The 72,089-nt window shown below is 40.5% G+C and overlaps 1 protein-coding gene and 1 long non-coding RNA gene across 4 annotated transcripts; one reads left to right on the top strand and one right to left on the bottom strand.

Annotated features, from left to right (window-relative positions):
* Window positions 1-23,557: 23,557 nt before the first annotated feature.
* On the bottom strand, window positions 23,558-52,331 carry tshz1 (teashirt zinc finger homeobox 1). Of its 3 annotated transcripts, none has more exons than XM_035952082.2 (2): window positions 52,190-52,331; window positions 23,558-28,163 (listed from the first exon to the last, which is right to left on the bottom strand). In XM_035952082.2, exons 1-2 carry the CDS (start codon window positions 52,227-52,229, stop codon window positions 24,814-24,816), a joined length of 3,390 nt encoding a protein of 1,129 aa, XP_035807975.2. In that variant the 5' UTR covers window positions 52,230-52,331; the 3' UTR covers window positions 23,558-24,813. The 3 variants fall into 3 exon arrangements, with proteins under 3 accessions (XP_035807975.2, XP_035807976.2, XP_054874098.1); XM_035952083.2 differs by lacking the exon at window positions 52,190-52,331 and adding an exon at window positions 38,075-38,340; XM_055018123.1 differs by lacking the exon at window positions 52,190-52,331 and adding an exon at window positions 33,151-33,172.
* Window positions 52,332-52,605: 274 nt separating this feature from the next.
* LOC118470886 (uncharacterized) lies at window positions 52,606-66,530 on the top strand. Its single transcript, XR_004848068.2, has 4 exons — window positions 52,606-52,741; window positions 54,297-54,503; window positions 56,194-56,277; window positions 66,245-66,530. It is a non-coding gene; the product is annotated as an uncharacterized LOC118470886 (long non-coding RNA).
* The last annotated feature ends 5,559 nt before the right edge of the window (window positions 66,531-72,089 follow it).

Here is a 72,089-nt window from a genome sequence, read left to right as displayed (position 1 = left end):
AGGCGAGAGGTTATGGCCTGTAATGGCCACTAAACTAAATCTGCATTGCCGTTATTATTTGCCTTCAGAGGATAAAATTTAATTGTTTTTCAAGCCAGAGAGTGTCACTTGTGCAGCGCTGCAAATCAGCAAGGAAACCCTAGCAAGCATTTATATGCACTAAGATATACTCTTGTGCATAGAAGCAGTTATAGGTCTAACTTTGGCGACCGTGTTTTGTGAGATATTTATTTCCTGATATCACACAGGGCATCTAGTTTATTAGATGGGAGTGTCATGTTGCAGTAAAACCATATCATTTGCATATTAAACTCACACACAGACCAGCTTTAGCAACATATAATCTTTTTTTGTACAACCATACTCGAGGTATTTTCATTTTTTTTGTAACTGACAGACTGATGTTGATTATGTTCAGCACAAATACAGTAATAATGATGACACATTTTGACAGGGAGAACCTGTTTATAGTACAAGGTGCTGTCCAGCCCAGAAATGATGAAGCTCAAGAACTGCTGGAGTCTGCAACTATTTGATGTATAAGAGCACAAAACACTTGTTAATCTCGTTCTGTGTATAGCTATTGATCGAGAGCCGTGTTGACTCTAGTGGTAGCTGATCGGATTCTGTTGTCCTCCAACGTATTGATTAAACAGGCTGAAAAGCATCCCATGTTGTTTTCTAACAGGCCTGATAACATGTTGTGGTTGTGTGACAGCCTGAGGGGTTTACTACGAAGCAAGTTTGACATAGCCAGGTTTTTTTTGTGTGTGTTACCTGGCTCAACAAAACCTAAAACCCCAATCAGAGATAATGGATATCAGGACTGCAATAAATGCTATTTGCTAACATAGATTTTTGTCCTCAGGCTCTGTGCATGCTCACAGAAAAGATGCCGTTTGGACGCATCATGCAACTCTTTTTCACACAAAATTGAGTGATGGTGTGACGCCTACTTCAGTTAGAGAAAGAGGTTGTTACAACAATATGAAGAATATCAAAATGTATTATGATAGAAAGCGCTGTCATTGCAAATGATGCTGGAAGTTAATATATTTATTTTACCAGTCAGTGCACTGCCACTTATTTCTCCTGTGACAGCTGCACAGAAGTAAATGTTAAAAACTCAAACATTTAAACATCATACTGAAGGAATGCATGTAAAAAAATCACAGACAGCTTGTATGTGCATCTGGTGTCCTTTTACTGTACAGTGGGAGTCATTAATTCCTTGAAAACTAGATGGAAGGATAACTGATAATAAAGAATCGTTAAGCTGTTGAAAATGACTAAAACCTAAAAAAAACTAGCTGGAGCGCATGTGGACATCTGCACAGAATCAATTTATGATGAAATTTAGATCACTAGGACTGCAGTGGATCTTTTTATAGTCGTGAATGAAGAAAGTGTAACACAGGTGTCCAACATGACCAAAACCACCAGCTTTCCCTCATATTAACCAAAATACTTTTGTTGCCTAAATGTAACCACAGATGAAGCTGTGGTTGTGAATCCTGAACTCCAGAGTCCTGCTTTATATCCTCCGTGCTCACGATCCAGCCCAGCAACTAACCTACAGCTCTTTGTGGTAAAATTGTTCTGTTGTCCACTGCATTGGACATGCTCTCAAATCTAAAATAATTTTTTAAAAATAAAATTCTAAATTGTAGGTGATTATTTTAGCTCCAAAAAAGGCAGGAAATCACAAAAAAAAAAGTTCAACTGAAAGATACTTTTCCCCCCTCGGTTCTCAGGAGGATATCTAATTTCTCGAGGGCAGAATTGTACATTTTCATGTAGGTTTGAAGATATTTGGATATTTAGGGCCCATATATTTAAGTATTATCAAGACTTAAAGGAGGAGAGGAGAGCTTTTAGAATGGCTTAATATAAAAATGGTCATACATCAGAGAGTGAAAGGTGAACAAACACAGGATGTTGTAGCTACAAGGTACACTCCCCCCTATTTCAGTTCTCCTTACAGCTATGAATTCTCTTAATGAACTTCATAAAAAAATATAAAGTGATGTACTTTGGATTAAAGCAGCATCCAAATGTCTCCTGCTACAACATCTGAAGTCCTCTCCATATGGTTGGATGAGGACCCCTGTGGTGGACACAGTGGGAGGCTGAACAGTTTCAACCCCATCACGTCTCATACCTACTGAACAAGCCTTAAAAATCGTTCTCCTGTCCGGTTTGGCATTAAGACGAATCAGTCTCAAAAGTACAGTAAGTGAGGCATCTCAATCCTCTTACACAAGTCTGATGTCTGAAAAGAAACAGACAGTTAAGAAGCTCCAATTAACAAAGTGCACGAGATTAAGGATCGCTGTTGGTAAAGTCCATTATGTGTCCTGAGGGAGGACTAACAGGTAAATAATATCATTCCATTTTACAGCTTTATTAGTACAGGAGAAGATGGAATGCATCATAAAAGTAGAACTGGAAATGGACAGAGGACGGTAACAGCCAAACAAACACCCATCATATCCTGACATGATAAACCTCTCGGACAGACGCGGAGTGAAAATGGACTCTGTGATAAATCTTTGGCTGTGTTGTGCAAAAACCAAGCAGGGTCATCGTCTGAAAATGAAGCTGTGCATCACAAAAATTCCTTATTCTCGGTGCTACAGATGGATTGCTGAGCAGGCGGACTGGGCGAAGGCCAAGAGGCCCAAGGAGTCGGTGTGGGAATATCCTGGATTCATCTGATGTAAAAAAGCGAAGCAAAATGACAACGAAAACCCAAAGAAACACCTCTTTTATTAACATCTGTCTGGGTCTGCTCTGGTAGGAAAGGTGCCGGACATTCCATATATCTGTACCCATTTTTCCCGGATGCATACAATGCTGTACAGCCTCTAAGAGATAAAAACATAGGAGTGACTGAGTCGCCTGGGAAGGTGTAGAGCAGCTCCCTACAAATGCCATCATTTTAATAAATGAACTTCTCCACAAAGCCACGCTAAAATTCTGATTAAAGTTGGACTGATGTTCCTCAGAAGTAAGTTCAAGCTCCCCCTTTCTTTTTTTTAAAGAAAAAATAAGTTTGACAACGCCTACCTCCAGTAAAGAGGGGTTGAGGAGACTGAAGAAGCAAAAGGAAGAAGGAGACGACAGGAGCAGAATGTGAAGAGACATTAAAACATTTCAAATGAAAGGTGCGTCAGAAGAGCTTGTCAGTGCATTACCGCCAAGATTAAAGGGGTCTCGGTGTCTTCTGTCGGGTTCAAGGGAGACTGCATGAGGATTTGGCTCAGACTCTTAAATACCTCTGTCGACTAAGATTCAAACAAACACTTCCACAATAATTACATGTTGACTTTTCTTCATTTCTAGAGGAGAAGGTACAACATTTTCAAATGAAACTCCTACATTGTCAGCATAAGCACTCGGTGGTGTTTATTCAAGCCGAAACACTATTATTCACTGATTAGGGGCGCACGGCGTGGAAAATAATAAAATAATGCTCGCAAGCCTTTGGAGTTCAAGAGGAATAAAGTATTTAGTTCAGGTATTAGTTGGGAAATGAATGTGCCATTGGTTGTCATCAGGAAATAGACAGCCATGCCAAAATAGTTTCTAGAAGGTATCCTGCTGACATTTTTGTGCTCATATTGCAGTTTTTTGAGCTCTTTTTATGGCTTAACACACACAAATATTCTTAAAAGTTACTTACCATACCTGAAGAAGCTGTCAAGCCGCTCTTTCTTTCCTCCTCCTTTTTCTCGCTGCTTCTTTCAACGAGGCGCCGAAACCAAATCCTTCATCTGACCGTGACCCGCGACGTCCCTACGGGAATCAATAAGGCGAAACATCATTAGAACTGCGCTCAAGTTTGAGGATTTGAAAAGCTGGAAGGGTTTGTAAAGGAAAACACACTCACTCTGTGTTCTCTAAACCAGTCAGCGGCTCAGTTGGAAGTCGTGGACTGCTGTTGTCCTTAATAGCAGTAGCTGTCAGCACAGACAGGGTGGCTGAACTCGAGATGTGCCTGTCAGACGTCCAAGCAGCTGCGCCCGGCGCTGCTGAATGCAAACATGAGCGGCCATTTGTATGAACTCGGCAGGCTGAGAGGTGACTGTCGAAGGCTCGTTTGAGGAGAGCCACGCTGCACCTGTCATACAGGAGGAGAAAAGTTCTTCAGAGAGAAACACTGATGGCCTTTCAAAGTATTGTGACCTTCGAAACAGCAGTTCAGCAGAACAATATGAAGTGTGTGTCCACTTACTGGCTCGTTTCAGGACCTTCAACCACTTCAAAGCCTGAATAAGCTCCACCTGCTGATTAAAACCACACAAGTTAATGAGCAGATGTTTTATTTCTGAGGTGAATTTCTCTCAAATCAACAACTGAAGAAACCTTGTCTCTTAGAAACAACATTTACTAAATTAAAATGTGTTTCAAATCATGTTTTGGTGGCACCGCGCCAGCCTCTAAGACGGTTGAAGATGGATCCAGTCAACAAAATCTATTTGGTTTCGGAAAAGGTTTTGATTAAATGTCGTATTTCAAGACATTGTCGACCGTTTCTGCATCAAACCAGACTGTGATCTTTCTCTAACCAAGTCTTTCAAGTGCCTAAACATACAATGACAACAAGCAATACGTACTATGCAGCCAATGCACAGCCTGTGTCGACAGCTGGATTGATGAAAATAGGAGCGAATCTGTTCAGTCAGACAGATGACTGACAAATGCGGCTGAAACGCTTCCTGTGTAGACATGTTGTTAGGAGTCAGTGCAGAGCAGGTCAGCCAAGCAGCTGTTCGATAGTAGTAGTGATAAGTCTTCATTTGTAAATGAATATTGAATGAATATTTATTAGAACAGGATGGAAGACGATGAAGAATTTGTGACTTGCAGCTTGAGAACATTTAATTTTGAAGAAACAGAAAGAAAAAATGATTAGACCACCCTTGTTTTCTTCAGTTTCTTATTCACTTCACTGCCCGGTACCACTAAAAGTATATCACCTGAAGAATACAAAGAACATGAAAAAAAATGCAACTGATCCCATAATACTTTGTCCTATTTGACATGCTTCAGCTTTATTGTATTCCCAGGGTTTATATGAGGCCATTTCATGTCATCAGCACTGCACATGCAAAGGTCTAGAGTGGTTTCCTGCTGACATTCAAGCTGTAGCACAACTCACAAGTTGTCAGCTCTCACATAACGCCTAAAACTAAAGAATTATGTGAAGCCACAAAGGAAGCCATCTTGGCACTGCTAGAAATTGGCATGAGTGAGAGACAGGTAGTGAAAAAACTGAAGATCTCCAAGACAGCCATTCATTACACCAAGAAAAAACAAGCCCAACGTGGTTCTACCAAACTGCTAGCTGGTCGCAGCAGGAAACGTCTTTCCACCCACCAGATGACCATCACTCATCTGTTCCTGTGTCAGGAATCATCCTCAGACCTCCAGGGATCTCAAAAATGAGTGAACACTGTGGGGAAATGTGACTTTGTTCAGCAAGGACACTTGGAAATCAACTTCTTGAAGCTGGTCTGAAGTCTCACACGGCATGGAAGAAGCCCTTCATCAAGGAAAGGCAGAGGAAAGCTGGTTACTCTTTGATGGGATCACAAGGATTGGACTGTTGATGATTGGACCAAGGTTCTCTTCAGGAATGAATCCAATTTTCAGTTGATGCCCATCTCCAGCCGGTGATTTTGGTTATTATCAAGAAAACCATCGAAAATGTCTAGATATCAGCTCTGAAATTAAACTCTTATGAGCTATTTTTGTTGTTGTCGTTATATTTGTCCAAACAAATGTACCTTTCATTGGTACCAGACATTAAAATGAACAAGAAATTGAGGAAAACAAAGGTGGTCTAATCATTTTTTCCATAACTGTAGGAGTGCTTTGACACCAAGCATTTTCATCAATTTGATCAGTTTGAATATTTTGCACACATACTAACATTTTATGCTTCTAATTAGAGACATTATGTGGCATTAGAAGATCATTTAGGTTCAAAAATGGAAATTATTGCCCATCCACTACTGCAGATGGCTCGTTTCTGCCTGAGATGACTTTCTCATCAGCCACAAGTATCCGTGTGGATAAAAACTCCACAACAATTCACTGAAGACATTATTTTAATGCTTTAACGAGTAAGTCAGAGCGTTCCAGATGTCAAGGTTTGGAAAACCTTCCACAACAAATGGACGTATCTTTGCCACAGTAGTGAAAAATGGCAGTAAATAATACCTCTGAGTGATGCTAAGCTCCTTAATGTAAATTCTGCCCTGGAGAAGAAAACGGTGCTCTTTATAGTTGACCGGTGCAAGGACATATTCACATCACAATGGAGACAATAACAGAAAAGTGAGAATTAGCTGGGAAAAAAAACACTGTGTAGAGTGAAACAGAAATGGCTGAAATTGATTTCAAGTTCTGTCAGCGATGGTGAAGAAAACAGCACAATAAAAAAACACATCTCTCACCAAGTGCCTTGAGAAAACAAAACTGTGCCATTAAAAATATAATAGGATTATCGTTTCTGTTTGTTTGTCACGGTGGATCAAGAAAATTACAGTTAAGAGAAGAGCTTAGAGCCACATTGTTATCACCACTTCAGAAACACGAGGCGCAGACACGGGCCATTTGCATATTCATTTACTGCCTTTGAAATTCACCTTTTTAATTAGTCTCCGTGTAACAATCACTTAATATCTGCAAACACCTTGACACAGCGAGCCGCCACAAACAAACGTCCTCAGCTGCCGAGCACTTAACACGGGGATCATCAAACAGCGGGGAAGTTACACAGGAGTGATGTCTGAGTGGGAGGAAAGAGGAATGAAAAAGAAAACGAGATGAAGGCTAACAGTCACTCTCAAGGTTGTGGGAGCTGGGCTTGTTTGTTTTGCTGTTAGTGTGAGGAACAAAAACAAACAAAGGAACAAGACAAAAGCTCCAGGAGAAGAAGTTGTAGCAACAGCACTGATTTAGATCATTCTCTTGTGTTGTTTTTCTCTTTGTTTGCTTGCTTGTTGTTGTTTTGTTTGTTTTCCACCAGACAGGTGACAGGGAGGACTTCCTTATGTGTCGCACCGCTGGACCGTCCTGCTCACTGCTTCCTCCCTTGTCATAATTATCTGGGTGAACAACGGGGGCGGATCGTGCGTTGAGCTTCGGGTTGGAAAGGATGTTTCTAATTATGTGACAGGAAGAGTTTGCTTTTACTCCGCCACCTTGGTTTCCAGTGAAAAGTCCATTTCCTTCCAGCAGCCTGCAGGGGACAACAAATAAAAACCACATCTACAGGTGTGAGAGTGACAGATATTGTGGAGCCGACATATAATCTCATTTATAATGTAATGTGGATGCAATATCCATAGAGGTGTTGTGTTTTTGGTGGCAGATCCATCAAAGGAAAGAAAAGAAAAACTCTAAATCTGAGTTTTCAATAAGCAGCAGTGGAGGAAGTGTTCATATTCTTTACTTAAGCAAAAAAAATAAAAATAAAAATCACAGTAAAAGTACTCTGCTATAAGTTAACATCCTTTATTGACAATGTGACTTCAGTAAAAGTAGGTACACATTCTAAAGAAAATGTGCTTAAAATAAGAAAAATGTCTCCTGGGTCAGTCTGTGTCAATTCAGATTGCAGTTCAATATCTTGGATTTAGTTTAAAGTTTTGTTTTTTTTAATATTAAGGACCCCAATCTAAGATCTGTAAAATATTTTGGCAGACATTTGAAAGTCTCATGTTTTCAGTCTTATGGATTTTAGTATTTTCACCCTCCAAAAAAAAAAAAAAAATGACAACAACAAAAAAAGCATCCTACCTGGGAAGTCATTTTAAGGAGTCGATATCTCCACGGCCATGAAATGCAGTGAAAACACACACTCTTGTTTCCTGAAGACTGATTGGCTCCAGCAGAGGCCAGATTTGAATTAAAAGCTCCTAAAAATGAAGAGGGAACAAAAGTTTAATGCATTGAAAAAAATCAACACAGAGATAGTGAGAATTTTGATAAATTTAGCAAAATGTCATTAATAAGTGATTGTTTCCATACTAAATGATTATGGAATTTGTAAAGACATGACCATAATGAACATAAAAACATTATTATTATTATTATTTTTACTTTTAATAAAAATGTATGCAAGATATATCCCATGGACTTCAAAAGCCCCTCAATTATATATTGACCCTTGGGTGTTTTAATTTGTAAAGCAAAGCTGCCTGATAAATGCAGTGGAATAAAAAGTTCAATATCTCTCTCTGGAATGTAGTGGAGTGGAAGTACTTTAAATGTACCTAAGTACACTACTTGAGTAAATGTACTTAGTTACATCCCATCACTGTCAACAACACTGATGAATCGAGGAACTTACCTCCAAAATGAGTTCTAAGAGTTTGAAGAATAGAACCATCATTGCTCTTTTGGAGGTGACACAGAAAGGTGATGGTAGAAATGAAAAAAAAAAATCAAAAGACGGTGAGTTTAAGTTTACAAAAAGCCTTGTCTTTGCTGCATAGAGGATTTTTGGCACCTTGTAGTGAGTTTTTTTTGCCAACACCAGCACCAAAATAATAAGAACAAATATATATATATATACATACATACATACATATATATATATATATATATATATATATATATATATATATATATATATATATATATATATATATATATATATATATATATATATATATATATATGTATGTATGTATATAATTATTATGATCTGTTTTGTTAATTTACATTTAATTTATCCAAGAATGAAACTAATTTTTGCTCATAAAATGATCAGAAATCATAAGGAATGCGTAAATTTCAAAAAGGGTTTTCAAAATAAGGCAGTATCAAATGACTGTCTGTATGCAAAAAAAAAACTGTGAAAAGTACAAAAACTGAAGAAAAATAAAGAATGGGTGAGGTGACAGGACAAACTGCAGCTGGCCAACAAGCATATTTCTATCAGACCAATCAGAAACCTGCTGATGCCTCAAGCTGACACAGTTAGACGTGCTGCTTTATTCACCATAATAAATTACATTGGCAACACAGCTGCATAAATCATCATTTTTTCCACAGTAACTACAATCTACTGTTTTATTGTTCAAAATATTATGTGGATTTAGGCTCTTCATTGATGGCAGATAAAGAAAAAAGATGTCATCCAGTTCGGCCTGAGCTGATTTTTGCTACACTCATTATAATAATTAAAAATTCTAATTGCATGATGTATAAATGTATGTTTTTATGATTTCTCGGAAAAGTTAATCATTAAAGTTTAGGAGGGAGTTTAATTTAGCTGTCAGTTCAGTCATAAAAAAGCTGAGGTGAGAGGTTAAGGCACTCTCTGAATAACAAATCTGACATTAATTCATCAACTAATCCAGAGTGCGAGGACATGCTGTGTGTGTTAACACCATTAAGACTCATTTTATTCCAGTCATCGTGAAACACTGACAGCTGCCAGTCAAACTTCTCTGATGTCTCTTCGTGCCGCAGTGCAGCTCGATGGGCTTTAGTGTTTCACTGATCATCAGCAGTGACAGATGTGCAGCTAATGAACGGGGCAGTCGGACAGAGTCGCCCTTCATTTCATCACCAGTTCACACAAAGCAGCGTAATGTGATGCTAAACTCTTTGCATATTGATACTAACAGCCAAACTGACAAAGACAGAGAGTTATACAAAGCCAGACTCAGTTAAATACTAATACTGAAAACTTTCCTCATAAAGGCAACAAACTGAACAAAACTTTTCTTCTTTTTCCCCCCAGGAGTGTCTGTGAGCAGTAATGAATCAGTTTACAACAATCAGGTGAGATCTCACTCCTGAGTCAATATATAACTGAGGGACTTTTGAAGTCCATAGGATATATCTTGCATACATTTTTATTAAAAGTAAAGTAACTAATGTTTTTTATGTTCATCATGATCATGTCTTTACAAATTCCATAACTATTATTATGGAAACAATCATCCATCCATCCATCCATCCATCCATCCATCCATCCATGCATCCATCCATCCATCCATCATCTATATATCACCTAATCCTCATTAGGGTCGTGGGGGGCTGGAGTCTATCCCAGGTGACTTGGGGTGAAGGCAGAGGACACCTGGACAAGTCGCCAGTCGGTTGCAGGGCTACATATACAGAGAAACAATCACACTCGCATTCACACCTCTTTGTGTAAAAATGCCATGTGGGTGTTTGGTTCTAGGCGGCCATGTTGATTTTAGGCCTGAAAACAGCAAAAATGGCAACTATGTTACAGAAAGTCCTGCAATTATATATTGACCCTCCTGATTAATACCAACAATAAATATATGAAACCTGTCAGAATGCAAAAGATTCAGTCGACTACATGCACCAGGTGGGTAAAACAAACCCAGATAATAAGTCGATCTAAAAGAGCCGAAAACCAAAACTCTAATTGATATTCCTTTAAAAAATGTTGAAACAAATAAGACATCGTCCTCCCACCACTTTGTGCCTTTAAATAATTCAAATAAAAAAATGCTTTTGAGATCCTCTTTCATTTCCATCATTCACGCAGATGGCAGCTTGGCTCCTCTGACTGGCAGTTAGACTCAGATGACATGACAGATGTTATTTCATTTCTCTGCTTCTTGTTTTTCTCTGTTTGGACAGAGAATAATAATTGGATCTATTGAACGGAACTCTCGGTTCTGTTTTAGCTCCATTCTGTTTGCAGATTTTGTTTTTTTTCACAGCGAACACTGTGAAACTGATGGCAAACAAGACAAACAAGCAACTTAAACTTAATGTCTAAACATGTTTTTCTCTCAGTTTAATATTTCCACTGCTTAAATGCTGCATCTGAAGGATTGTTGGCTAAAATGTCGCGTACATCATGCTGATTTATTATCGAACTAGATCCTCCGGTAAAACTTTTCCTCCCTCAGCTGTCAGTGTGTAAATCCGCTGCACGCTACCTTTTTAGGTTTTTTTTTTTTTTCTGGAGGGGACATCCCTGCAGCAACTGGCAGAGCACAACCAACTCACTCTACACTGTGTAGCCAAACCTGTTTTATTCTTAGGGTCGCTACGTAGCACTCCCTGACACATTTGATGTGTTTGCATGTCTCGGCGTGATGTGTGTGTACATAAATAACACAACTCCGACTATCTGTGTGCAGTAAGCAGGGCTGGGTGGTGGTGGTGGTGGTGGTGGGGGGAGGTGGAGGGTGGGCATGTGGATGTTCCTTCTGCAGTGCTGTCTTGTTGCCGCGTTTCTCGCTGACAGGTCTGATCAGAAAGTGATGACAGCCTATGATTGTCAAAACGCCTGTCGCTGAGTGGCAGATCGGCTTTGGCTCTGCCTTATTTCCCACTTCCCTTCCCCCTGGTTTTGTCACATCTCTTTCCCAGCACTGGGGTTTGGCTTAACTCAGAGTGAAGGTAAGAAGAGACGCCGCGCAGGCTGCATGAGGAACTCAATCTCGGTGTGTTGTGTTAGGGCCATTGTAGATGTCATGCGTTAATACTCCCACGGCGGTGGAGAAGCGAGCCAGATAGTGACAGTGTGGGAGTTAAACCAGGAGTTGGAGAGCTGAGTTTTGGTGAGTGTCTTGACAAACAAAGCCGAGCTGCTCTTTGCATTGTGAGCTGGACGGGTGCGACAGGAGCAATACGAGCAGCTTCACTGGAAGAATGCCTCCACCTGAGGCTTCAAGTTTGATAAATTTCACAATCAAGTTCATTTTTATTTACCAGATTGAGTGATTTTTTAGACAAACTTCAAGACATTGATTTAGTTTCTGGAATTAGTCAACCTCTATATTTCTTGAACAAAATATGTAGCTAATGTTTAGATTTTTCAAAGATGTTGTCCTGTAAGTCCAGCAAAAATTCAAGTGACAAGAATTCATTAGATTTAAAGAAATGCATTTGTGTATGTGTCTTATATAACATCAAACAAAGTAGTCTGAAGAACTCCCAATGAAGCTTCTATGGTGCCTTTACCAAAGACCTGCAAAAGGTTTTTATAGGACTTTGAGGGTTCTTATTAAACAGCACATTACTGCTTTTTTTAAGGGTACAAAGGGTTGAACAGCAACTACAATTTAAGAAACTGAATTAACATGAAAAAATGTGATAGTACCAGTTTCTTAAAGCTTGAATCGTGGTCGCCTTGGCTTCATCAGTGCACAGCTATTCAGCAAACACACTTCTACTAAAGGACGAAGGCTGCAGCTGACTTGACTGGAAGTAGTTTGAAAAAACATCAGACAATAAATTGCACTGTTGCTAATAGCTACAAAGTTGAAACTACCTGCTGGGGGCTGAGTCATAATACTGGACTCACCAGAGCAGCTCCTGAGGTCCACAATCAGAGAAATGCTACAAAAATGAACACTGAGATTATCACGCAGGTTGAAAACACACCACCAGTTTAGGTGGTTTATCTAAATCATTTGCAAAGGCAAAGTGTCTACACAAATACGCTTGGTCAGCCCTGTGTCCAAGGAATTATGTTTATGTATAACTGATTTGAAACAACAAATATCTTCACTGCAAACAATACTACCAACACTGCAACAGAAAGTGAACTGCATATATAAGTCCCATATGGTGGAAATCTATTTTTACTGTGTTTTTTACATTTCAAAAACTTGGACGTGTTAAATAAAAGCTGTGAAAACAAGAAGATGTTTACTATTGCTGTTCTTCATTTACATATTTTTCTGTTTCCGTTGTCAGACAAGGGAATAAATATGAAATAGTGACTGAAAAGCAGCCCATTAGCAAAACATGTTAACTGGCAGACAGTTCATCACCATCTCCAAGCTGTCGTTCTGCACTTCTGAATTACTGATTTTACAATCATGATGTTATTTGACAAACTCGATGTAGATGAATGAGTTAAAAACAACAGACGCAGTGTGAATTCAGCAATATTTTCATATCACTCAGAGAGAAAGATGTAATGAAAAGTTCAAGTCTTACCCACTTATTCTCGTCAGTGTCGGTGGACATGCAGTCAGCTGTTCTCCACACTGTCAATCACAGACGCAGAGAGAGTTTTCTTCCTGAAGGGGCGTGGACAGCAGCAACTCAACTGCATATGAAGCTACAGACACTTCAACAGAATGTTTAGAACAGGTATAAAATCAGGTTTAATACAGTGAAATAAACAAATGAAGAATTTTTACAGTATTCTGAGATAATACTGAAAAATACATTCTGAGGGCATGTGATACTTTCATTAATTTGCCAAAAAAGGTCACAAAATGGGGCTTTAAAAGCCAGAATAATTGTGTTTCTTGGCCTATTTGACTGTTCGTTTGCCATATTGCTGTACTGTCAAGGAGAATTTAGATATACTGATGGTCTAAAGTTGCTAATTTATTGTTTTTTGGAATAACAAAATAAAAACCGAAACTTGCAAGCCACATCATATACAGTATTGAGATATTTACAGTTTAAGATCAGTACAGCGCAGTTAGCAGAGTTAACCTTTACGAGACGATACATCTGAAATTCAATCCCTTGTCGACTTGTAACGTTCTCAGGTTAGATCTACGCAGATACAGGCTTCCCTGTTTGTGAAAGCAGCTGTTTGGGTGTGTTTGGCTCATCAAACTAACTCATCTTATTAATGCAGTTTAGTGCGAAGTCCACACTTGTCACCGTCTCAATGCTCGTCCACCGCCTCCCTGTCATCTCTCTGTCACTCTCGCTCCTTTTGCAATCGTGATTGTTGGATAACCGTTAATTAAAGACATGTCAAACGCATGCTAATAAAAGCAACTTCATTTGGGGCTAGAAAATAAAACAGTGATATGTGCGGTGACTTTAACACAGAGAAACAGGGAAGAATGATCCCACTTTACAGGAAGTTTGCCCGTGCTGTGGATCCAGGACACGGCTAACCCTCAGTGGAGATGTTAGGCAAGGCAAAAGTGACAGGCCAACATCCATCCGCCTCCTCATCTTGTCTATTTATATGTATATTCATATTCATGAGCTATTGGACCATGCGCTGTTGGCGATGCATTTAGCTTTATTGGAAAAACTGAATCTCAGTCCTCCCCCCTGGCAACTGACAGAGAAAGATTGCAGTGCCCAAGTGACAAAGGACTGGCAGGGCCTGGTACTAAATCACTGTATTGACGTGGGCAATGAAAGCAGAATCTCATCTGTGGAGTCGCACAAAAAATGACTCCACTCGTCACTTTGGGCATTAAGTGGATTGTTGGTTCTTCTATGAACACATCTCCCAAAAATGTGGAAGTCTTTGGGCAGCTGTTAGAAGACAAAAGAGAGGAACACAGATGACATAATAATTTATTTTGACTCCCTTTGCTTGAAGACTCTTTCAAACTTTTACCTCTATGACTCCACAGACAGAAGCTCTCTGGTTCGAGAGCAGAGTGCACATGCATCAGATGGGATGGCAGTTAACCTTTAAGTCAGCTAATAATTTTAAAAACACAGCAAAATTAAGAGTGGAATAAAAGGCAACCTCGCTTCTGTAACACAGAGGGGTTAGGTTCTTTTAGATGATATTTCAAGAAGCGAAGCTCTTTCAGAGACACTAATTCATTCGTACAAAGTCAAAGGAACAGTAGAAAAATAACCAAATATTGCAGTTGCATTAAAGGAAACCAAAGTAGTTAAATGTTGTGCAGTGACATTTGTGAATGATTCAGCTTCAAAACTAAATCTTTATGTGTGAATTAGCTGAGAAGAATACAAGGTGCACTGCTGCAGAATGAGAAGTGTGTGGCACCTTAAAATAAAGTGCATTTTATTGTATCTCCCCAGGAAATCAATATTTAGCTGTAAGAAATGATATACATATTTAGCGATGAATAATAATGTCACAACCACTCGTGAATGAAGTTTTCTCTGTTATCAAAGCTAATTGACCGCAGTGTCTTCGCTGTAATTGACCACAAGCATTAGGGAACAGTCCCTCCATTGCATGTATCACCCACTAAAACCACAAAAATACCAAATTCAATGCAACACTCTGAGGTTCTTAGCGGTGTGAACAGGCAGACATCATTTAGTCCATGACACCAAAGCCACAGCGCCTCAAAACTGTCCAACTGTGTCTTTAAACTGAACACAATCCAATCAGTGATTCAAAACGCCAGAAGGCACAGGTGAAAACAAGAACTCCATTGTCTCGATAATAAATGCCTAAAGGCTTCTCATCGCAACATCAGAAGACAAAGAACTTCAGTCAAATCTTTAAGTCTGAAAAACTTATGTTAAAACACATTTCCAGGATCATTCTTTACTTTATTTGGATGCAAAACAAGCAAAATGAGCCATTTTTTATACTCATTCTTTAAAAAAATACGACTTTGCAGCACATACTCATTACTTAAAAGAGATTTCTCCACTTCCTATTGATTTGCAGCTTCCCTCTCTCCATGTCTGTTCCTCCCGCCCCCCCGGGCTCCTGCACTTCCTTCCTCAGTTCTTCTTCAAGCTTCTGACAGTAGCGGCTGCACATATAGACACTGCTGCCTTTGCATAATGCGGATGCGCCTTCTGTAGGTCGAATGAAGCTCCTTCGACATGTGTCAGAAGCTTGCCGTGTAGGCTTGGACTAATGATGGCACAACGGCCAGCCCACTGCCCCTCAGCATATGCCCACTCTCACGGATGTGTGTGTTTCAGAGTGTATGTGTGTGTGTGTGTGTGAGTGCGCAGGGGGTGGCAGGGTTCGTCATGCTGATTAAAAGCAAACCCCCTCCCCCCCTGCAAAGCCCCTCAGAAAAAGACAGCGGGGAACATGAACCACTGTCAGGTTGGCCCAGATGAGGACACAGGATCCGTGTCACCTGAATTTACCGGCCTAATATGACAGCCAAGTTGTGATCCCTTGTCTGGGACGTGTCACGTTTGCAGAGTTTGGGGCTTATTCTCATGCAAATGATGTCAGGTTTGGACAGAATGTGAATGAGACTCGTCACACTGTCCAAGGGTCTAAACTCAAGCGCATGACAGTGGTTCCTTGCACACCTCGAGATGAAATAAATACGACATTTGACATTCAAACCTGGCAACCAAACCCAAGAATAGTTCAAAATAATGAGGAATTTGCGGGAGGGAACCACAGCACCGCGAGTGTAACCTATTTACTGTTTCTGAGGTCCTAAATAGCACATGTTCAGACTCCAATAGGGACATGCAGGAGGACGCTATTAAACATGCAGATATGTGCACTCGGCTGCCCCAAGAGAAAATATTTACACACATTCCTTTTCATTCAGAGGAGCTGATTCTGAATCAGAATGTTAAAAACAAATGATAAAAAATGTCGGCTCAGAAATAATGGCAAAAGATGGAATCAAACTTCTACTAAAAAAGAAATCCTGAAGTGGAAATCATGTAAATAAAATGCTCAGTGTCTCTCTTCTCAAGTGTTTTCCACTAAATAAACTATAGAATGGTGAAATTATAAAATGCCACTATAATGACAAACCTATACGCCTCAGTATTTCAGATCTACTTTGACACACAGTGATGGTGCATCACACCTGTGGGCTTTTCAGCACAGAAAAAAAGAAAAACCTTTGATAGATCCTAAAAGACACTCCATCCATTCAGAATGGTGGCAGCCGTCATTATTCTCAAAAGAATCGACTTTGTCACTTCTCCATTCTTCAAGAGCGTCTCCCTCGGCCTGATGAATTATGTCGTCTGTATCTTCCAAAACAAGGCTCATTCCTGACAGGTACACAACACTTTACAAGACGCTTTTGACTGCCGGCGGATCTCAGCGGGGACAAACGTGTCAACAAGCAATCAGATTCAACTCTCTGTCCATGATGAGATGTCTCGGGTGATTTTAAACCTTCAGCTTCTCTTCAAATCTGGCATCTGGGCTTAATGTTTTTTTACGAAAAACTTTAAGGTGCTATATTGTCTCGCTGTCAGGACGGCTGCGGCAGAAAGAAATGAGTCTGACACCTCAGGTATATTTGTTTGTTATGTGAGAAATACCTGGGTTCGGTTCAGATGCCTTAGAACCTTTGACACCGTTGAGGCCAAGGTCATCGTTTTGAACGTTCGTTAACAAGGAGGAGGAGCAGGAGTTGGAACCATCAACACTGAACACAGGAATATAAAGGCTGATTAAGAACCGAATGTGTATTTTAATTGCTGATTGGACCAATCTGGGCAAATGGAGTGGAATTTGGCTTTTATTTTTTGATTGATGACTGCATTGTTACCAAACAGAGAAGGAAAAAAACAGACTTTGCACAACATGGTACCCTCATTTTTTCCTATTAATGGTTTAAAATGATTAACCATTAATTAAGTCATTAGCTGCATGCTGCAAACACTCTATAAATTGCAATCCAATCCAAAGATCCACCAATTATGTTGTGCCGTCTCACTTTTTTTTTAAGGTTTCAGTTTAATTTATTCATTAAAATCTGTCAAAATGTTGTCTCTTTAATGTTTAACCTTTGTAATCCACTAACAGTGGTTGAGATGCTCCTTTGATGATTAGTGCATGAACAATAGTAAGTTTTAGGAGTAAAAACAAAAGTAAAATACTACATAAAATGATCTGAAAATACAGTCATTTCCATTGCTTTGTTTTATTCAAAAAATGGTATTATGGAAAAGATGATGACTTTACTAATGTTTTCTTTTCTTCTCCTGCTTCTTAAATCAAACCTACACACTTGCTTCCAGTCCTGAAATAAACCAGAAACATGGTCCTGTCCTTTCTGAAACAACTCACATGAAAGCAGCTTTGCTCCGTTTGCACGTTTAGTCATAGGACTGACACTCTTCCAGATATTCCTCCTCGCACAGAGCCTGTGTTCTGAAGGCGAGGTGTTGCCGTACGGTGCTGTGATCAGGCGGAAGGTTGCCCAGAAAGCAGTGAGAGGGGACAAGAGAGAGGACGAGGTTAATTCAGCGAATCCGTGCTGTCGGCATGAGTACACATGTATGCATGTCAGAAGGGTTCAAGCACTGCCTGCGCTAGTCATGTGCATCCTGCTGACATGTAATACTTCATGGATGTACAGATGTTCCTACTCAGTACCAGAACAGCTTACAGCGAGGCGCAGCGTTTCATTTTGATTATTATTAATGGATAACAGGCTGCATCATGGCGCCTCTTGTCATAAACAGCCTTTTGTTTAACATCAGATTTGTGCTGCCGTCTTGTGAGCCTCTGTTCGCCTGATAATGGTGATGACATGGAGCCAATTTATTTTGTGTGTGTGTGTTTTTTTTTTTTTTTTAAAGAAGCAAAGAGTCACGCGAGAACAAACAAAACATCGACTGCCTGACAAAGTCATATGTGGAGCTTTTGTATCTGTTGTGACAGGACGAGGAAGGCTTGTTTTAGAGAGCATATATGAAGCCACATGTTGGTGCTGTATGTTTACTGCAGAATAAAACATGAAGTGACTGACTGGTCCTGAAGAAGAAACATTGCAGTACTTGCTACTAAAGCAGCACAGATTAAAAGCAGAGGAGTAAATCCTGCAAGTAATTGTGTTGTTTATTTATGTAAAAACTATACTTGTACAAATCTGGTAATGAAATACACACATTTTTCTCTCAGCATTGCAAATAAAGTAAATAAAATTATGACTTTCAACTGTGCTAAAATGTTTTATTGACTATTGATGCTCATTTTGAGGTGTATTCATGGGATGTTCTGGAATTCCCTATAAAACTAAATACAATTTCCATGAAAGTGGGCATTTAAACAGGACTATGGTTTCAAGTGTTTCTGTCTCAAGAATCAATAATTAGCTTTGAAGCTTAATATGTAATTACCTAAATTATGTGATTAAAAAAATTAATCCAAATAATTGGAGACTTCGTAATTAATTATTCGCGATTAATCATAATTAATCATTAATAGTTTTGTCGAATATCAATATTTGACACGACAAGCAAAATTTTTCAATTCAAATAAATTTCGATTGACAACTGACGTGTTGGTCTGCGCTGATGTATCCTATGCTTCTTCTTCGCAGTTGCCAAACAGACTTTAGTTTCATTACCGCCACCTACTGGACTGGAGTGTTCATCAGTGTTACTGGTGTGCCAGAAATGAGAAAACTGAGAAAGGTGTGATTAAATGTGTTTTTTGTTTTTTTTTAACGCATTATTCTTTCTGTAATTAATTAATCTGAATTAACGCATTGGACGCTACGGCTTTGCCACTGGTCCATAAACACATTCTATGCTGTTTGGTGCATTTGCTGAAATGACACAGAAATTAACGACCATAAAGATCAACAATTAAATATGGGTTGTTATCAGTGACTTGCTCAGATGACATCAAAAATAGTTTCTTATGGAAGAACAGTCCAAAATAACCATCTACTCTATAATCTAAATTAATCTGTTATGCTCTTTGTTGTGACAAATGAAAAAAAGTCATATTACAGCAGCAACCTGTTTGATTGGCTTAACTGCAAAATTCAAGTGTAGTGTTATATTTTGACGAAACAAGTCAACACCAAACCGTGATGAAGTGAAATGGTAAAATGGAAGTGAAAAAGTTTCACTTCCTTCTCGACATTTTTCACTGCAGAAGACAACATAAAGTTTGTTATATGTTGCGGCTGAATCATTCACCCGCTGCTTCACATATTAGTTAACTTCTCCTGTGTTATACTCGGGAACATTGCTATCACATGTGACTTGTACGTGACTCTCCTCGGTATTTCTCAGTGCTGCTGCTTATGTTTCCCCGTCGTTCAGAACATGCTGCGAGGCTCCAGAACTCTATTGTTTCTTGGGAGAAATGCCTCAGGCTAGTGTTCAAGAGCTGCGTGGGGTGGGAGCATGTCGACTTAAATACCTTCAGTGGAGACATGTCATGGCCTCTTTTATCAGGTGTCTCACTAGCTGAACTATAAAGCTTAGCTCTGCGTTAAACCATTAAGTCAAATCCTGACTTTTTATAACAATGTCTTATTCACTTTTTTTTCCTGAAGGGGATTATGTCTTTATTTGACATTGCTCATACACATCCACTGATCTGGGGCTCTGAATTGAAAAACCTCTCAGTCGTTTAATACTATATAAAATGCGTCATAATAATAAGGTGTCAGGTAGTAAAGGAAATATGAAAAAGTTATTTGCAAGCTACTAGGCTGAGTTTTCTTTCAGTAGCGGTGTTCGCTGCAGTTTTCACCATCATCTTAGAAGCCGACTGGACCATTAAACCGAATTGCAAAGTGATACAACAATACAGTCTGCTCTGTCAACAAATATGAACACAAACCAGGTTATTTTGCTTATTCACTGAAGCAAGTAAAGTAATTTCTGTGACATAAACTTTGCATTTGGCTTTCTTCTCAAGGCAGCTGCTGATATGTAGTTGTAAGTGGATGGAATCAATGTAAAGACGAAAGATGGAAACCTGCTACCAAAGAAGTTCTATTAAAGAAAGAGTTTGGATATTTGGTAGATATTATCATGGTTATTACATACTTAAGCTACACTGCACTACCAGTTAAGTCGGTTTAGCATAATTGCTGGAAACAGGGAAACAACTGGCATGGTTACTACTTGCAAAGTTTACTGGGTCAATATATAATTGCGGGACTTTTTGTATCATAGTTGACAGGTATCATAGTTGACGTTTTTACTGTTTTCAGGCCTAAAATCAACATGGACGCCTATAACCAAACACCACATGGCATTTTTACAGAAAGACTCTTCTAAATATTATATATACAACTGAGTAAATGCCATAAATCCACACATGACTCACACACTACTTCATATTAAATAACTCAGAAAGCCTTGGAGTCTTGCCAGTCTTTTCTTCAGGAGGAAATGACATCATGTGGAGCAGGTCATGTGATCTGGAATTAACACACTTCCTTGAGAGGTGTTTTTGTAATGGGGAACTTAGTTGAAAGTGATTCTCGGACAGAGATGCAATTTATTTTCCATCTAAAATTTGATATATTGCCAAAAAAGAAATATGTCATGATTATCTCAACTTCATAAAAAGAACACAATCAAAGCAATTTCTGAATCAGCTCATTTTATTATTATTTAGCTGATTAGAAGGTGGTTGTTATTAAATTTGGATGGTTATTTAGTTGACATTTTAGTGATATCCAGTCATTTTTTTAATAATAAGTGATTATTTCTGTAATAAATAATTATGGAATTTGTAAAGACATGATCATAATGAACATAAAAAACATTTTTTTTTTTTACTTTTAATATAAATGTAAACAAGATATATCCCATGGACTTCAAAAGTCCCTCACTGACCCCCCCATCTTTCCTGGAGATTGGGACCTGAGCTTGAACAACTCGGAGAAATGGCCGATACAAACCCGGTATTCACCCGCTCCCATTTTTCAGGCAGGACTCTGCTGTTCTCCAGAGCCACCCCCTTAGCACCAGCCACATCAAATCCTTTAAATTTTTGTTCTCAAATGGGGGGCTGTTGCAGCACACCCTGGAACATTTCCAGGTCCCACCGAGGGAGCAGCAGCTTTCCCACTGTGAGCCACAACTCATCCAGCTCTGAGCAGCTGCCGTAAGAGCTGGAATCTGTGTGAATCCATGTTTCCTGATACAACAGGTTTCAAGGACCCTTCATTTTCAATCGCTCTGCAGGATCAATATTTCCCACGGACTAACCACCAAGTTCAGTCCTCAGGTGACTCAAGAGCTTGAATGGTTTGATGTGAGCGTGTCAGCAGCTTCTACTGGACTGGACTTTCTCATTGCCTTGCTAGGGACTGAGGGAGGCTAAATAGAGGAAGCAGAGTGCAGGTTTTGAGTCCACTGCTGTGCCTCTGAATCGAAGCTGAGGAGGGCAGTGAGCCAGAACCGAGCTCAAAAGAATGATCTAAGTCCCTCAGCTGACAGAATGTAAACAACATTACCTAACCAGCAGAGGTGTTCTCTATAAATATGGACAATTTTAAATCATTGCAGCATTTCACAACAAGGAATTTATTTCAGGGTTGAAGTTTTTCGACTAATCCTGTGAAAGTACACTGCAAAAACAATACTCAGTTGTATATATAATCTTTAGAAGAATCTTTGTGTAAAAATGCCATGTGGTGTTTGGTTATATGTTGATTGTTGATTTTAGGCCTGAAAGCAGCAAAAATGTCAGCTATGATACAAAAAGGTCTTGCAATTACATATTGACCCAGAGTTAATTTGTACTCACATCCAGAAGAAGTTTGACCAGCTGTTTGCATTAAGTTAGAGTATGAAAGCGGTCACACATGACTGTATTTATGATGCTACATGGATACTTGGATGGACGGTTCAGTGCTATTGGAATTCCTATTTAGCTGCAGTATGGCCAACATTTGAGTTGTAGGGGATTTCACTATCCTCTCAGTCTAAATTACAGCAGACATCCTCAATTAGGAGCTCTGTCTGTTTCTCAGTATCTCAATATACTGCTGTGCTCCACAATAACACGGACTGGATGGTATTGTCCCAATTTTGTGTTGTTCCAGACTCCAGACGGTAAGTCACGTGTTACTGCAATGCAAATGATCAAATCCTAAGAGTACAGCGAAGTAGAGGTGTCATTTGTAAACTCTTGTTCATATGGAAAGTATAAGCAGATGATTTTTTAAAAAATATTTCAGCTTCATAAAATTTGATTTAGAGAATGTCAGACAAGTTGTCTTAACCATCTGAACCCCAAGTAATATCTGGGTGGTTTCTGCTACTGTCACATTTTTATTGTGGGCTCATTTTTCATGGAGCTCTTGCACCTCTATAGAAACAGCACCATGAAAAAGGAGCGAGAACCCAGAAATGGCTTCTGTGCAGTAAAATAAAGTTATGATGCCACAAATCATTAAAAAATAAAACTAAAAGTTGACTTTCTTCAATTGCTTTTTCTACAAAAATTGAAAAAACCTGGAATCAAGATGTACAACATTTTTGATGTACCAACAGGTGTTAGCAATACTGGATAAAAGACGGTGACTCCACATACTTTAAATATTTTACTGCTTACATTTGTAATGCAGTCTCCCATCTGCTCTGTGCAAATACAGCCTGAAGCTCAACCGAAAAATCCCGGAATTTTTGTTACAGGTCTGCTGGCCACAGCTAAGTTACTGATAGCTTCACCGCTACTATGAGGAGAGCAGAATGTTTTAGATTTTTTTGGGCTAATTTTTAAGTAAGACATGTAGAATATCATGATTTTGAGGGACTATCGAGACTTGAAGCGTAAACTTGTTTCAGATGAACCCACACGAGTAGTTAGGAGACAGTAAGAAAGGTGAAAATCCAAAGATTCTCTCAGTTTTCACAATTTCTGGCTCTGATAAATTGTGTAATTATGGCAATTTTTAAAACCTGCTGGAGGGTTTTGTAGTTCATAAGGTTAAAACACAGAAGAAAAATACTGCCAGTTATAACATACATATTTTGAGAAATATTTTGAAATCCTTATGCATTTAAAAGGAAGTCAAAATATTAATAAAATACTGCCAAGGGGATGTAGTGTGAAGTTACATTTCAAGATCAGTCTTTGTTGCATTTGTATGAAAGTCATACCCTCCTAATAATCACTCAAACAACACCACAGTTTAATCCAGGACATGGAGTTTATTTTACAACTGAGGATAAAAGAATGTCATTCTGAATAACTGGGTTGATGACAAAACCTGGAAATTTGTCAGTGGAGAATGTATTTTTTCAATGTTATGTACAGTCCCAAGCATCAGAACAGATGTATGTAAGATGTCTCAATTTATGTAAACCACATTGAGGGACCTATTTTTCACTGAAAAAGGACATAGTGGTCCAACAATATTCTGTAGCTTTATACATTTCCCCCCAACATTTGTCTAGAAAATAACATTGTAAAAATGCACACAGTACAAATAATGTTGAACTGTAAAGAGCAAGATATGCCGACATACATGTATACATACTTGCTGATTATTCATACAATAAGTTTTAAACTTCATTAACTTTACAACTGTAGCTTCACAATAATAAAATTGGTAGCCTACTAACGCAAATACTGTACATGTTGAAACAGCCAGGAAATTATAATTTTACTATAGAAACAAAGATACTAAACATTTTGTAACAATTTCTGTGAATTAATGGCAAATAGAAAACATTATTATAGTTAGCCCCCGAAATGTCAATTAAGGGAATTAAAACTCAAAAGGGCCACGTGTGTCCTTTTCACTCCTACATTTCTTCATCAGTTTACACTTACTTAAAGTGCTGAAATCATCTTAACGTTTTCGAACACCATCTTTCCATTGTTCACCATATACTTTTACATAAACAGCTGTATCCGAAATTTCTTAAACAGGGATATCAGTTCCGTCGTCATGGTTGAAATTTGATTAGACGTAATATACTCACTGTTTTACATAAAAACATGCACAAACTGTCATATAAATAATATGCAAGATGTGTTGAAATATATTTATCTTAAAAAAAAAAATTCAAAAACAGTGATCAAAATAAAAGCATGGTCCAGTTTTAAAATAACAGACGGACTATTCCTAAAGGCTCAGATAAGATGCAGTGCATTAGAAAAGCAACAATCAGTCAGTGACGATATAGTGCCATGGCTGCTGCACCAACTTGGTACAATTTTATCACCAAAAAATTCAACTTTTACAATGTAGCTTAGAGCAGGGCAAGCTCTGGCCATTTATGATTAACTGAGTAATTACACTATGTGTCATTAAAGCTCCCATGTTTTCGTGTGTCCTAACAATGCTCCATACAGTTGTGGCACTATCTGTGATGACAGATTGCAGCTTAGAGTTATAGTGCAACAGTAATCTGTCATGCTATCAGCTTCATCTGACTTCATTGTTTATCAAACTTTTCCAGCTCTTTCACAAAGATGAGATGGTCCTCTGGCGACTTTCCGTGTGTTTTGCAAAGGTGCAGTTTGATTGCATGTTTACTCACAAATGTCCGATTGCACAGTTTGCACTGATATACTGAGCCAGTGTCTTCTTCTGTGAGTCCAGGTGAACCAAAAGCCTTGTCCTCTATTCTGCTGACTGCCTGCTGCTCTAGTAAGTCTATGGAAAGCTTTGAGAGGTCCTTTAGAGTAAAACCAAGGTGGGACTCCAAATGGTGAATGTAGGATGAGGGAGTCCTGAACTGGGAAGCACAGTCACTGCACAAAAACAGAGGTTGGCCGGAGTCGATATTTTTGAGGAATTTTGTGCCTCCTGTCCGCTTTAACTGGTATTTTACATTGGCCAGCCAATGTGAGATAGTAGTCATGGAGAGACCAGTGAATTTACAGATGTGTACCCTCTCTTGGGGTCCCAAGTCACTAATTACAAACTTTCCTTCGGGAGTCTCTCTAAGACTGGAGACAAACTGGGCCTGGAGAATCAGGAGGTGCTGGGGATTCCAGTTTGACTGTCGGCCTTTACGTCTTTGGATGGGAGACAGTTCCTCGATGCCGTCCTCAAAAGTACAGCCATCGATATCTGATTTCTCAGATATGGAAGATGGGGTTGTAGACTTTGGTGTCAAACGTCCCGTCAGATTCTTTACCATGTCTGAAATATCCATCAAAGCATTCTCTCGCAGTGGCGGAGAGGATGACTGAGAGAAATTTTTGAAAACCGGTTTGCTGTTGTTTCCATTGTTGTTTGGTGTAGCAGGAGTGCCCTTAGGCATACTTCCGTTGTTGTTTTTGGATTTAGTCAAGTCCATGGGCTGATCATCCTCATCCTCGTGGTACTGACTCGCGGGCTCTGCTTGCTTAATCTGAGCAGAGTTGCTGATCTTATACAACATTGCAAAGGGGTCTATGAAGGGGGTGGCCACTTTGGCAGCTTTCCCCAAGTGGTTGTTCATGATAGACTGCAAAGCACTGAGAGGGTTGACGAGTGGTTGCTCAGGCGAGTGATCAGTGATGATGCTCAGGTTATTGCAGCCGTTGCTTACAACCTTTTTGGGTGAATCAATTTCGCTCTTTATCTGTACATCTGTTTTACTCTCCGTTTGCTCTCCGTCTTTGCCTCTTGGCTCAGTCACATCCTCCAATGCAGCGCTTTTAACTGCCTTTGAGAGATTTTCTGGATTGGATGAAGCCAGTTTGTCTTTAGGATTTGGCAACGGAGATTTTGCAGTTCTACCCTTATTCTCTACAGGTTTTTCCTCTTTTTCATTCTTTATTGAACTTTTTCCTGTCACTTTTTCCACCAGCTCCTCCATGGCCAGCACATTGCTCTTATGACTCGGAGGTGGAGAGGGGCTATTTGGGGAATGGATCAGAGAGCTTAAATCAGAGGATGTTACCTTCAAGCTGGTGCTGCTGAACAAAGGTTGAACCTGTGCACATGAGGGCAAAGTTGACTTTAAAGATCCATGGAGCTGATAGGCTGCATGAATGCTGGGGTAACCTCCCCAGGTTGGTGTTCCTGTTTGGGCTTTGCTGATTGCACTTGAAACTGTATTCTCTAATGACTTTAGGATGTCCAGGCCACCTTTAGGTGTCTCTTCTAAGTCTTCTTCTGTGAGATACTGGTAAGATCTGGCCTTTCCAGGTTTATCCGCTTTTTCAACAGAGTCTTCTTTCTCTTGTTTTATTTTTTTCTGTGGTTCCATTGCTTCCATTTTCTCTTCCTCTGCCTCTTCATCTTTCTTGTCTTCATATTTCTCCTCAGGGCTAGAAGGCGGCATTGGGGAGTCAGGCTGAGACTTACCATTAGGCGTTGGGAGTCGAGTGGTGGTGGGTGGCAAAGGAATAGACTGAATTTTCTCTTCAATTACAGGATCAAAAACTAACTGCTTACCCTTTTTAGAGGCTGAATTTGTGACTTTAAGAAAGTGTCCTGTGACCATCATGTGGGCGGTCAGTTGCTGCAAGGTGTCATGAGAACTGCCACACTCCATACATTTAAGAATTTGTGCCTTTCGTGCCTCAAACTGCCAAGTATAACTGGCACCATTTTGGTAACCGTATCGATTGTTAGGGGTGACATAGGGATTGGCCACTTTTTGGTCTTTGGGAGACTCTCCCAGGAGTATGCCAGATGAGACAGACTCTGGTGAGCTCGGCGACATCAAGTCTTGAAATGCTCTTTTTTTGGTTGGGGGTACCAGCTTTGAGGTGAGGGCTGGCATTGGTTCTTTTAGAGGCACTTTCTGATAGTGTTTTGTTTTAATCATGTGAACACTAAGGTCTTGCAGGGATTCGAAAGAGTGACCACAGTACATGCATTTAAGAACTTTCTGGGCATCTTCTTTACCTTCCATCTCCAGCAAAGAACGCTTGCGTGGCTTGGACCACTTCTTGCTTCGATCGTCCTCTGTGTCCTTGTTGTCGTCACGGTAGTGGCCCGTTTCGTTCATATGCACAGTTAAGCCAACCAAAGTGTCATAGGCTGCACTACAGTCCTTACACCTAAATTTACTGGCTCCAGTAAACACGGGGCCGTAGAGCTTATTGTTTTGCCTGTAAAGCTGCACTGTGCTGAAAAGGCTGGGCTCAGGAAGGAGTTGGTATGGAGTATGCTGCAGGGTTTTAGCCAAAGCTGCCTGATGCCAGTCATAAGCTAATCCTCCCATGCTGCCAGAGCTTACATTGATGCCACTGTTGCTGTTGCTTGACACTGTTCTTGCAGTGCTACTGCTGGTGGTAATACTAGTAGTGGCCGAGGTGTTGTTACTGCTGCTACATCTGGTCTTCGCATGGATGTTGGTTGGGCTGTGAATGTTCAGGAACCCGTTGCTCCCTTTGTGATTGCTCCCGCTGCCATTACTAGCTGCAAAGTTGTTCCCTTGTTTACTTTTAAGCATGTCCAGGGCAATGCTGGACCAGGAGGCATCCGAGATCAGGTTTGCATAGACGGCTTTCATTTTCGCCAGACTGTCCTGTAGCGTGAGCCCATTGATGGACTCTGTGCTTTCGCCTAGCCTCTCTTCTACCCTCTCCTGATCGCTGTAGGAAGAGGTGGTCTTAAGGTCCACCAGCTGATCACTGGTGGTGCTGAGGGGAGAAGCATACCCGGGGTCTGGGTTGGTGCCATTGCTGAGTGGAGAGTTTTGGCAGCTAAAATGATCTCTTCCATCCTCGTCGTCATTGAACAGATAGTCTGCATCTTGACCATCCAGAGAAAGGCCATCATCCTGTAGATGCTCCTCTTCATCGGTCTTGCACATTGTAAATTCATCTTCAGGTCCATAAGCTGGAAAACATAGCAGAGGGGAAAAGTGACATTAGACGCTAATAATTCCTGTGTATTTTAAATCACTTGAAACAACATCACCTTCACTGTAAGCAGTGAGTGTAATAATCCTGAAGAGATTTTTTTGTCAATAGTGCCTGCAGAAGACAAAGGTTTGCAATCATAAAGTGGCAAACATCCATGTCTTGACAATGACAGATCATCCTCTTCACTGCAGTGCCTGATGGAGCTATTGAACACTTCCATATGGCAAGGGTAAAGAGCATAGATGAGTAGAGAGAGGTTTCAACTTTAAAATAAAAAACAAGCAAAATTTCAAATTTAGAAGAGAAAAAAAATGCTCAGTGGAGATTAAACTTGTGTCATTTATTCTGTGATGCCTCAGACCAGAAATGAAGACATGGTTTCCTTTTTATATAACAAGAACAAACGGAATACCTGACTAATCCACTTTGATATTTTTTAACATATGCTAAGTAACAATAAACTAATGAGATGAATTTACTGTATATGTGCAAGTATTTCAGTGTATCCATTAAATAGAAACCTAGTTACTTGTCAGCAAATTGAAATGCCAGAATAGCCTACAGCCATATAATCCTTCATTGTCTGTTTTGCTGCTGTATAGCAACAATAGATCTGCTCCTGACTTTGATTCGCTCGATTCTTCCGACATGCCACACATACTATGGATTTACAAGTAAGAGATAGTGGAGGAAAATGCCAGCTGCACAGGCCTTGCCAAGCCATGGTTGGCTGGAGTCAACTTGGCATCGGCTGTGGAAGTCCTCACAGCGTGATGCTAGGAAACGGCCAGTGGACATGACAAGTCGTGTTGTTACTGCCTGTGCTCCCGAGTGCTCACAGCGTCAAGTGTGCCATTTTAAAAAGAAGAGAGAGAAATTTATAGTATCAATGGAAAATGGCTGCCCGCTCTCCCCATATAATAGCCCACAAGTTGCACACAAAATTAGAATATCTGTATCACAATTCCAAGCTGTCAAAGACTTAAAAAAAAAAATCACAATAGTAGAGAGAAGAAAAGGTTTATATATGATCATGGAGGCAGATTTAGAGGGAAACATCACACAGAGGCAGGGAGAGGGAAAAACAGAGGGTTAAATATGCTAAGGCAGCTTCCCCAATCCATCCTTCGTAAGATGCTTGTCTGAGGTGCCAGAATCAGTCTCCAGTGAGGAGGCAGATGTGCTGTCAGCTTCAAACAGCATGTAGCTCTCTATCCCATAATCAGAATGGACATAATACCTGATGTTTGTGAGGTGCCAGTTTCTGCTGCCTGGGAAAAGCTGGAGGTCTTGCAGCTGCCTTGTAGATGTGTGTGAAAGTGTGTGTGTGTGTGTGTGTGTGTGTGTCTGTGTGAGAAAGTGGTCAACATACATCCTCTTTCCTTTTAATTTAACTATTCCTGTTGTGCTCTTGATTAGAAACATTCCATTTTACAGACAAGTTAGTTGCTACAAAGGCAGCTTTTCTTCAATCAGTGTCGTCCTCCCTATCAAGATGTGTACGGAAATCAATGCAAAACTGAACTTATTCAAAGTCAATGCGGTGAGAGTAGCTCAAGACAAAGTGAGAGAAACCTGACAGCAGTACAAACACGCTCGCATTCACACAGGGGGAAGCACACCAACACTAAATTCTACTCTTTCCCTGCCATCCTGCGTATGTTGCCTTGACAGGCATCAGTGTCAGGAGTGTGTCAGTGTCAGCCCGAGGTGTCAGTGTCCACACAAACAAGCGCCGAGAAGAGGTGGGAGGGGGAAAGTAACAACAACAAACACAAGTCAGCCATTTTTTTCCCTCCACCCTCCCCGCACTGCTCGAGCCTCCCTCCTTCACCATCTGTGTCAGAAAAGCTGCGGGTGCCACCGCCGGCTAATAAGGCAATCAGAGATGGAAAAGATGCTGACACGGCGGCTTTCTAGCATCACTCAGAACAAAAGAGGAAAAGAGGGGAGGGTTGGAGGGGAGGGGAGGGGGGAGAGAGGGATAGGGAGGGGATTAAAACGGGGGTGGAGGGGAGATGGGAAGAGGAGGAGGGGGGAGAAAAGTGTCTGTTGTGGTTGTCAGTCAAAAACGTAAGCCCACTTTGTGCTGTCAGGGAGGATAGGGAAAAGAGGGGAAGTTTTGAAAAGAGGAGAGAGGGAAAAAAAAAAGAAGATGATGTGTTTAGGCCAGCGAACAAGAGGTGTGTGTGTGTGCGTCTGAATATCTGACAGGAAAAAAAAAATGACAAGGAAACAAGTTGAATGGCTAAGAATCGAGGCGAAAGAAATGAGTTACATTCCTGCCACATGTGTGCGAGTGTGCGAGCAAGGTGTGGCTGATCGGCTGCATGTGTTGTGTGTGTGTGTGTTTTTGTGTGAGTGTCACAGTGTGTCAGGTGCAAGCAGAGATGCAATGTGGCTAGCGGGGGGAAAAAAGCGAAGCCATCTGCGTCTGGAGAGGAGCCTGTCACTATTGTTGTGCCCAAAGTCCAGGATTTCCTGCTGCAGACAGGTGACACCGCAGTAGGACATCCCCTCGGTCTCACACACACATGCAAACATGCACTCCTCTTCCTTCAAAACCACTTTCCTCCCTAAAGGCAGGAAGCTGTGTGAGGTCGAACACAATCACAACACTTGTACACAGCTGACAAAGACATGAAACAACGTGACTGAAATCACCCAACCCAGCACAAGTGTGACTTCAAAATATTAATTCTCAAAAATGTAATCATTTTCAAACTCCATTTATAGATTATGGGGAGTTAACCGCGTAACAGGCTGGTGTCAGACATTCTGACCGCTTCTAAAAGATAACACAAGAAAGGTTGGGATAACTTGAGTAGGACATGGCACTGCCACAGTGAACACAATTCCTTTTTTCACCCTCTCCCCTCGGTCTTTCATGCACACACACACACACACACACACACACACACACACACACACACACACACACACACACACACACACACACACACACACACACACACACACACACACACACACACACACACACACACACACACACACACACACACACACTTTCTCCTCTAAACCTTCTTCATTTATTCATGTTGTCTCAGAGAAGAGGGCAATCCCTCTCTCATTTGCAGTGCTAATGTCCAATTCCGCCAGCTTTCACCCCGCTGATTTACCCTGCGTGGCGGAGCGCCGCATTCGAAGCCGGGCGGCCGGCGAAGGTTCCCTCACAACGTTTAGCGGCCCTTCAAAACAGGAGCTCCGGCGTGGCAGTCTTATTTCTCTCTCCCGTTTCGCTTTGTCACCGGCCCCTCCATTCCCTGCCACTCACCTCTGATGGCTTTGGACAGGCCTGATCAGTGTGTGTCATTGACCTGTATGGTGTGCATGGGTGTGTGTGTGTTTCAGCAGAGAGAAGGCTGTAAATAAAATGACATTATTATTTCCTCTGTCCTATCATGTAGAAAAGCCAATTATGGTAATGCTTAGTATGTCAGGCAATCTCTGTCTCTCTCTGCCTCACACCCCCCCATCCTCTTCATTCCTCCTCTCTTTTCTCAGTCTGGGATAGCTGTGGCTGTGGTTTCATAGGACCTGACACTCTCTTTGGACTGCTGTAGGGAAGATGCAAACTGGGGCAAACAGGCACACAGTCTCTTATTAGCCACAATTATTGGCAGCTAGGCCCAAGAAATAATCCAAATGATTGAAATAACAATATTAGTTAAGTAAATGCAGGTAAATTACGTCTTTAGAAACATGCAAAACGTCTTTCTCTTAAAGATTTACCTCATTTAACCCAATTTTGGATATTTTTTGTTGCTCGATGTGATGAAAGAAACTTTTATAGGTCATGTTTTACATTGCGATACCTTCAAAAGCCGTGCTACCACAGACAGCATGTATTAACCATAATTTCCCTCACGGCTTCCTTGACCAGACACGTAAATAAAAGCTTACCTAACAGCAACCCCCTCCGTCCCACCCTCCCCTAACCCACATAAAACAGTCCACCATATGGCACAACAGCTCCGGGGCTTGTAATAGCTCATGTGTTGTATGACTCCACCTTCTCAGTTTCCACAGCTCTTCCGTTTGAGGAAAAACAAAACAGCCGCTACAGTCTGCTTCTCATACTGGTAGCTATATGGGCTTACATGGCGTACTTTGATCAAACACAGCGGTCTACTAATCTACAGTATGTTAAGTGACATTAATTACATTTTCCTTAAGTTTTTGCTGCTAACCTGGACTTTATTTGCGGCGCTGTGCAAAAGTTTCAACCTCGAAAGAATGCTGTGAAAAAATACTACAATAAATAGCTTTACCTTAGCTTAATTAACTAAAGCAAATCAATCTATCAAGTCAGTATTTGGTGACATCAACTTAGAACCATCTTGTGTAGAATTTCAGGTCATTTTGCAGGTATGTTAGTTGGTTTGAATTTTGGAGAACTTGCCACACCTTCTGTGAATTTAGGTGCCTCAATATCTTCAGTTTCTTTGTGTAATCCTAAACTGAAATAATGATGTTGAGATCAGAGCTCTGAGGGAGTCATACCATCTGTTGCAGGACTTCTTGTTCTTCATGTAGCCGAAGGTGGCTCTTTATGAGTCTGGCTCTGTTTTATTGGGATGTAATCACTGTGGTAGAATGAGTACTTGACGGATCGGATGCCTCCCCGATTGTGCTGCACTTTTGCACACTACTTTACGTTCCAAGCAATTTGCAATTATGTGAACTCACACTATGCTAAAAGCCTTCGTAAATGGATCATCTCCACAATGCATTTTACCTTCATTCATTTGTGAAGGAGAAAGAGCATAAAAGAGATGAAAGAGAAACAAATGTGGACACCTGCATTATCCAGGCTCTTTCCTGAGTTGCTCCACAAGTTTTTCCGCTTTTCTTCCATCTTCTTTTGTGCCCTTGTTTGTTCAGATCTCCCGCGAGCCAGTTTTGACATGCCATGACAATGCATGTGGTCTATTAATCACCTTTTTCCCCTGAACTGTCAGTGCCTGCTTGTTCTGAGATGAAACAACAGCCGTTAGATCATCGGCACCGCAGATTCCAGCCCTTTCTGCTCAACTTCTCTGCCAAAGCTCCTCCACGCCCAGCGATCGAACGCTGCTCTGGTGCTGCAAAGACATTCAAAACCATCTGGTTTGTTTTCAAGCAGAGGACAGATAAAGCATTACTAATGCTAATTAAAGATGATGTGAGTGAGATCTACTCAACCAATGCCAAACACTGATTCATTGTAGGCTGTAGTAGGCAGATGTCATTCGCTAAACAGATTCTTTTAGAGAAAATACTGTCAATTTCTTTACCATCATAATTATTTTTGTTTGGATTAAAGCCTCGGTAAAATTCTAATTGAATTATCTGTACTGTATTAAATTCCTGTTGTTTTTTTTACACTTCCAAGGACTTTCATTATTTAAAATGCTTATAATTTAAGTCATCCTTTCTCCAGAGATGGCGTCTTTTCAATTCACCTGCATTGCCCCTGACAGTGGAGCTTCCCCTGACTAAACAACAGCTGCTCCCATCGCCTAGCAACAACCAGTTGATGGATGACCCCAAAGATGGATAATTACCATAAATCACTATGGTTGTGTGGAGAACACAGGCAGAAAATCATTGCAGGAAAAAAAACATGATGAAACACAGTTTGAACTAGTGCGCTCGGTGTTTAGGTTAACTTTATCTTCTTTAAAACTGTCAAAACTGCTTGTTCTGGGTTCCTTGGGTTCAAAAACTGCCTGGTGACTGGGAGGTTAAAAAGCAGCAGTGGATTTGGTGTGTTCCTACAAAGTGGCCAGTGTTTTGGACCGAGAATGTATGAATAAGGGCTGTAAAACGAACCCCGGTGAAATGACTCATGGGATTGTCCAGAAGGAGCACTGACAAACAAAGTGGGCCGAGGAAGGAAGAAAGGAAACAGCGGACGAAGAATAATGGCAACAATGATGAGTTTAGTGCAACAAAGAAGACGAAGGGAGTTGCAGGAGAAGAAGCAAGAAGAGGAAGTGTGTGTACAACCTACACGTACATGCATGTTTATGTAATTATGTCTGAGTGTGTGCGAGTGATCGAGGTAGACAGTGAGAGAAAAAGAAAGGTGGAATTAAAAAAAAAAAAGAAACTGAGAGGGCACAGAGCCAAAACAGGGTCACCACCTAACCAGTTCAGTCTAGCCGAGTCCAGTTGCACAATAAGCCATCAATCAACCTTCTCTGCGCTGTCAGCCCTCCCCTCAATTCACAGAGGCCATCCACTTTGTACACTGCTGAGGAACAAAACATAGAGAAGGAACAGAAACACAGTGGGCGAGAGGAAAAAACACACACACACACACACACACACACACACACACACACACATGTAAGCACACACTTACACCAATCTGATCCTTTACTCTCTGCAGGAAAGAAGAACCCTAATGACCTGGGAGCCCAGAAAATGGCACTGCAGAACTCGTCTGCTCATCTTCACAAAAAATACATGAAAGACATAGGTGGGTCAATATATAACTCAGGGACTTTTGAAGTCCATGGGATGTATCTTGCAGACATTTTTATTAAAAGTAAAAAAAAAAATATATATATAATGTTTTCTATGTTCATTATGATCATGTCTTTACAAATTCCAGGATTATTTATTATAGAAACAATCACTTGATAATAAAAAATTACTAGATAAAATGTCAACTACATAACTGTTCAAATTTAGTAACAACCACCTTCTAATTAGCTAAACAATAATAAAATGAGCTCATTCAAAAATAGTTTTGATTGTGTTTCTTTTTATTAAGTTGAGATAATCATGACAGATATTTCTTTTTTGGCAATATATCAAATTTTATATGGAAAATAACAAACTGTATCTGAGTCTAAGAAATCAGTTTCATCTAAGTTCCCCATTACAAAAACACCTCTCAAGGAAGTGTGTTAATTCCAGATCACATGACCTGCTCCACATGATGTCATTTCCTCCTGAAGAAAAGACTGGCCAGACTCCAAGGCTTTCTGAGTTATTTAATATAAAGTAGTGTGTGAGTCAAGTGTGGATTTATCACATGTCAACAGGTTTACTACAATATCTTTATAAATAACTTTCAATTTCAATTTTACTCTATTGTATATATAATATTTAGCAGAATCTTTCTGTAAAAATGCCATGTGGTGTTTGGTTATATGTTGATTTTAGGCCTGAAAACAGCAAAAATATCAATTATGATACCTGTCAACTATGTTACAAAAAGTCCCGCTATTAGATACTGACACAGGTATATATGAAAGACATGTAGAGGAGTGACAACTTGCAAGTAGCTGGCAAGCTAAACATGATAACATTAGTTATTAAAACCATACATTTGGGCTCTGTACTCTTTTGTTAACTACATCCCTTGCATAATTTCATCAGTTACCTCCCTTGCCTGGTCGTTAAACAGCAACTTCAACAGTTCACTCGAAAGACATTTGTGACGAGAACCCCACTAATACTAACGGCAGGCGGATATATTTGGCACTGATGTATATGTCGTCCAACATGATATGAAAATAGATTTTTGGAAAAAAATGTACTGCATAAAAAGATGCTTGGGGTTATTTCGCAGTTGTGTCATCATATAATTTGTCCAGCAAAACAGCTCTGACTCCATACAATACTCTGTCTGCAGCACATGTAGCAGAGTTGAAGGTGTTGCGGAGTCCAACTGTGACTTCAAAGTAAGCTGTTTACTAGTTTGTGAAGTACATGAACAATAACCCCATATTCTACTCTCTGAATTTTAATCGAATGTGTATATATAAAGACATATGTACATCTTTATAAAGATATAATATATAATATAGGCCGGTATAACAATATCGAAATTATTTACTGTCAAAAATCTTCCCCAAAGCTCCAGCATCAGTCCGTATCTATTTCTAACATCAATTCCTGTCTCATATTCATGTAGAAACCACTCCTCTGTTGTGAAGTGGATGTGCAGTATAGCTCTCAAGTTGAACTTGACGCAAATAAAAAGTGTAGCTTTACTGAGCCCCTGCAAGCAAATCCCCCGATTGTGATGATTCTTTTGAAAAAGAACTGATTTTGCCGTTTTCAATGTTTGTGTGACTACGGCTTAAATCCGTTCAGCGGTCTAATATTTAACAGCGCGGTGCCACACACACACACACACACACACACACACACATTATTTTGTCTTGCTGCATGAAAACATTTCATCAGCTTCTCTCTGTCCTTATCTACTTCTCTGTAGGGCGTTCAGAGGCAAACGCTGCATATGCAACCCAGGCCTCAACGTAATAATGCAGAGGACTTTGTGTGAACCAGACCTCAGAGACCTGACTGACATCCCTTCACAGACAGACAAAGAAATTATATCTTTAAAAACTATAAAGTCACTTTAGGGAAATTAATCAGAGCCGCAACCCCTCAGGGCAGAAGGCTGCTCGGGACAACCGTCCCCAAACATTTTAGTGCTCTTAACTGCATGTGTCACCAGGGAAATTCCAGCAATTGTGCACCATCAAAACCGTTATCCTCTATGCATCGCCACATTTTCCTTTTTCATTGTGCCCGCTCAAGTGATGAGTTAGTGCTGAAGTCTGGCGCTTCATTAAACAAAGTTCCACTGTTTCATTTCAACACTGGTTTAGGATTTAAGCATGATGAATAGCATAGGGGCGGAACAGAAAAAAAACACAACAAAAGAATAAGCTCAACCACACAGCAGTTTGGAGTGTGTATGTGTGGACTTTTCTCCCATTTTTTCCTGATGACCATGGCAATAAAGTGACAAAAGAAGAAATGATAGGAGGGAGGAGGGATTAGGGGCTAGAAAAAGGGTCCCTTGAGAAAGTCAGTAAATTATGTAGTGGGCTCTCAAAGTGGACTAGTATCAGTAGCCATCTCACCCTAATTGTGTCTGTGTGAGTATGCACGCCTGTGTTAGTGTGTGTCTGAGTGTGTGTACGGTGGTTATGAACAGCTTCACAGTCAGGGAGGCAGGAAGAGAGGAAGCAATCCTTCAACAGAGCACAATATCAAGACTGCGGACAGACAACGAACGGCTGGAAGGTTCTGGAAAAAAAAAAGAGAGAGAAAAGGCTGCCTCCCTCACATTTCAGCTCCCAACGTCGCCTCCCAAAGTGCCCTCCATCTAACACTAACACACACACACATAAATGGCACCATAACTCTATATCCGCAATCAATCTCCGCTATGAAGACACATCCATCTTCAGTAATGTTAATGGGAGGGTTTTGTTGGGGGGGTGCAGGGGTAAAACAGAGGGTATGTGACTGCAGAGCTTACCTCAGAGCAGCGTGAGGTAATGTGGCGCTCTGTAATAGAGACAGGGGTAAATGAATATAAAAAAAAAAAAAGAAAGCGAGAGAGAAGAGCTGTGTGCATTTGTGCACACGTGTATCTGTCTGCGTGTCAGGAGGTCAGGTGTGTGCGTCAGAACGAGTGGGAGAGTGACTGATGGCTGTCAGCTCGCATCTGGCAGAGAAAATAAATTAGGCTTATGAAGACAAATGAACAGGCTATGGAAAGAGTAAAAAAAAAAAAAAAGGAGGTGGAGGGGGGACAGAGAGGAAGAGGAGGGAGACATAATGAAGGAAAAAAAAAGAAGAGGGTTGCTGTGTGTATGTGGTGGCATGGACATGAAAGAAAAGGGCCAAAAAAAGAGAGTTCCTTTCGGCAGCCAATGACCGTTCATTAAGAAGGACGGGTCTGCTGCTGGCAACAGGAGGAAGCTTTGGCTCTGGCTTCCTCTGGCTGCGAGGGAAACATATATGTGGGCGTATGTGTGGGTATGCGTGTTTGTGGGTCTGCTGCCAGCAAATCCAAATTTTTTTTTAAAAAAGTCTCAAGTGGCTCGGATGCAATGCGCGTACCTCTCAGTGTGCGTTTCCTCTGCTTCGGCGTCGGCGTGTATCCATGTGTGTTCTATCCGGGCTGATTTGTCAGTGTCTATCCCATGACACACTCCCCTCGTTGTGAGTGGAAGAGAGCTCTCGGGGGGCTTTGTCACGCGGCGGTCTGTTCTTTTCCTGAGGCCTGGCGCCCCTCGTTTGATAAATGACACATGTCATTCTGTCAGCCCCTGCCATCCGGGCTGGGAGGCCCCGAGCTGATGTATGGCCGCCCAGGCTAAAGGAAATCAGGAGTGTTTTGGCAGCGCCCTGAGAACACAGCCTCTTACACCGCAGTACTTTTTGTGTCTGTGCGAATGTGCGCACATGTGTGTGTTTGGGCCTGTCTGTCCGAGGTTTAATTGTGTGTGTATGTGCCTGTTTGTGTGTATCCGTGCGCTGTGTGTGTACATGTGTGTGCATTCTCTCAACCTGTCAGGCGGACGGGCAGAGGGAGACAAATCATCGTCATGGCCGCCCCAGCTGTTCCCCAAATTTGGTGTGAGGAGGAGAGCGAGAGGAGAGGGGGGGAAGAAAAAAAAAAATCCTGCCATTTGAGTTTTAAACGGCTGATGCTTCCCAGAAACAGGAATGAGTGAGAGGACAAGTGGAGCTCAGCACACACTTCACACACACGGACTGAATCAAAACTCGAGCCCGGTCCCAGAACGAAGCTCTCTGCTGCAAACAAACACGCTTCACACACATATAAACACACGAGCGCAAACTTTGGACAAGGAATTTGCACCTTAACTAAACTGAAAGACTGACAGGCGAGCAAAACAAAACCTTCGCCGTGTTTACAGAACTGTCGGCCGTGAAAATCTGCATCGCCACGACGAGCCTCACCTCCAATTGTGCTTTCAAAAGAAAAGAAAAAAAAAGTCATTCACTCGTTTTAACCTTGGCCACTACTTTAATTAGCTTTAACCCTTCTTCTTGCAAGATTTTGTCTTCTGAAATTTCTCCAAAATGTCAACACTAATTCATCTCCCACTGCACGGCAAGCCGCCGCACACACACTCACTAACATCATCTTCCCTCGGTGGAGGACAGTCCCACCTGGAGGTTGTGAACTCTCCATGACCCCGTTTGATTGGGTGCGAGCCGAACTCCCTCCCTCCCTCCCCCGTTCGTCTCCCACGGAAAAGAAGTGGGAGAAAGAGGGGAGAAGAAGAAGGAGAAAAAACCCCCAGCGTCATTAAGCTGTGAATGATGAGTGGCAGCCATGGGTGACATCCTCCCCTTTTCTCTCTCTTCCACCAACCAACTGCTTTCTTTCTCTGCTTTTTTCTTCTTCATTGCCTCGACACTTTCTCTTCCCTCTCTCGCTTTATTCACCTCTCCCTCCATCCCTCAACCCCTCCAGTCACTCCTCTTTCACTCCTCTGTTGCTTTCGCCTCCTCTTTTTCCACTCCCTCATCCCGACCCACCCCTTTTGCTCCCTCCCTGGTTTCTTTTTTGTCTGCTGTCAGTCTCTTTTTCTACCTCTTTTTTCACCCCTTTATGTCCCTTCCTTCTATTGCTTCTTTTCTGCTCCCCCTACCTCCCCTCTGTGTCTCACATACACAATAGTGCCTCGCTCGGTCCCGTCTAGCGCTCTGGCCCTGGTCTTGCAGACACTCAGCTCCTCCATACATAATAGATTCCAAATATCCAGAGGAGGGGTGCACATTTTCACCCGCTCAGGATTGTGCCATCAGCGACGCTTCCACAGTAGGTCTACTGTCTGGCATTGCAGGGGCTAAAAACATCCGAGTGCAGTTTTAAAATAGTTCTAAGCGAGTCTGAAAATATCTTTTTGACCAGCCTGTTCTCATACAGTCATGTGTTTTGTTTCCTCTCGAGACGAGAACCTGACGAAATAGATAATTACTGCAAGTTTACAGGCATTTAGATACTTTAAATGTATCTAAACTTGCCAGCAGAATGTCATATCATGTATTTAGTGTGCTTTAACAATGGGCCTTAGTGTAGATTCGTGATATCGCTGCAGGTTTTTTATTCAGCTGCTGTGAAATATCTGGTAACGGAACTCTTTAAAGACGATAGATTTCATAGATGCATGATTCTCTCTTGAAAGAATCCGTACAAATGAAGAATTTTCCCCCAATTTTAAGCATCTCACCTCTGTCTGGCTGTACACCGAGGGAGGAGGAGGGAGTCTAACAAGGTAACAGGGTAATTGACTGAACTTGATAAACGTGATGTTAATCAGTGCGAGCCATCCTGCTCCTTGATCTTGTTTAGTTTGACGAAGTTTAATTAAACATCCCTGACATGCACGGCACACTCCGCTAAAAAACACAGCTCTATTCCCTCCACTGACAAATAATCACAGTGCAACGTTTAATTAACATCACTTTTACAGCGTTGGCGTCGCGGTCATTTTGCAGTTAACCTTTAGTAGTTTGTCACGGCACATGTTGAGTGAGAGACAAATCTCAGACGATGATGTTACAGCTCTTAAGTTGATGTGTTTTTTTAAAAATGAAGTTGAGCACAGACTTTTCTACACCACAGCTGGTTCTTTATGGCTGTGACTGAGTTGTCAGAAACAACCTGTTGTATTTTTCAATACTAGAGAAACCTAAAGAAATCAGAGGTGCAAGTATTTCTTTCCCTTTATGTACAGAAAAGTGATGAAATCCTGTTGCCATGCTGCTGTGTCAGTTGATGAATAACAGCAGAGGTGAAATCTTCTGACCATTTTGATGATGGATATTAAAGTTTACCCTGTTTTCAATGCTTTTTAAGAACTAGTATAAAATTAAAAAATGTTTTATGATTCGTTAAGCCTAAATTCTTATCATGTCTGTGCTTCTTTAACTGAGTGAATCCAACAAAATGGGTAATTTTAAGATTTAATATTTGTAAGTGGCACTTTTCTGCTATTTTCTGACATTTTATAGACCTTTTGAATTATGAAGAAAACAACATTAATAGTAAAAATCATCTTTAGTTATCGATCAAATCAGATTGTAGCATCTTGAATGCAGATTTCTGAGATTTGCGCCACTATACGCCATCACCGATCAGTGATATTGCATTCTTGTCAAATGAAGTATATTTCAGCTGGTTGCGTCCAGTCACATGTAAAAATTGTTACTGAGTCACCACTTCCAGTCCAGTCTGTGTGGCATTGCCTTCTTAAGGCTCTTTGTCTAGTTTCTAAAATCTGACAGCAGTTATTGTTAAACCAGAGGACTTCGAAGGCTCCAACTATGAGGCACGGCAGGAAAAGAAATGAAGTGACAGACTTAGAAGATGGAGAGGAAAAACAGATTAGTTGAGTCAAAAAAAAGTACGTCACACTCACCTAGAAATGACTCACACACACGGACATGGTGAAACTGGGAATGTGGCCATTCGTGGAGTCTAAATGTAAGGCCAGACGGATTCCAAATATGCTGTAATTATTTGTCAAGATGACAGATATATTGCACAGACCTTCAAGAAGGTGAAGCAGCAAGAAGCACCCAAAGTAGAAGGTGGACACAAACGCTACTGAATGGAACTAATGGATATTAAACACTTCTGGATCCAGATTGTAAGGAACAAAAGCAAAAAGCAACTATCAAATTATACTTTAATTGTGAAAAATAAAACAGAGACAATCATATGTTGTAAGATATTCTAGGATTATTATATGAATCATTAGGAAGTGTAAACAATGGGTTAATTCTGTAGTTAGCTGGCACACATTAATTTGAACTAGCCAATAAATTGTTTAATCGACAAAGACGCTCCTATTTAATCTACAGCCGAGAAGTAAATGAGAATTTCAAACCCCCTTTTATGCCTGTACACTAAACAGGAAGCTGCTGGTTAGCTTAGCACAAAATGTTCTGTTCTGTGGTATCAAAATCCTCACTAATTATCAGGTTGCATCGCATTTATTTAATATGCATAAAAACTAAAAAGTAATGTGGTTTTATGAGGGGCAATGCTAAAATTATTTTAAAGGTGACTGCAGGAATGTCTGCTTAAGTAAAGTAACTTGTAAAAACTATAATACTTTCCCCTAAAATGTAATAAAGCAACAGAATAAAGTGCCCCTTAGGACTGAACTTTACTGTACTTCAGCAGCCTCAATTCATTTACCGGCTACCAGAGGCCTCATATCATTCATTAAGTTGTATTTACGTTAAAGTTCAACGTTGATGCAGACCATCGTACGGACGCATAAACACTCATTCAGCGTCACGCATGTTTTCTGGGCAGTTAGTTTGACGGAGCTGGCACTCCTGTCATCGTGAACCTTTGTGACGAGAGAGACGAGAGGCAGATGGACCCGAGCGAGGCGAGTAAACAGGCCAGCATTTGGGTCACCATATAAACAGGGACAGGTGATCAGAAACAGATGCTCAGGTGGACAAGCAGCCAGCGGAGTTGGTCAGACAGTCGGTGCGCTGTGTGAGAGGGCTGAGTGACGACAGAGGAGGCTGTACCAGAGGCCTCCCGCTGCTCCCTCGGAGACAGACGACTTAGAGGGACAGAGCCGAGCTTATACCCCCCAGTGACTGTCACAGTCTGAGACAGCACAGCGGCTCTGCACAGATTTGGGAGGAATTTTCGGAGGGGTAACATGTGGTGTTGTTGAATTGACTGGGATTCCTGAAACATTAGATCCCCCTTTCAACTGCCCGTCAAGCGGCACACTGGAGCTGATGACTGCTATGTGATTACTTTGTGCAACCCTGAGGAAATGATGGTCAATGGGCTTCTTTTAAATGAAAGCGGAGGACAAAACCAAACTAACAAAATGTGCTTTGATTCTTTTCCTTATAAATAAACTGCCTGCTTAAACGGGATGGGAATAGCTCTAGGAAAATAAGTGACAGTCATGTGTTTAGGCTTCAAAGAACACGATAGAAGACTTTGCTGGCCTGTGACCTTTTGGAGTTTTACAACTCTTCACTGTGTCTGCAGGATGTTACTGAAATCAGACTACTGAAAAAAATTTAAAAAGGGGATTCTAGAAATATGAGAACAAGGCCAGTGGGCCTGAAAGAGGAGAGTATTACGCTCTCCTCCTTTTCAGATGTCGAGTTCATGTTCTTGTAACCAGTTCACTGACTCTTGAGCATCCGGTGAGAGAGAGAGCGATAGATGAGGGCGAGAGACAGGGAGGAAGATGAAAGAAAATATGAGCAGGGTAGAGGAGAATTGAGTCTGTAAGATAGAGATTGATGACAGATAGGAAGATGAGAAAAGGCTTACAGAGAGAGAGAGAGGGGCCGGTAATCTCCCCCCCAAAAAAACGAGCAGTGAGAAAGAGACAGAAGGCTGAGATAAAGATGAAGAGGTAAAGGGGAGGAAAGAGAGATGGTGGTGGCACTACACCAGGCTGCAGCGTGACCTTCCCCAGCGCCCGGCTCTCAAGGACACAGTGTCATCTGTTAACTGTATCCATTCCCAGATGGCTTATCTGCACGAAACTAGTGTCCAAAAAAATGATATTCATTGCTTCTCAACCCACGTTATCAGTTAAATAAACACTCCTTGGGGGATAGAAATTTCCGCCCCCTGACTCTCGTCCACTCGCACTGTTTGGATATGCTGAGGCCAGCTTTTATCAATTGCTCTGTAATAAAAACAAGTAACCGCCTTCTCATGATGTACAGTGGTGGTTCTCGCCAGTTTCAGGACAACTTGCTCTACATTACAGCTCACTTTAGAGCTGCGAAGGGAGAAAAGAGCCTTCACCACTGGCTCATGTGCATGTATTTAATAAACGTTTCTGTTCTCATCACTATGTTCAAATCTTTACCCAGACAACCACAAAAACATCAACAAATCACATCAATTTTGTTTGTTAGCCTTCAGAGTTTTTTTTGGGTTTCTTTATGAAGAATTGATATCTGTGAGAAAAGTTTGTATTTTCTAGTTCTGAACTGGCAAGGATGTTTTTCTCACCATTTTTTTCTGAGGCATAATAATAATCAGCTCCACTGTACACAGTATATCCCATACAAATGGCTCTTATTTCTCTTTACCGGACAGTTTATACAGCCAGTGTTAGCATGTTAGGGATGCCCCTTTAAAAACACAAGGCTATTTTCTATTGCCTGCTAAAGTTAATGGAAAGATCATTATCTGAGTTAAATATCCAAAAAAATAACATATACTTTAGTGTTGTTTCTGAAAGATCCAAAATCCACCCAACACCTTCAAAAGCTACAAACAGTACAACATATTTATTTTACAATCATATATCAAAAAGAGGAGAACATTTCCTCATTGTAGCTGAACCAGAAAATATTTGGTATTTTTGATAATTGTTGGGTGGATAACCTACAATGTGTCAAATATTAGTATACTATATGCAAGAATAAAGCATTTTAGATCATTTTAAACTAGGAATCTAACCGTTTTAGAATACAACATGGACAAAAATTGTAAATTGCTTTCCCAAAGTCACACAGCAAAGTGACAGTGCTTTTTACAACCTGACTTTGTGATCATTTAAAACACATTATAAAAGTTTCATAAATACACAAGGTAAGTCTGGATACATCGAACTGTTGAGACAATCTCAAGCACTAAACTTTGACAATTTGCGTGCCCTTTTATTCCTGTACTTGGCTCTAAGGTTAAAATATATCTACCTGGCAACAGCAGAGCCAGTGCATGTGCTGGTGTCTTGCAGTAAACCACCACCACATATAATCAGCAGCTAATAACAACATGTTGGGAGTCGCTGCCCCAGCGTAAATCAATGGGCAAAATAATTGCTAATACACTGGTTATTGATTAGAGTGCCCGCCATGCACTCATTTTCTGGGGCGACTGTAGCTAAGCGCTAACGCAGTGACAAGGGTAAAGTGCTATTTCTCCAAAAGGCACACAGACCGACAGCTGGGCAGGAAAAAATGACTACGGGGCCTCTGCAGTAATTCTTAATTGACACCTGTCAGCGTGGTGGCAGCAGTCACAGCTGCTGCAGGAGAACGTCTACCCAAGACTTGTTCATCTGTCACTTTTAATACCTTTTCTTCAAAGCCCCTCTTCCTCTCCTTCTGTCGCCGTTTCCCCCTCACCCACACCCCTCTCTCACCCACCCTGCTTCAACCCAGATGTTCAAGGCTGGTTAACAGAAGCAGCACAACTTCAAGGCCAAACAGCGCAGGGCGACCGCTGGTAACTCACACACCTCAAAGCTGTTTTTAATGTACAGTTTGTGGATGAGAGGCAGTTTTTCAACATCATTCCAACTAGTCTGACTCAACAGATGTAGATTGCAGCAATGAGTCGGCCACTGGCTGCGCATTTCACACAGCATTCTCCTCCCTTATGCTATCTGTGTGTTAGTTTTCATAATCCCCTTCATGACAGGAAACAACTTCCAAGCTTCAACCTACAATTTTTGACTAGGATATGGATTGGTTGTAAAGATATACAGGATATGTTTAACACAGATTTTCTTGCATGTTTGACCAACAGTTATGGAAAAAAGTTCCATTTTCCAAGCAAAATAAGTCCTGACACCAATACTACTCTGCAGGGGCACCGTTGCTGCATCCTGGGCTCAGAAGCACCCAAAACGACTGCCTGCTTTCAAGAAGCACTAACAAGTTGGATCCTTTTTTACCTCCCTATAACAGAAAGATAATGGGTGCAATCAAGTCTGCCTAACCGCAACTACAGTCCAACCGACTTCACAACTTCACATTCACTACCATCATGTATCTCCAGCCTTATCTCTATCATCATCACCATAATTACTGCAGCAGGCACCGCCTCAGTGGCAGTTTCGACAACATCAAGTAAAAAGCTTGAAAAAAAAAAATCTACAGTTGAGTAATTTCTGAGATAAGCCCGAGTTAAGTGTCTCTTAGCGTAGGACAAATGTGATTCCAGCAGACAACACTGACTCTCCAATGACGGCGCCACTCTGGCATACAGTATCAATCATGCAAGGACAAACAATACATACAGATACACTGATGTAACGTGTTATGTGCCAAAGGAAAACACACAGGGAAAGAAATAACACAAAACGTAGTACAGTCGAGGCAGACAGGTGCTCCCCTGAGTGCACACGACCTCTGAGTGTACCTGGACCTCCCATCGTCTCGTCTTAAATCATGACTTGCCATTTTTTCCTGCTCAAATGTGAGGATTTGTTGCTTTTCTTGAGTACTTTTAGGATTTGGAGTGATGGTTGAACATCTGAAGATGTCACCTTGGTGTCTGTGAGACGATGACAGGGATTTTTCACTGACATTTTAGAGACAAAATGATTAAAAGAGAAAATAAAATTGGCCTTATCCATAAATCCTGGTTGTCAGGCATGAGCGCCCACAATCACATATGGTTTGGGTGCAATAAAAGTTTTCAGATAGTGTATCTATATAACCCAATAAATAAATATACTGTGTAATTCCTGCCTGTTGCTTCACTCTCGTCTCTTTTAAATCAATTGGTTTCTTTTCCCTCAATTAGCAGTAAAACTTTTCCTTTGTGCGTACGCTTCACTGCAATTAGCAACGACTGCCCAAAAACCCCCTCGGGGACAGTCATGTGGATGATTTCATTCTTGTTATTATTCCTGTTATTATTTTACATCCCCGCTGTACATTGTGGCTTTTGTTTTGCAGCTGTTTTGATTTGTAGCCAAGATAGCTTTGTGAATCAAAAACAGGCACACTAAAAAAAAGAAAGAAAAAAAGGCAATAAATAAATGCAGGATGTATTTAAGAGAGAGAGAATGCTAGTGAGTTTGATTCCAGTAAAAAAAAAAAAAAAAATGACCTTGTTTTCTTTTATTTCTTTGTCAAGGCTCCTTGTGTTGTGCTTGAGTGAAAATCCAGGTTTTCCTGCTTCCTCTGAACCTCATTAAGCTCAGGGATAGTTTTACCTCGTGCCTGCAGCGCTGCTGAATGCCTTTACATCTTCACTCGGCTGGCGAGTCTAATTCCCACATATTTTCAATTCGACCCTCTCTTTTCCATAAGAGCAGTCATCGATCTTCATTTGTCACTTAACCTCCACGAAGATGAGGACAGGGAGTGTAGTTGTGTGAGCGTGCATATTAGCGTGTGTCTTTGATTTCCTGAAGGCCTACTGGCTCTGACACCACATGCAAATGAAACTGCGGGTGTAGCGGAGTGTGGGATAGCAAATATATCCACTGACTCCTTCAGTCAATGTCACCTGTTAATGACACTTTACATACACTGCATTATCACAGGATCAGAATATTTTGCATTCGTACACACACACACACACCCACCTCATTTTGCCTGGTGATGCAGAGTGGAACACGCACACACACACACACACAAACACACACAAACACGCTCCGTTCTCATCTGCAGACTCTTCACTTCAAATAATAACATTTTTTCTCCTCACAGCACTGCTTCAACTCCTGACAAATGTCATTAAATCCTTTATCACAAGCATCCTGATAAAGCTAACACAAGGTTCTAATAGTCATCTTTCGGTGCTCGCGTCTTAGTTGACAGGTGCCGTGAGCTAAATTCCTGCAGAGGAATACAATGCCAAGGAACAACAACAAAATGCATTAATGCTGCTCGGCTTAGAACTTTGTTCCTGTTCTGTCAAACAAACCAAAAAGCTGTTAGCCGAAAGATCACAGGGAAGAGGCAAAGTATTAAGAAAATCTTCCAGATTCACAGAAAGCCACATTCACATTAAAGTGTTAAAAACTGCTTCCTCTGAATGCTGCAAAGCGACCAACTTCATACAAACCACGACTGCACTTGTCCAGCAGAGTGTCGGCTTTAAAACGTCACGACGCTACAAGCAACCCCTGCTGTTGAGTTTAAACAGCAGCCAAGTGAGTTGATTTTTATCAAGGCAGCTTGCAGACTTGACACCTTGCTGAATTTGTCAGCAGTAATCGGCGGACCCGTCACTGATCCGTCAGCTACCTGGATAATTAGGGACCACGGCTAACGATGCCGTCGAGAAGAAGGGAAGCCCCACCCCCTGAGTTGTAATTAAGATGAGGTAGCGATGGTGGCAGTAAAGGACGATCTGTTCAGGAGAGGAAAAAGGCAGCCGCTGGTGTCAGTGAAGAAGCTCACGAGGCAGGGGCAATGTCTGTGCAACCTGTTTAATCTGCGCGCCGCTCGCTGTGGCTTCAATCTGGACAAATGTTGCAGAGTGCTTTAATTAAGCATGTGTTGAGCTAAGCTACAAACAGATCATTAAAACGCTGCACTGAAGTTGGCTCACAGGAAACACTGAATGATACATATTAAGGAGCAGCATCCACAGGCTCCGACTGCAACCCGAGAATTTTGTTTCGAGAAGTAAACTTCTAATTAGATGCATCAGTGTGTGAGTGGATGAAGCAGCAGTTAACTAACATTTCTATTAAGAAAGCACAAACACTAATTACTGTCTTTAGGTATGAGGGAGCACATTTGCATGTATTTAACAGTGTAACAGTGTCAGGACAGGAGCTGATATCAGAATCAAATCAACGTTTGTATCCATGAATGCATAGAAACTGAGCAGATCTCTACTCAAACCAGTGATTAGTGCATGAGTATAAATGTGACACTCATGAACCTCCATCCTGCTCCAGCCCACTGTGGATTGGTCACAGTTTACTCTTCCTCTGTCTCAGTCACTACTAGGTGATAGTTGCACAGGATGGATAATAAAAATGGTATTTTTTTTGAAGCCAGACCTTTCTACCTCCCGTTGAATAAATTTAACACAGTGTCACACTGTAATCACCCTGACATGTTGAATGATTAGTTGACAGATTCATTACTTAGAGTGACAGTGTTTGATTTAAGATATTGCGGCTGGCAAACTAAAAGCAGGAGTAGACGTGCTGCAATACCATTAATTTTCTAACAGCAATCAGAACTGTGACCTGGGTATCAAGGCAAATGTAGAGTTATGGCCTCTTTGTATGTCTTATATACAGCATCTTCCTTCTACTAATTAAACTAATTACTGCTTATCTGGCTGTAATGTGTACAGTGTGCTGTCATATTTAAACATGATACTGCTGCTAGTGCAAAAAGTCATATATTATGCACCGTTTTCTTTGAACAGAGAATCAAATATCACATATTGTAACCCCTTCATTACTGCAGTTACTGTCAAAGTCTCACTGTCCTGCTTTGAAAGTTCATTCTGTGCTGCTGAATTATTTATCACAGCAGTTGAATTAATGCTGCAACTAACCAATGTCATAAGCAACAATTCTGAGTAATCAGTTAGTAAGAAAGTGTCACACAATACTGAAAAAGTGCATTTTAAATGTTCCCAAAGGCCTCATTAGATTGCTTGTTTCGTCCAACAAACAGGTGAAAACCCAAGGAAGTTCTATGTATTGTATTGTATTAAATGATAAAAAGCAGCACATGCTCACACCTGAGAGGCTAAATCAAGTCAATGTGAGGTATTTTTTGCATGACAAAGAACTGAATCGATGATCAAAATTGTTGGTTTGCGATATAAATCATGCAACTGGTTAATCGGCTAATCATTTGATTGCACATAGTCAAGGCAATACTGGCACAGTGACATTACATTTACACTTTGGGTGGGTAAAATGCTTGGTTTTAGTGTAAAATCTGCGATTCCTAACACAAAATAGCACACGTCTCCTAAAAACGTGTTTTAAAAAATGTATTTAATCCCCTCCTATGGTTTTATTCACATCATAGGTATTGTTACTTGATATTACTGCCTTGTTTACCTTTCATTAATTACTCGAAAAATACGTCAACACAACCGCACTTCAGTGAGGGAGGGCAAAAAAAAAAAAAAAGACTGAAAATGACGACAAATGACTGCAGCAAAAGTCTCTGCTGCTCAAATTGCACTGCACTGAACTCAACTGCCAAAACTAACAGATGCAGTAATGCGGTTCCAAATGAAAGAACACTGATGTATTGTCACTGGTCATAAACTAGATAGGGTACAGCGCCATTACAGGGTCTAAAATCATCACTGTGACTGATGAAACAGAGCCCATTTGAAATGGCATACAAAGAGCTATTGAAAGCCCTCTCTCTCTCTGAGGAGCATATGCAACATTTTGTTTTAGTGCAACTCCAAAGTGACAAATCTGGGTTGTGGAAATATCTGGTAATGCATTGTAAAAATAGCCTGCGTTTATAGGTGTGTACACTGAGGAAGCAGACACACACACACACACACACATATACACAAATCAGTAGAAGTGGTAAAGTTCTCTTCAGATTGACCGTATGTCAACCAGTGGAAATAATGCAGAGACAAAGCCTGCCAAGTTGGGATTGACCATTACTGCCTGTGATGTATGTGTCTGTCAGAAAAAGAGACAATTAAATCCATATTCAAAAGCTGAGCAGGAATGGGGCCACTTCACAGCTCAGCCAAATGACCAGAAAAGAGGCTGGAAAACAGGCAATAAAAAAACACACACGATTTTTTGCACTCTCTTCTGGGGTTTTTGTGGCAGAAGGTATAAACCGACACGATTCATTTTCAGGCTTGTTCTTCAAACACATTTCTCTCTATCCATCACTAAAGCCTCGCGTCAATTAGAAATTACAGCCCCACCGAGTTCAAAGTCTTTCCGTCACAACCTTGATTAAGTCTGCTTAACCTCACATTTCCACCGCCTGCTTAACATTCTACAGCTGTTTTATTCGGCTTTGGTCATTACTGCATGAACTTCAAAGACTCCTCTCTTTTCCCGTCATTTGGAAATGCGCGTCAATCACGCACATCTCCCAGGGACATCAAATGGATTCGGGCAAACATGCGATTCTCTCGGAGAACAGTTCGTGTCTGGTCAACTTAACCACAACACGCAGGCCGGACTGTCAGAAAAAGGCGAAACGAGGGTGCTGAAATGGAATTTGCAGCATAAAACTTGGATTGATGGGTGTAATTATGCACTTTTTCTGATGTTCTTTCTCCGGAAATAAACAAAAGATGTGAATTGGTTCTTACATTTTGGCACCTTATGACCTGAAATACACTTAAATCCTTTGACATGGTTAAATTTAATATTTAGGGACACGTTTAATAGGCTTTCTCTCCAAGAAACTTGGTTTACTGTGCTAAACTGGATATTTATACCACATGGCATCAATTACTAGCAAATCTGTAGTACCCTGTTCTGATGTTCCACACTTTATCTCCTCATTGTGTCCACGTTTAACGCTAGATGTTGTTTATTTGACACCAGCTTCAGATGTCAGATTTCCATCACAGGTCATGAAATAAACCATCAGAGGGTTGTCTCTCCTGCTTAACCTACCCTGCTTTGGGGCTATTTCTGTACGTGATGCCCCTCTGTGATCTCTCTACGCCCCAGCACCCCTCTTTGCTTCCTCCTCCCTCCCTCCCTCCTTCCTCCTCCTTCCTCCTCCCTTGTTCCCTCCCCCCTCGGGTATTAATCGCAAAGTATTTATCCCGCTTGAGAACTTTTCTTTCAATTTGTCTTTTCTTTTTGCTCCTCGGCGGAGGCAAAAAAAAAAAGTTATCCTTTGAGGGAGTCCAGCTGCCGTGGGGGCGCATGCGTGTCTCCATGGCGAATGATTTACTGATGTTTATCAGGAATGAATAGATCAAAGGCAGTCGCATGACAGGCGATCAATCAAGCATCAAATCAAGGATGGCAATCCCAGAGCGGAACACAAGCAGAAAATACGGCTACTTTTTCTTTTCTTTACTCCTACTGACACTAACACATCAAGCAAGTTAGCCTGTAAAAATGAGATAAGATGAAGCTTTGTTTGGAGAACTTGGATGCTGACTGGCTGGCAAACCTAGTGGAGGATCAGCTTAGAAAAGGGCTTGAAACTCAAGTGTAGAATCATTCCTGAGAGGAAAAGTTGAAGAATGGCTGCATAAATGAAACAATGCCGCTTTTAAACATGCTGTATGGTAGCGGGAATAAACTTTCTTGAGGGGAAACTGTGCACACAATCTGAATTATGCTCACATCTGCTTTGCTCCACACTGAACACAATGACAGAGGAGTCATTCTGTCCTGCACCAGGCCTGTCAGCAAACTTCTCTCTGAATGTGTATCCAAATGGAAGAAGTGGAGGAAATGAAGTGTTGCAGTTTTTTGGTGTTTGCTTGCAGAGCCGGGGGCTTACCTGCTGACCGCCGCGGTGCTTGCTGCTTTCTCCTCGGCATGCTGCTGCAAGACTTTCCGCTTGACTTTTCATGCAGAGATCAGAACAGGCGGACAGAGCTGGAGAGGAAACCGGGGAGGAAATCAAAACCAGTAGCGTTTCCTCAGTCCTTCAGTGGGAATGTAGAATTAAAGATCCCCTCGCAGGGTGAAGAAGTCTTTCTTTCTCGATGCAAGTGGAGATTCGCTCTCTTTTACGCGTCTTCTTGGATCATGTTTTTTTAAGGATCGGAGCGTCCGATGAGGGGGAGAAAAGAGAATTTAGAGCAAAAATAAAGAGGCTCGTCCGTTAACTTCTAGCGATCACAGAAACTCATCGCAGGCTGTGGTGAAAACTGCCGGAAAGCTTGGTGCGGATCTCAGTTTTACGGGATATGGAGAGCTGCCGGAGCTCCTTCGCCGCGTTTCCATCCAAAAAAAAAAAATCCCCTTCACCGGACTATTTCATACCTCTGATAAGAGCAGAAAAGTGAAGATCAACGGAGCTCCTCTTCTTGCGTGTTGGTGCTGGAAGGTGAGTCCAAACTGCGGCGTGTTTCTCTCCCTCCGTCCGTCCGTCCAGGTGCCAGCTCCGGTCTCCAACCTCCGCTACAGTCTTTGGGAGGAAATCGAGGGGAAAGGGGAAAAAAAAGGAAAGGAAAGAGTGACACGTTAGGCGGGCTGGGTGTATGTCAATCAGTCAAGTGTGTGCGTGGAGAAAACCCCGCAGCAATCCAACCCCGCATCACCCTTCTCTGCTGCTCCAACACAAACCCCCTCGGATCGTCAAATACTCACATATACGCTCACCGTCCGATTGTCAACATGGACACTTGACGAATTTCTCTCACAAACTCGTCACAAAAGACAGCGAGCAGGCCCGCCCGCTGAGCCGAAGACACGGGTTGTTTCCTGTTTCTTTCTTTATTAGTATTATTTGTTTTTTTAAAAAAGCGCAAGAAGCGTCCCCGGATTCTCCGCAGTGAAATGTGCGCACATTGGTGATGCGCGGTGCGTTCAGACAGCTCCCACTGATAGACAGACACATCCAGCTGCCTTTCCGGCCTCTCCTTTACTCCACCCCTCCACAAGCGTCACCCTGACAGTCAGAGCCCACCTGTCAATCTGCTGCTCTAATTGTTCGCTGGGATGGCTTTCATTTCAACGCCTTTTCCCGTCCTTGCACGTACAGTAGATACGAGAAAAGGTGCGTCCTGGTCGTGGACACGACGATTTGTAAACCCGGCATTCAAACAATAGAATGAGAGATACCTTAGAAAAAGTTGATGTACAGCTTGCAGTCTGGGAGTCTGGGAGTGTGTGTGCGTAAAAGACCAGTTACGCACGATCAAAATAGGATTTGGTTTAGTTTTCACTGCTGTCGAGTTTTAAAAATACATGTTAAGTTACAAAGAATTCAATATAAGAGCTATATATTTTTTTTCAAAAGAATGGCATTTCAATCTGGAAACATGCAAACAAACTAAAATAAAAGCTTTTAGAGCACTATTAGAAGAAACATGGCTCAATGCGGAACAGGCCTCCGATTATTGAGATTATCCCTAAAACATCAATAATTCAAGCACACAATAAGGCTTGGACTCAAAGGCAAAATAGAAACTTGTTTTTACCCCAAAGCAAACAATATTCTCATTTTTTCCCAAGAAGAAAACAGTTTGCACTTTCAGTTGTAAAGTAGGATAAGATGAAGCCCCAGTGTTTCATTTGTTTAGACGGTGTTTAGCGTGCAGTGCACATTTTGCAGTTCTGTCTCAAAGGTTGCAAAGTAGAAAAAAAAAAGTGGATATTATTGGTGACCTCTTTAGTGGGACAAAGGAGGCTGCAGATCGATTCGTTACACCTTTTTAGTGAGGCTTCTGCTGAAGGGGAGGGGCTCTGAAGCCACAAGAGGCTCCATTAATAGCCTACACTCCATCCTAACTATTATCCACCATAAAGTGTTTATAAAGAGCACACAACTGGGCTAATGTTATCTCAAATGAGGCAGCGTCATATATCCGTTTACTGCAGAGAGGATAGAGAGGAAGGAGAGAGGGGGAAAGTCTTAAATTTGTTCTTTTTTTCTTTAGTCTGATAGAGGGTGCGGTGATAATCACAACACAACTTGGATGAAAACAGCCACAGTTCAAACTCTGCGCTTTTCGTGCATCTGCAGCCAGAACATCGGACTTATTATTCATCCACCGGCTCCTGTCCGAGCGGTGTGGGGGTTTGGACCGGATCGTAGAAGAAATTGGATTTAAGAAAAAGAAAACTTTCTGCTTTTACCGATTGTGGTGAGTTTCTGAATTTATCCCTTTAGCCAATCTGGCGTTTTTTCCACAGTGGACAGCTGATAAACGATTACGCACAAGTTTGCTGCGTCTTGAGGACCTGTAGTCTATTTTCTGAGCCACTGCCTGTCTGCAAATGTGCGCAGAGATGATGTCTGAGGTCGCTTATTATGTGGTAAAAGAAATAGCAAGTACCGCCCCAACATCTGTCTGTCCCTGTCTGTCAGAGCGGCCTGCGCGCTGATTGATGGAGCAGACTTACGTCACTAATATTTCCATCCAAAGTGCGCAGACAGACAGAAGAGCTACAGCTCATCATCTGCTGTTCTACCAGAGAAGCTACCAGAGATAGAAACATTTGAATTGTGTTAATTGGATCTTATTCAGGCTGATTTTTTTTGGTTTAGTTTCTTACATTTTAAAATATGCATAAAAATGAAATTCACATTTACTTGGCAATCAAAAAATTATCTTTGCAGTATAGTTCTATGCTGCAAAGATAGTTTTTTCACTAATTAGCGTTTCACTATTAAGTAGACTTCTCCAAATTTGCTTTTTGTGAGTAGATGCGTACACTGCGGGGTTGTGTGTTCAGAAAGGCAGTTATTATTGCTGTACCACAAAACCAGAAAATAAGAAGGTCTGTAATTATTACATCATGGATGCAGCAGTCAACTGCAAAGCAAAGTTAATTTCTTTTTACTAATTCCAGTAATATTAAACAGGAATCATTCATTTGAATAAAAATAACAGAATATAACAGAAGTTTATACTTTTAAATATATCCTAAACTTTAAATACAAAAGTTGTTAGTATTCAAGAAAATTCAGATACCCTGGACACTAAAAATAAAAAAAATTTAAAAATGGAATGAACCCAGATTTGGCCAGATATACAAGTACACAATGTAGATTCTGTAGATTTTTTTTTTTGTTATTGATACCAATTGAGTTAGTAAAGTAGCATCTTTTATACACGTTTTTAGCAAAGGGGCAGCAAAGGAACTGCAGTGGAGAAACTTATGCAAGATCTGATTGTGGACCAGCAGAGGGGGGCATGTGGTTCAGGAGCAAACTATGTCTGCACTGGAATATCGTGTGTGTCTGTGTGTGTGTGTGTGCGTGTGTGTGTGTGTGTGTGTGTGTGTGTGTGTGTGTTGGGTGTCACAGTCCAGATTTACATTCAAAATTCTCAATTGTTTTTTGTCTTTATAGTGAATTTCTTTCACTTTTTCTGCCATTTACACATTTGATGAATATTTGTGACCTCAGAGTTGAACTGCAGCCGCCTGCTGAAACACCATGACTGTTAACTTTTGGGGCTTTTATTTTTAAAGAATTTTTAACTTAATTTCTTATCTTTCTGTAATCCGACATGTACTATGACTTCCAACCTATGATCCGGAGATTATGATCCAAATTGCTTGCTGCAGTAGTTCCACAACCAGCCGTGTGTACGAATGACAAAAGCCCAACGCACAAACAGTTGTTTCCCCACCAGCCCCCCCCAACTTGTACACATGAAGCCCCTCTTCCCATGTAACTGTGACAGCCCGATGACATGTCATCGTGTTTCCTTCTCGTCTGCGTGGAGATGCCGGCTCTGAGCGGGTGAGAACATCCATGTAGTCGTCATGTAGATCTACATATATTATAATCTGCTTTCTTTTGTCTCTTTTCTTTTTTCTCTCCAGGTCTGACACGACCATCTAAAGAGCTGCTGTTTATAAGATCTGGTGGATCGTGTTGTAAAGAAGTCCAGCAGGTTGTCAAATCAGGTGAGGGACTCTGTTTGAGAAAAGCTGATAGTCTCAAAGTCATACGACCAAATAATGGCAAACATAATTATTTTAACATGTAAATACTGTTACTTATAATAACACTGTGCGGTTCCCATAGGGATTAAAATACTGGGACTGATATGCCACACTGACATGTAATTAGAACACATATGTGATTATTACCTTTATAGATTTATTCTGTGTGAGAAGCAGTTTTTATAATATGTCCTTGTCCAAGTTTTTTTGCACATTTTAACACACAAAAAAAAATCTATTTTCATTTGGAGCTTTTTTCTGTATCCCATCTAACAATTCTGGAAATTCTTTGTAAAGCCAAATATGCAGTTAAAACAGAGAATAAAAGCAAATTTATGCCTTGAGGGTTGTGCGTTCACATTTTGTTGTTCCTCCACGAGTCATGGCAAACACAATGCAAAATATATTCAGCTTTTTAAAAAAAAAAAAATACCTGGAACCAGTATCATCTCAGTTATCTTTTTTTCATCTTTACTACTACTTTAATTCTTCACCTCGCCTGGTTGCTATCATCATCATCATCACTACCGCAGAGACCATCGCACCATCCTGTTACATGATCCATTTTTATAAAAAACTACCTGTTTTAGACTAAAATAATAAGAAATGTCTGCTGGAGCCACACACCATAGCATGATTTAATTACTTTACATCCTTGTTCAACACACAGTTAAAAAAAATCAGCTTTGGTGCAGCTGAAAAACAAGATTTTAGTCCAACAATGTATGCAGGTGTGCTACAGAGTCACTTTTTTGTTAAAATTGGTGCATTTCAGTTGAGTTTAAAGATGTATTTTGGATTATCATGCTGATGGCAAAGTTTACTGCACAAATCATAATGAAATACACCATGAATTTAATGCCCACCTCTTAATATTCATAAATAATTGATGCTGTGTTGTGTATTTTGGCCTGTGACTAACCACCTGAGCACTTTGCAGCCGTAAAACCTCTGATGTCAAACGGTTTTAGGTTCTCCTGGTATGCAAGCGCGATTAGTGCACCGCAAATTTGCTTGTCAGGGCTCTCACACGTTGTCCACGGTGCAAAAACTTATTCTCAGTGGACTGGAATGAAGTATAATCTTTTTCTCTTAGTGTCATTCAAAGAAGTGAACATTTGGAATGATGAAAGCTCACAGCTTATGATAATACTTCATAATCTTGAGTAATCTTCAATCAATGATGGGTCCTATCAGATTCCAGACACTCATTGACAGCCTGAATATAAGAATATATAATAAAAAATTAATAAAGAACAGGCTCTAACTTTGACGTGAGCTATATCTCCACATCTATCAGATAAGACTGCATAATTAAAATGCCAAAGTGTGAGAGTGGAGAGAGAAGGAGAGTGAGGGGTTTTGATATTTTATAGAGATTTACTTTTCCACGACTTGTTTAATGTGTAGACTTAAAAAACGATATGTTGCTGTACTTTTGACAATGCAATTAAAGGTTTGTAATCCCCACCTGAGCTTTTTTTTTTTTGATTTTGTCAGTTTGGACGAAGAATGCGATGAAATGCCGTGCAGCGGTGACAGATGCAAGTTTATTAAAGGATTGGAGTCTCCAGAGGGACTCGAGGTGTTATTTTACAGCTCCAAACTGAATGTGGAGGAAAGCAACTTCAGGCTTGTTTACATGAAGTATGGAATAATTGTTGAACGGAGCAGCAGCAAGACGAACTGTATTTGCGTTGCTTTGTTTTAAACATGAGCTACATTACATACCACCACAGGACAAACTTTATTTTTTTATTTTACTTTTAAGACAAATACTGCGAAACAGAGATTTCCTGCTTCCTGGAACAACCTTGCTATTAAAAAAAAATCCTCACCAACTCGGCGGAATAAAGTGACATATTTCGCGTTTCAAAATACCAGCCTCTCTGACATGCACGCTCCTTCCCTCTCCTCCTCCCTTGCCTTTTGTTTTCTTTGACACGTGCACTCCAATTAGCATTTTTCAGCCATTAAGGAGGAAAGAGAAGCAGCCAAATGTTTGTCTCTCCGAGCTCTTTTTCCGACAACAGTTTCACAGTGTCGGTGGGAAAAAAAAAAAGAAACATTCAGACAGAATGTGGAATATTATCCTCAATGTTAACATTATCTTCTTCACATAACAATTACCAATGGCTTTGTCTGGGAAACTGATGCAACAATACAACCAATTGCATTTACGAGAGCAGTTGTCAGTCCACATTTAGCATAATTAAAATGACTTTCTGTGAGAGAATGCAAGCAATGAGGATTATTTTCATGTCTAGTGACATCCTGCAAACCTGTTTAACATTTTCATTTTTCAGAATATTACCTCTTAGAGGTTTGTGACTTCTCAACACAGGGAGCTCCTTTTAACCTCTTTTTTAGTGCTAGAACACAAAAACAGCCTTTTGAGGATTACAAGCAAAAACTGTATTGTAGACAGTAAGACTACAGTTAGACGTCTGGTCTTTTTTGTCATCAGTCCTCTTGTGTGTCAAACTAGAGCGTCCTAATCTTCAGCCGTACTCTTTAAATTTAAATCGGCGAATCTCAAATTGCACAGATCCCTCGCTGCGGGCTTTGGCTGCTAAAATCTGTCATAGCTGCTGGTGTGCCGTACATTAAGGGAGAAAATGCTCTTAAAAAGGTGCTTTTTCTGACATTAACATGACTTGTGTGCATAGCGATGGTCGATCTGCGTAGTTTGAGGCATATATTTATGAATAGGAACCTTTAATTAGGGCTTGTGTTTCCTCCCTAGTCACATTGAGGGATGGTCCTCGCCGACATTCATTAATGATAATCACCAAGAGCGATGGCATAGCTACAGGCCAAGTCTCAGGGGACCCGACACTTGAAAAGAAGCATTAAATTACACAGAGGGACTCTTTAATTGCAAAAAGGAAAATATATAGCCATCATTGTTAAATATGATCTTTTATAAGCCTTTACTGGTTCAAGGATTTGTCTAAGGGTTTCTTATCCTCGCATTCTTTTAAATGAATCTAGAGCCACAGTTCGGCGATGATACACCACAGAAATATAGATTTTTAGCTGCTTACTGCAAACCAAACAGCACATGTAAATATGTGACATTTTTGGACTTGGCTGCATCTTAAATTGGTCATACGTGCATATTTTGGAAAAAGTTTGTGTGGCTTAAAAAACAATAAATGGGATGAACGTATGCTTTTGATTGGTTCAAAATTGTACATCAGCTTCACTGTAACCGACCTGCATTTGACCACTCTTCTTGCTTCTGTTTGTCTTACTGTCTGGCGTATTTGTTCTTTTGAGGCTATAGTGGAGGCAAAAAAAAGGACATTTTTCCATTGGTCGTATATTCTGTTATGTCCTGATGAAAGGATCTTGATAAAAAAAACACTAATGCATGAGCACACAGACGCATGCATACACACATTTTCATACTCGTACACACCCAAACTCCTGACCTAATTGCTCAGTCTCACTCAACTAATTAATCACAGCTGACTTAACATGGTGACAAGGTTAGGTAGGTGACATTCTCCCAAAAACCCTGTCTTTCTGTCTCCTCTTTTTCTGCTTTTCTAACCTTCCCCATCTTATGTTTGTTCCTCTTTACCTCCTGATGTTTTAACTTCTTTCTTTGGTTTTCCTTATTTTGTTGTTTTGTAACCTCTCTCATCATCTTTCTTTCCTTTTTTTTTCTTTCGCTTCTGGTCTATTCCCTCTTTATTTCATTCCACCTCTTCCTTTATATGTTCCATTTCTTTCTTTGTCTCTCTTTCCGTCTTTCCCCTCCTATCAGATCTTGTCTAGCACAGATCCAAATGGAGAGCATAACTTGGCCCACATCTATTTTTACCTGTTATTGGGGGGTGGGGGGCTTTGCAGAGGTGAGAGTGGGCATGCTAGGAAAGAAGGGGGGGTTAGGGGCGGGGTCACAATGCCCCATTAATCAAAAAGAATGACACTCATGTCGTCCCTGACAACCATCCTGCCACCCATACGTCTGTTCCCCCCTCCTCCCCCTCCATCCCCACTCAAACAGGACAACTTTAGTGATGGGGAGGGCGCCTGGGAAGAGGAGGGAGGGGAGGTGGGGGTGAGCGAACTTTATTAATCAAGCATCTCAGATTAATTGTTATGAAGTGTCACCCATAAATTCTCCATTTGGATTTAATAATCTTGGAGGTAGACTTAACAATCTCTGTCGTGATTTGAGTTTTATTGAAGAGGCTGCAGAGGGAGAGAGAGAGAGAGAGGGAGGCAGAGGGAGAGAGAGATGCAGTGACACAAATAGCTTCTCAGCGGACAGTCCCTCTCCGCATGACAGTTATGAAATACAATTATCAGCAAGATCTGCTTAAGAATTCATCAACTGCACCCCTGCCTTCCAAGGAGAGAAGGAGGAAAGAAAAAAATCCTACATACAAAGCAAGTCTTAACTGATAAGACTTCTCTTTTCCCCGCAGCCCTTAAACTATCATTTCAATTTCTCCGTCTCCGACATGTTAAGTCACTGTAAAGGTGTGGCGTTGCTTTGAAAGCACTCCGCGCGTTATATTAAAGCATAAATCATTAGGTAATCAGGGAATATGGTAAATGACACACCACATGCAAATCGTCCACATAGTGAGTAGTTTGTTTGAAATGTATTACCAGTTGGTTTGCATCAGGGTCAATAACAGCAGTTAATCTCTGCGTGCAGCGAAAATATACTGTCACCGAATTGTACGACGCCCTGTCAGCTCTCAAAAGTAACGGAATCATAAAACGCAAATGATTTCAATCAATTGTCATCTAATTGCAGTCATATCTTTTGAAATGAATGAAGAACGGCCACTATGTAGGTTGACAGTATGCATAAAATTAGCATAGCTTTGCATATTGCAATGCCATTAATGCTAGTTTTATTGGAGGCTTGGGTTTTCCTGCTTTTTTTTTTTTTTTGGCGTTGTATTAAAGGAACACGGACAAATACAGAGCTGATAGTTGTAGAAATGGTTTGACTCAACCGTCATTAAGCGACTTTCACAAAATGGAGCTAATTTTTGCATCAAAGACCAGAATCTGGCCTTGCTTCTGTCTCAGAACATTACTTTTTTTGTCTGATCCGAGGAAGCTATTTCTTCAGAAAAGTAGTCTGACAAAAGACAGATCTGAGAAATAGAAAACGACTCTTTGTCTTTGTTCCAAATAATAATGGAAAGTCTTTATGTGACAATTTTTGGGAAATGCCAGAGAAGCTCGTTAAACACATGTGCCTTTAACTACACTTCCGCCAGATATCATCCTGATCAATGAGGCCTCGGCTTTGTGAAAAATGACGATAGCGGGATCCACGGTAAATGTTTTAGCTATCAACGCTGCTTCATACTCCGTCACCCAACACTACAGCCGATCCCTCACTGACAACGCATCCCAGCCTCGGCCTGGTTAAAACCGATCTTCTCCCATCAGTAATTACGGTTGTCGACTTGTGACGTCTTCTGAGCCATCAGAAGCTCATCTGTTTCTCTGAGTTGGGGGCTCTAGCTCAACGAGATGGCGGAGGAATTTTCGAACAATTTTGTGACACTCGAACACCACAAGAGGCCAGACCACAGACAGAGTGTTTACATCCTCTGTGATGATGTAATTAAAACCAAAGTAAATCAACACAAATGACTACGACTTCCATGTTAACTCGTTAACAAAATCCTATCATATGAATTAAGGTCATAATCAGAGAACGCCAAACTCAATTAAGAGAGCTTGATTACACGTCAATCTTTCAAATTACTGCTGTCATTTACACTCTTTACTCATGGAGTGAATGGAAGCAGTTTGAAGGATACAACTATTTCCTTCTTGCAACAAATGCTGCATGAATGTTTTCCATAAATTCATCAGCAAAGTCTCTGTATTTTCTGTCTTTGTATTTATTTCCCAAAATGTCTGCAGACTTGTCCACCACGTCTCTGCGGATATTAACCAACTTATACAAACTTGTGAGCTATCCATACGCTTCATACAATACATCAACTTCTGTCTGGGTGTTTATAGTAGTCTAGCTAATTATGCATGTCTAAATGTACTGATAGATTGAATCCATAGATAGAGGTTTCATTTTATTAGACGCATCTATGTGCACTTCTACTTTAAGCCCATGGATGTGCCAGAAATTTGTATAAAAAGCCAAAATACTGCAAAAAAAAATAAATTAAAAATGTTTTTATGCCTAGAAAAGCAAGCATAAAAAAGCAAGCAAAGTTTGAATACTAAATAAAAAAAAGACAAACAGAAATGGAAATAAAAACTGATGGAAAACTTTTTTGCTCATACATGTTTTATGCCTCTAACGTGACGTGTCTCTACTCAAAAAGAGAGCCTAAAAATCTAAATGAAAAGGAAATGTGATGTTATGATTTTACATAAGAGACTAATGTATTTTTTATGTCCAGTTCTCGTAGCTGTATGCATTTTACTGGTGGATGCTGTGTAGTATTGTGTACTGTTTTCCTTGTGTCTGCGTGATACAACACCATACATGCTGCCATCAGCATTAGATGTATGCCGTGTAGATTGGCCTCCCAAGAAAAATAACTAACTGACTTACAGCACGTTGGTTTTAAAGTGAAAAAAATCCTCCAGTGCCCAAAATAATTATGAATTCTATTTCTGTTGGACGCATAGGAGTAAGTGAGGTTATTATTGCGTAACAAAGTCAACAAAGTATCAGACTTTAACATAAGAGACAGCCGCTCATTTACTGTTTCTGACTGCCAGTCAAAACTGGCTTCTGTTGGCATGACTTTGAATGCTACATTAACCAGAAATGACTAGTTTCTCATTAACATAGAATTCATTTTAACTCAAACACCTTGTACTAGCATAACTAGGTAGCTGTTTTAACAGAAATGATCATTTCTCATGACATATGTTCTTTTTGTACATAAACAACGTAAACAATGTAATGTGCAATATTTCATTATGGTATGGTTTCTTACTTTCCTATTCTATAGTCTCATGCTAGCTTATAACTTATTCTCTTTTCAGTAATGCATCACACTTAGGTGTTACTGTTTTTCTACAAGGCACTGCATTCCCTAATGTTATGTCATTTTGTTTTCTGTGGGACATCTGAAGAAAGTTCAATATTATCTTATATTTGTAACTGTAAAGCAAAACTTAACCTTGATTTTGAAGGACTTGCTGGTCAAGTATAAGATACGTGTTTAATTTATATTGTGCTTTCTGTCTATGTATGAATTTTGCTGTTGGAGCTGCACACAAATTCCCACAATTTGTACAATTTTCTACCACAGTTTGGCCTCACCACACATGCAAATCAAGCACCTTTGTACTGTATTATCTGAACGCTGGATAAACCCTTTCTATTGACTAAAAAAATAAAAAATAGAAGATCAACTCTCCACCCCGCTGCCTCCCTCCCTTCCTTCATTGCATGTGCCCCAGTGGTCAAGGACACCTATATCAGTGGACGTCAGGGTGGGCCCCATCCATCAGAAGCCTATGTGTAATGGAATCAACCGGTGACAATGATCATCAGCACTGCAAACAATGGCCCATAAACATCCCCTGACAAGTGGTCAAATGCAAGAAAGGCGAGGTGGGGGGGTTGGGTGGGTTTGAGGGATCGTATGTGAACATGAATGTGTGTGAGTCACATAAAGAGAGACTGGAACAGAAGGTGAGACGGTGCTGAGGATGATATCTCCCCGTGGGACGGTGTGGTGGACGGACACGTTACCTCTGAAAACAAACGTCCCCCACGGGTTGGAGTTCAAACATGCCTCAGCTTATTTTAAAGCTTCGCTTTCTTTACTTTTGCTCTGTCTTCCTTTCTTGATGAGTTTTTATCAGATTCCTTGCAGCAGCAAGAGGTCAAGGGGAGAGAAAACATGTGTGTTCACCCTTTACAGGCATTTTAATGACAAATTCTTCATTACAGGATACTGCAAAAATGAAAATGCGGGAAAAAATATGAGCCTTAAACTTGGCCAATCGCTACTTTCCTTTCTCTTCCAGTCAGCGTTGAATAAAACCCAATTAGAGAAGTTGAGGATTTCAAAGAAAGCAGAAAGTAGCTTTTTTTTCTCTTCGCTCTTCATCTAAAGTTTCCATCGTAGTTGCTTTTGTCAGGCGGGGTGTTTCGTCACTCCACTTTTTTTCTTTTTGTCAGCTGGTTTCTCTCCCCTGCAACACTCTCGCACACGCATGCACCAGTTTAATTAGCCACCATTTGTCTCAGCTTTCCCTCTTTTCCTTCTGTTTATTCAAACGTCAGGAGTGACACTGGCCAATTAACGCAATGAAATAGTTTAGCCCCGCGTAACACTTGGAAACGGCACAAAACAAGTGGGTTGCATTCGTGGGAGTGTGTGTCGAGGTGTAAGGAGGGGGGAGTTCAAATTAAAAAAAAGATAAAAGAGGAAGCTTAGTGGGTGCCTGGTGGAGATATTTTTGTTGATTTTACTATTAGTAGGTCGGTATTATTTGTGGAATTTTATTTCACACTCTTAAAACAAAAGATAGCTTTGTTATTGGCACAAAACATATGTGATAGCAGGAATCATCACTTTGAGTTTTGTCATTAGTGGCAGGCTAAATTGACCCTGAGATTGGTTCACTCTTCAAAACAAATCCTGAAATCCAGGGTAACAGCTGGATAATGGTGTGCTGCAGTGATTTACTAATTGTCTTCAGGACTCAAATTAATAATTGGCAAAGCTTTCGCTGAAGTGCACATCTAAGTACTCTTTGTCGTTCACTTGTATCTTCAGAAAAGAAAAAAAAAACACGAAAGGCAGCTGAGACGATATCATTAACAGCCTTTTTCCAAATTGAAACAGTCATCGAGAGTGTCTTTAAATGTCTCCGGAAGCTTTTTTTGTTGAGTGCAAATGACATCTCGCTCATTTTGCTGGTGGCTACATGACTGATGTGTTGAATAAGACAGTCCGTTTTGACGCGTTTGAAGGATCTGGGTTTGAAGTATATGATTCTGAAGTGCCAGCATATGCTTTGCGAGATAAGTAATTTGACACACAGACATCACAGCTCTGCAAATCTTTCGTCTGGCTGCCTTGAGTGTCCACGTCGGGCGCTTTTTCAAGAACACTTTACAACTGTCACAACTGACTGTCAGCACGCAAATGACAAATGCAAACGAGCTCATATTGAACACAGATTAGGACAGCTGTCATATCAAAAAAATACAAATCCAGACTAAAAATACCATTAATTTTGATCTCGGCGTGTGTTAAAAATTAATTTGCTATTCAAGACCCAAAGATTTCTCCTTTTTAGCATCAGTTTGTTCATTAAAGTAATTAAATTAACTATTCGTCCTCGGGAGTGAAGCTAGATTTAAAGCAGGAGTCATTGAAAGTGATAACACAGTCGTTCTGATAACAGAAAAAGCTTCCTAATGCTGTTATTTCTCTTCCCGAGAGACACATTTGACTGAGCTACCAAACGTGCAGACAAACACCGGTAGACACAAATAAAGACACAGTATACAGTACATATGCTCACACACAAACACGCACACCACACACACACACACACACACACACACACACACACACACACACACACCCGGCGGGTCAGAGCTGCAAACGAAGTCGCTGACATTGTGGCACTTCTTTGGCAGCGTTGTGCAGGTGTCGTCTGCACACAGGCTTCTGAATAAATGGATCTGAAATGATTTACCGAGGGTATCTGCCACCTGAGCACAGACACATGCACTGCTCTCACACACACACAACACAAACTTCTACCCTCCCTTCCCTGTTGTTCATACGGAGACAAAAAAGCAACACCAAGAGGGGAGAAGAGAGGAGTCTAATGGCGCAGCATCCCTTTGTATGGTCCTGAGTCACATTATCTGTAACATACACGGATTTACCAACGCAGTGAGTTTAGATTGTCATTTTGTGTCATTTGTTTTCAGACGGGGCGGAGAAATATGGCTCTAAGAATCACCAAATGCCTGACCTCTGCTCAACCCGGCGTCGTCTGCAACATTATCGGTGAAAATATGGTCTAACGAGGAGAGACGTGTCTGCAGAAGCAGCAGCACGCAGGACGACTGGCTCAGGGCAAGACATCTGGATCACAGCAGCTGTTGTCACCTATAAGCCACTTGCAATCATCTCGGAGAACAGTACATCTCTTTGTTTTTGTGATAAAAATGCACCGTATGTAAGTTAATAAATACACTGCGTGAGCATACTGTGTGAGAGTGTGATGTGTTAATGCTGTGCAGGCTTTTAAAAACAGGACTGGGCTATTATTCCAAAGGAGAGGTGATGCTGTTCTATCAAATAATCATAGCGCTGCCATGACAGTATGGCCTAAATGCTGTGCAAGCTGTTGAACTCTACTAATCTATTAATCAGTTAGCGTTTCTACAGATGGATAATAAACTGTGTGGATTTTGAGCTGGAAACGGTTTTTATTTTATGGAGAGTAAATGAGAAACTGCGTGGAAATGTGCAGAGCAAGTTCCAGTGAGCAGAGTTCTGTCATGCGTAGCTGCATGCACCACACTTTTCACCAGATCTCGCAGTCAAACTCCATGTAGATGGAAATTTCAACCCAAATACGCTGACTGGCACAATGTGCATCCAATAGGACTCTGGGCATCAATTTCACCATTGAGACGAATAGGGAAAAAGTAAATTTTGTGCATCGCTGAGTCCCTGGAGTTATCTAAAGCTGCCAGTCTATTACCTGTGAAGTGCTTGTTGGATGGCCACTTATCTTGAGGAAACCTCCCCCTGCACCTCTCTGACTTTGGAATTATTGGGGGCTACATCTGACCATTTCAGTAACTTTCCAAAACCGACAATTCAACATTCACGCACGCTTCAGGCAATGACTGACCAGATGTGTTGATATGAGAAAGTAAACAGGGGCTGAACGTCTTTCCCTTGCTCTCTTCTTGCATTATGTACACAACATGGCTATTTTCATGTAAACTGCTTACTGCAACATTACAAAACGCTACACTACAGAGACTCCGGCCCTGACTGGGGCTATTTAGAGCTGCTATAAACCTACAGAAATCATTCAAACCTGCAGGAAGACTTGCATTGCATGAAAATATCAGACAGCATGTAAGCATCAGATATGAATTTGATGAAGACCAAATTGAAGTCTGCTTCTTGACCTATGAATTACTACACATTCTTCATGACTGATCTGTTCAAAAATTCTGATAAATAATGATTAAATATTAATGAAAAAACTGAAGCATAATTGCAAATTAGCCCGACTAACAAGTTTCCATTCCAGTTCACTCTTTTGCTGAGCTTCATACTATACATACTGTGATTATCTAGCAGTGAGGGTGCCATAAAATATATGATAAAAACGGTGAAATTAGCGGCAAACGTTTGTAAAATAATGATATTTCAGTGGATTCAAATTACAGTAAAATACTGTCAGTAGTTATGGTTACATATTCTACAATAACTACTTGGAACAGTACATATTTTCTATGTGAACACTATGTACAGTTCAGCATTTTATTTTAAATGTTTTTAACAGTTAACATATAAATTTGCACTTTTTTCTGTACCTTATATATGTACATTACCGTTTAAAAGTTTAGGGTCACCCAGGCAATTCCATGTTTTCCATGAAAACTCACACTTTTATCCATGTGCTAACATAACTGCACAAGGGTTTTCTAATCATCAATGAACCTTTCAACACCATTATTAACACAATGTAGCATTAGAACACAGGAGTGATGGTTGCTGGAAATGTTCCTCTGTACCCCTATGGAGATATTCCATTAAAAATCAGTCGTTTCGAGCTAGAATAGTCATTTACCACATTAACAATGTCTACACTGGATTTCTGATTTATTTAATGTTAACTTCATTTTCTTTCAAAAATAAGTGACGTAAGTGACCCCAAACTTTTGAATGGTAGTATATATCTATATACAAATGGCAAATATGAAAAAATACCTTTTTCTGATTTTACTATTAACTATCTATGATTTATAAAAAGTAAAATAACAGAAAATTGTTCCAAAATATTACACGCAGGAAATGAGGAAATGTTAAAATGATATACACTTTTACAGTGTACCACTACATGTACTACATCTTGTCTGTTTGGAGTGAAAGAGGCAAAAAGGATCATTCTAACATATGCAAAAAAAAAAAAAACAACAAAAACCCCACAAATTTTTCAGGTCAGCAGAAGGCAAAATGCAGTATATTAAATTTTTGCACACCCTTCAAATAAAAAAATGAGAATATTTGACATTTGGCAGTATACAGATAAATTCTTCAAACAGATGCTTGAGAAAGAAAACTAAATGTTCATGACTACAACAATGTAGAGCCTAATGTGGGGGATTTTAGTTCAAACAGGTTGCAGATTTCACATTGAAATCATTGTAGCCATTGTAAAATAACTTGCTGACAAGCAATATTCTACTGCAAATGACTTTACATATCAAGAGCCCCTGAAATATTTAAACAAATTAATGATTGATGCACAGCAAATACAGCTAAACTCTGTTGTTCAAGATAATAGAAAATTCCCCAAACAACACAACGAACAATCTCCAAGCCAAATGTTCTCCCAGCCCTGTTTGCAGGTGCACAGAGAGTTAACAGTCTGACTGTCCAGCTCTGACGGCAGACACGTCCCCAGCAGATGGGCAAAAAGAGAAAAGAGAAAAACAACAAAGTCAAGAGGTTAAAAATGGAGGCATCAGAGAGATACATCATCATCCTACCTCTCTGACACTCTGTAGGGCTCGACCTTACCAAGCTGCTGGGTTGTCAGAGTGGCCTAATCAAGTAGTAGGAAGGACTGCCAGCGCTGCCCCGGTCTGAGAACATGCACAACCCTGACTTCATCAGTCCACCTGAAACGTGCATAAAGAGGGCTTCAAAAATGGACATTTTAGCTTTTTTTTTTCTATATTTACTACTATATCTAGATTTTTTGCACACAAAAGGCACAGTGGAGATATTGGTCAAATAGTTAAGCAAAGTATAATGTATCTTATCTGCACTGAACAAATATAGAAACTGAAAATGAAGAAAAATATTCACTTTTAATGACCTTTACTTGCTTCATGATCGCTCATTATGAAACAAGGACTATGTATCTGGGATTTTGATATTTTTTTTTGTCATCACGTTTAAATTGTCTATTTTATATCTTCCCTAAACTGTAATGACACACAGATTTCCAGGTTGTCGGCAAAATGATTTAGTGAATTTGCTGTTAGATTTATCTACATTCAATTCAATTGTATTTATATAGCACAAATTATAGTTGAAATTGTCTCAAGACGCTACATATATTTATAAAAAGAAAACCATCTTCAACAGCAGGTATGTGAGACACCAGATCTGTTTTAATCGCGAAAGTGTAAACAATGATCCTGTCAGCTCATGTATTTCTATGTCCACTCACACAGAAACATCATTATAATGACCATTACATTTTTGTAGAGACAGTAGAATTAATTCCGTTGCCATCCACAAAATCCAATTTAAAGGTGGTGACTAAGAACATGAATATCATTAGAGCGCATTAAAAAGTATTATTGACCTTTCTGTGGCGGTGCCAGTGGACATCAAACACAACTTTTTAAAGTCTCTCCCGTGCAGAGTGTTATTAACATATGCCGGTCTTAATAAATTATTTCTGTCACATTATAAAAAAAATTAAGCACAACTCTACAATTTTATGAGCCTGTAAAGGTGAAGGCCATGCATATTAAGTTTTTCATGCACCGTGAACTTTTGAGGTATGCTACAATAGGTTACATAATTAATTTCTGCAGGGAACCCTGAGCCATATATTTTCTACATTTTTTCCTCAATCTTAAAGGGTGGTACTGCCTCACACTCGGATGTTGTAAAATCGCTGGGATCACCATTATCAGCTTGTAACAAATTCAAAGTTCAACTTTATTGACACCTAAGCAGAGAACAGAAGAGCTGAAATGACATATAAAAGGATATAAACTAGCTCATGATGAAATATTTCAGAAAATGTTGTCAAATCTTGTTATAAGCAGTTCAGCAGGAGAGACTTATAGACATAGTTTCATGTCAAGAGGTGATTATTTTCACCACAGTGACCAACGCGAGCAAATTTAAGACACACAAGCCATCATAAAGCAGATATACTACACTTTTCAATCTTACAAATCTGCCCCTGCACACACTATTTGCATCCAAATGTAAGATCCGCAGCCACATAATGACTCCAGCTAAGTCAGTGCACTGGCTGTTTGCTCTGAGCCCTTGTCACATTGTGGTTGTGGTTGTACTGAATGTAATCATCTGGTTTACTGATGGAGTAAATTTCAACCTGCATGACATCCTCCGCGTGCGTAAGAATGTGAAATCATTTTGCTCCATTTCGTGTGATAATTGCTTTCCGGGGCACTTTTTCATATTAACATCACCTGCTTTCCTCATCTTTTTCTCACTAAGATTTTCACTTTGAGGGATGACAACTTCGAGACTCATTTGAGTTGTTTAACAAGCTCTAACATTCAGGTAACATAACAAGGTGATTATGATCACACAGATAATCAGTAAAGCTTTTTTTTTAATGTTCCTAGTCTTAAACTGGCTAAATATATAGCACAGGTAATGTGTTGATTGGCTGAATAGCATTGATGCAGCAGCTAATTATTAATTTGTGCCAGTTTTATTTCAGGTCTACAGCTGATGTATTGCAGCAACATTTAGGACAACCAAATACACCACTACAGAGTCTCAGGCAATGAATAAAAAGATGATCAGTGCGAATAATACTAGAAGTGAGTGAACCTCTTGATTCTACATAATTACTACACCAAATCTGTGTATATTTTAAACATGGTCAGATTGAGTAAAATCAGGAAGCATCATGCTCTACCCCACACAGCAGCTCTTCTCCATCCAGTTTAGTTTAGTTGAAAAGTGTACAGCGTACCAGCATGTTCTCTAAGCGGCGACATCCTGTTGTGATTTTCATTTGAGTCACAGTGTGTACAACTTGCTAATTTGATAAGCTCAGTCTCGCCCCTCATTCACACTCACACACACATTTCCTGTTTTAAGCAGCATCAACCAATGTAAGGCTGATGTTTAACCTCATCTTTACAAAAAGATGCTGAAGAGCTCTCCTGCCTGATGTTTAAAGCTGCTTCTAATCCTGACACTTTTAGATCAGCTGATGAACTGCAGTTTAAAAGTAGTTATAATTTTAGGGGAAACAAATAAGATGCAAGTATTTACTTTGTTATAAAGTGGAAGAAACCACCAGCATTTAAAGTATTTTCCATGACTGAACTCCCATTTTATTATTTTTTTTTTAAAAATAATGTTCCAAAACAGTAACAACGGATGCTTTAACAGAACTGCAGAATCATGTGAAGGCCGTTAGTTTTAACTATTGTATCTTTTTTCTGAGAAATCATGCTTTTTTGCCAGTTTTTTGTGGCAAACCTCTCTACAAACTACTATACCCATGAGCCTCTGCAGCTGCTTCTATGAATAAGAGGTCCAAGTCAAAGCTGCAGCAAATTCATACATATTGTCATTGGAAATGGAAACAAATCACCTGTCTTAGTTGCCTAATGCACCTGAAAGTAACCATGCATCTACTACATTTAAATAAACTTTAAAGCTGCTGTCTACATGGTCAGTTTGCTACAACATTAGCTTATCTATGTTGTCAAGTGCACAAGTCAGTATTTTAAGTGTCATATTAAAATGTATATACATTTTTACCAATAGAACACATCTATTTTCACACTC

The sequence above is a fragment of the Amphiprion ocellaris genome, chromosome 15, assembly GCF_022539595.1.
Source record: "Amphiprion ocellaris isolate individual 3 ecotype Okinawa chromosome 15, ASM2253959v1, whole genome shotgun sequence".
Lineage (NCBI taxonomy): Eukaryota > Metazoa > Chordata > Actinopteri > Pomacentridae > Amphiprion > Amphiprion ocellaris.
Note: the sequence above shows the minus strand (reverse complement) of the source record. Positions and strands in the feature narration are given on the sequence as shown.

Excerpts from the sequence above, each read along its gene's own strand:
- tshz1 (XM_035952082.2), bottom strand. The coding sequence starts at position 52,229 with ATGCCGAGGAGAAAGCAGCAAGCACCGCGGCGGTCAGCAG. Across the intron at positions 28,164-52,189 it reads AGCACCGCGGCGGTCAGCAG|CTTATGGACCTGAAGATGAA; the intron begins GTAAGCCCCCGG and ends TATGTTTTCCAG.